Below are 72,089 nucleotides of genomic sequence, written 5' to 3'. Positions count from 1 at the left end.
CGTACCAATTTACATTCCCACCAGCAGTTTACAAAGGTTCCTTTTTCTTCACAACCGCTCCAACACTTGTTTTGAGAATTTTCTATTATAAACAATGTTGTAATAAATGGTCTTATAAGAGATGCTTATACCCTACTTGATGCTCAAAACCTTTCTCTACTTTGGCTCTGATCAGCAATGCCTCCACTTACAAACACATTCTGGTGCCCTCTTCCCTATGTAAGCTTTCTCTCAACCACTCTAATATCTGGCTACACTTTCTCCTCCTCAGTCTTAACATAATATCTAAAAAAAAAAAAAAAAAGAAAATTTGCCTATATATGCTTCTTATTCTTCTTCTTCACTCATCAACTTCACAGATTCTTACACAGACTCTTAAGACCTTACTGTGACCATTATTTTCTACTGAGACTGTGCTGTAAAACATCACTGATACCAAATTGATGGCATTATTAACTCTGTAGCACATAAAATTGCTAATTAAAACCACACCCCTCTATCTTGAAATTCTGTTCCCTTGGATTTTACGACTTCCTTAAAAATGATTTTTTTTCACTTGTCAGTGACCAAAATCTCCACTGAAGATGGTTTGACTAAAAAGGTGACATGTATCTGTTTACATAACCAAATTGTCTAAATTATATAGCTTCAGGTACTGCTGAACACAGGGCTCACATGCTAATAGTAACCTCACTTTTTATGTTGACTTCATCGAGGTGATAGTTTCCCTTGTAGTGAGAAATTATCCAACAGCAGCTCTACAATCAACACATTATCCTCACAGCAATTCCAACAAAATGAACCTCTCTTTCTATTATTCTATCAACTTTCCATGACAGTTTCATCGGCCTTCTTTCATTCACAAGCATATCTCTAAAACAACCATGATGCCTAGGAGCTACTGATTCACAAGTTTTGATGAAAATATTATATATATGGTATATAAATATTACATGAAATATATGTAATAACACATATTGCTTTTATCCCATTCATATTATCCTACTCCAGTTTCCATAACTCTCGTCAAGAATATTACACTATTCTCTTCATTGGTTTTCATGGCATCTTGTCCAACCGTGCACTTCTGCTATTACACTCTTCCTAAAGCACTGTTTTAAACATGTCACTCTCACATTAATAAATTTTCATGAATAAATTTTCAAATGTTTCTCATTAACTACTGAAGTCTACCCAATTTAGATTGCCATTTAGATCCTTTCATAATGTGGCCCTAAGTTATTGTCTGGTATTTGATCACAACCTCCAGCTTCCTACTTGTGCCTTTCCTGTGAAGTTGTATTTTTTTCTGATTCAAATTAAAACAATGATCCTCCAAGTGACTTTTAACAAGCCACTTGACCTTTTGGTGCTTTTGTAATGAGGACAAATAAAAACGTAGTTCTGCATACTGTTTGGTGGGTTGCATTGTTGAATTTCTCAGTGCAAAGAACTTTGGGCTCCTCGAATTAAACACATTTTATGAGTGTAGCTTATTGTGTCCACTGAGCCAAAAATAACTGTAGGTTAATAACTACCCTAGATTCCTAATTGAAAAACCTGGAGCCATCTAGCAGACAACATTTATTGTTGTGTTTTAATTTCCTACATGGAATTAAACTTTTATTCTTTACCTTTGAAGTACCTTAACAACTTTAATGCCACCATATTGTGCTGTCCATTTAGATAGGTAGTTTTTCATTAAAAACCATGTACAGTTTAATCAGCCCTCTTCAGCAAGCTCAGAATTGTCTTATGGTATGGATTACAATATGTTTAAATGAATCCTTTGGGAAGCGATAGAAACCCAACTGGAGCTTTTGTGTTATTTCAATTCTAAAGAAGCTCTATTCTCTCAGCTCTGCTTTTTGAGTCAGACTGGCAATGTGTTTCCAGCTCCCTTCCTGAAATAAATTACCACATGAACCCCAAAACAACATATTTGATTTATGTACAGAAAACCTTCTTTATGTCATTATGTATAGTTTTAAAGGATATCTCTCTTGCACCTGAGAAAGTGGGCTGTGCCTTCCCAGGGGACACTCATGCTCTATACCAATAATGAAGTCTAACTGTCTATAAAACCAACATTATTGTCAATCAACTTCGTTACCTCTTTAGTGCCAGAGAAACTCGCATTACTCTAGCCTCTCCTTCCACAGCTTAGTCTGATCTGATATTCTTGACTTCTACATATGAAACAACACTTCTGTGCTCCTTTGAGATTTTCTCAGATAACTATGACTCATATTGCAGGAACCTTTCTTTGTACCTGGATTTCTCATAATTCTGGAATACTGTATCTGGCCAAACCAGATACAGCATAAACCAGATACAGTCACACCTGTCTAAATAGCCCTCCTGTTTTACTTAATTTAAAATTAATATTTTTAAAATAATTACTCTACTGTATGGAGTGACATTTGTTCTTGTTATTTTTACAATCATTGCTGTCGCTAGGTCATATAGCATGGGAGAATGGTTACCATCACAGGCTAAGAAAACCAACTGCCGAGAACTGAAGGCCAGCTCTGCCAAGTACCATGTTTCCCCAAAAATAAGACTTAACCAGAAATAAGCCCTAGCATGATTTTTCAGGATGACATCCCCTGAACATAAGCCCTAATGTGTCTTTTGGAGCAAACCTTGATATAAGACCAGGTCCTATTTTCGGGGAAACACAGCACTTGTTATATAATATTGATAATGTAACATAATTTTTCTTGTCCTATGGTGTTCTGTTTTCATCTCTAAAAGGAGACAATTTACAAGAAAGAATTATAATAATCAACTGAAGACATATATGCTAAAGAGTCTGCAGAGTATCTTGTTTATTTAAAGAACACAGTGAGTCTTATTTATTTAGTTACCTGAATTCACTCATTGCCTTTAATATAAAGCCTTCTAGGACCTTCAAGTTACACAAAAGAAACCATAGCTTTCTAATCTTAGGTAGCTAGCTCAGGAGTAGCATGGCACAGTTCAGATTTAATCCTAGGCATTGTGATTTCAATCCCGTTCTTCCCATGTTGATTATATCCCCTCACAATTATGATTACTTGCCAAGGAAAGATACAGATAGAGATTATAAGCTTTAACACAACTTCTTCAGTTCTGCTTTCTGAATGAAAAGCTAAGAAAGCAAGAAAATATTTGGGCTCTTTAGAATGTAATAAAAGGTTCTAGAGATATCTCATAATTTATATATTCTGGTTTGCTTCAACCTTGTATACACATAAATCTAAGAGTGCTGACAAACCTTGTATATACATAAATTTGAGAATGCAAACTACAAATATACATATATATGTATGTATTATATATGTGCATAAATATATATTATATATATATATATATATATATATATATATATATATATACTTGTACTTTGTATATATGTTTGCAAGTTTCATAGTTAGTTTAAAATTGAGGCTTATCTCTGAAGTAGTGGTTCTTAAAATTTGAGTGATACAATCTGACAAGTAGCATTATAGTATCAACATAATATAGTACCTTGTATTATTCTGGTTGTGTAGCCACACCAGAATACCATAAACTGGGTCTTTTAGACAACAGACATTTATATTCTCATGGTTCTAGAGGCTGGAAGTCCAAGATCAAGGTACTAGCAGGGTTGATTTATCCTGAGGCCTCTCTCATTGGCTTGCTGATGGCCACCTTCTCTCTGTGTCCTCACATGGCCTCTTCTCTATGTGCGCACACTCTTGATGTCTCTTTTTCTTATAAAGACACCAGTTCTTTTGGATTAGGACCCTACCACTATGACTTAATTTAATATTAAATACTGCCTTAAAGAGTTAATTAATACAAATACACTCACATTGCACGTAAGGGCTTCAACATATAAATTTTGGGGGCACACAATATAGTCCATAACATTGTCATATCATATTAATCCAAACTAATGATCTCTTTTAAACAGCAGAAATTTCATTAAAAGAAAAGCATCTATTCTTAGATGTTCAGGAAAAAATACGGTGAATTCTAATATTTGCCAAACTTTGCCTAAAATGTGTATTTCCCATATATATTCATTCAGTAATAGACTGTGACAATTTAGATGAATGTTTCCTCACTATTATCCATATTAATATTCATACAAAATTGCCATTCATATACAATTGCATGGCTGTAAAATTATATATGCTATTTAAAAAATTTAAATTCTAAAGTCCCAAGTGAATCCAAAAATAGAAACAACTTATTTTTCATATTTCAGCAGAAATTTTTTCTTCACATGTGTAGCAGTATCTATAGATGACTGAAATGTGTTTTCTGCTAACTGTTGACACTACTTCCAACTGCCAGACTTCAGCTGTCACCCCTCTGCAAAATTGGCCATTGACTTGAGAAAGCTGTGCAGTCCTATAGCACAACCTATGCCTCAGGAAAGCTTGTATCCAATGAGTGATCTGCTCTAATGTTTAAACTCCCAATCCCCTCACCACACAGGACAACTTTGAAGCACCAGTCCAGTTTCGTAGCTCTTGCATCTCAGCCTAAATTCTCCCTCTGTCCAATCTGATTCCCTGTCTTTCCCTTCCCAAAAGCACACTAGGGAAACCCAGCCTGCAAGAGTAGCAAATACTCTTTTTAGCACTGTTCAAGGCATAATGTAATCAGACAAAATAAGTAAGAGCACATTTCTTCCCTTCAAACAGTACAGAGATGTGTTTTCAAAATGTGGCTAATAAAATCATTTTAGTCAGGCACAATTAAGTTTTTTTGTGTGTGTTTTTGGTTTGTTTTGGGTTTTTGTTTGTTTTTAAACCAACAAAATAAAGAATGTCAATGGTCCTCCCAAGTAGTAAGAACAAGAATTATTTTGTGAAATTTGGTTACAGTTTCATAGATGGACTTCTCTAGGAAATCTAACAAAAATATAAAATTGACTGTCTAAGCTTTGTTAAGGGGGAAACAACATGATTTTAGCAATAATAGGACAATAATTCTATCAATAAGCCTTATACTTCATGTCATTTTTATAAGTTGCAAAACTATTTGACTTGCACTGACACATGTGTACGCCAAAATATCTTTGAGTTTTTAAAGGAATGGATTGCATCATGTGTCCCTCCTGTTGCAGAGGTTTTATTGAGGGTCTTTCATGTGCTGGACAACGTGCGTGGCACTGCTTTTGTTTACTGTTGTAATCCCCAGGATTAGCCTATTGCCTGGATGATCACAGGCTATTAAAAACTACTTCTTTCTTTCATAAATGATCAATGGCCACAATGGGATCGTGACACCTGAACTTAATTGCCAGTTCCATCACATGTATGAGTTGTGGAAATTTTCCTTAACTTTCCTGCTCTTCAGGTTGCTTAACTATCAATTAAGGCTGAAGATAACAATAGATTTATCACGGCATGTGTAATGAGACTTCAGTAAGATAGCTTATAAAAATTAATATGAACAATAAATAATAAAATTTTGGCTTAATTTTTACCTCATTCATATGATGTAGAATACAGTGCAATTTGCCATGTTATTAAATGCTGACCAAGATGGCGTTAACATTCCCCCCAGCTAGATTAAAGTTAAGACAGGCTTCTTCCTGACTCTAGGCCTCTACCCTCCCTTTTCTTAGAACTTTTACTTCAGGAAAACTTGCAATTATAAATTCTCTCTCTGCTCCTTTGAGATGTAAATCTTTTAAACATCTTTTTTCCAGTTGTACAACCCAGGGCTGTCTTTCCCAAGAACTTGGGAGCCATTTCCTTGAAATGTAATCATTAAGGAAGATAGAGCCCCTGAATCCCAAACTCTGTGAGGAGGATAGGAGCCTAACGGAGATAGGTGTCTTGCTCCACGGTATAAAACTACCTCCTGTCATGAAGATATGAGAAAGTTTACTTTCCTTCTGTGAAACCAGTTAGCAAACCCAGGTAGCCCTTGATCTCTCTCGCGCGCGCCTCCCAGTGTCTAAAAAGCCTCCTACATTTGCTTCAGGAGAATTGAGTGCAGACTGAGTCCTGGCTCCTGTCTCCTATTGCAGCAGCCTGGAGTGAGTTTTCCTTCTCTGTTTAACTTTGGCTGATGCAATATTTGTTTTGACAGTGCAAACTAAAATGTATTATGAAAAGCTATCATTTCTGAAATGTGTTAATATGTGTAAGGGAAAGAAGCAGAAGGATGAAGTATGCAGGGAAGGAATCAAATGAGAGCCTTAAAAGCAGGTAGAAGCTAGTTGAAAAATATTTTCATTAAACACTGGCTGTTCCCCGTGAAGTTACAGAGATGGAGAGGTGGAAGCTCTCTCAGAAATTATTGTACCGCAGGATACCACAATTTTTAGCTAAAAGGCTCAGACTCAGAATACACATGCTCAATGTTCCAACGGTCGTATTTTTCCCCAGACATATTAGAAAAATAAATAATGAAAAGGAGATACTATTCCCCCCAAATTGTACAAATGTCAAAAAATATAGCCACCCTCCTGAGTGTTATTGTGCCTTGCTGTCTAAGCCAGGCAGAATCATCATTCCTTCTGTCAAAACACAGAAAATAATGTGTGAAGAATACGAGGGAATCTTTCATATTTACAATGATGAATTAACACCATGATGGTTCCTGTACTCAGCTACCTATTCTCAGCAAAGTCAAGCAAATTGAAAGATTATAGAGAGGATGCGAAGAATTAATAACTTCTGGAAATGGTAGTTACTTTTAAGCCATGCTACAAAGTTACTGCCTTTTATAAGAAGGCTGACTAAAAAGAATCTTCTCACTATAAATATTCATGTGTATAATTATTTCTTGCTTCCCAATTGGCACTCAGTGATTGAGAAAATGACATTAAGATGCTTATTAAAAACATTTTTTAATTAAAATTTATTGGGTTTACAATGGTTAGTAAAGTTACATAGGTTTTGGGTTTACAATTCTGTAATACCTCATCTATACATCACATTATGTTCACCACCCAGAGTCAGTTCGCCTTCTATCACCATATATTGATTCCTTTTACCCTCATCTACCACCCCTACTTCTGGTAACCACTAAACTATTGTCTGTGTCTATGAGTTTTTGTTTCTTCATTTGTTTGTCTTGTTCCTTTGTTGTTTTCAGTTTTATATACCACATATCTGTGAAATTGCATGGTTCTCATCTTTTTCTGTCTGACTTATTTGGATCTTGAGATTATTACACTAAGTGAAACAAATCAGACAGAAAAAACATTTTTTGTTATGTTTATTGCAAAAGTAATATTTAAAGGTAAAAAGAAAATTTTGAACATATAAATAAACAAAACTTTGAAATCTAAAAGCATCTATAGACCCACAGTTTACTGATTTAGTGATAGTCACTATTAACATTTTCATAAAATTTATTTCCATGGATGTATAGAATATTTAGCATAGCTTAAGGTTTTAGCTTGTACTATAAAGCAGGCATTGTTGTAACCACTATATCAGTATTAGTGCATTTAATTCTCACAACAGCCTTGTTAAATGGGCACTATTCTTATTCATTTTAATAGTCAAGGAAACATGCACACAAAGGTTAATGACTTGCCCAAGTTCACAGAGTTAGCAAGTGATACAGCCAGATTTTAGTTAGGCAGTCTGGCTTCCTGGCCCATGGCCTTTCACAAAATGATGTTCTTAACCAAACCCTTAATTTGAGAAATTTGGTTTGCCAAAGTTTTTCATTTTTTATACAATTTAATGGTGAATTTCTTATAGTTACATTTCTTTTGCATATTTTTTCACTTATCTCCTTAGAATAAATTTCTACAAGAGGACTGGTTATTCAAAGATCATGCCTATTTAAAAAATGTTGGTACATATTGTCAAATTGCCCTCAATACTGTTTTACCAATTTTATTTCATTTATACTATAAAAAAGAGCCCCTCTTCCCCCCTTTTCACAATAGTTGGTTTCTACTCTACTCCTACTCCCACTGTATCTGAAAATTTAAACCAAAACAACACATCTTGGAAATACAAATTATACTATACTTACTCTTTATTTATTAGTCAGGAGATGGTATAAACACTTGCACAAACTTCGTTTTCTAGTTATTTTCATAGATCTTTGAAAATAACTCTTAAATTAATTTTAGTTAACTTCATAAATTTTATTAATTCAAGACATGGTAGATGCTGGCTACACTGCTGGGTATAGCCAATAACACAAAGATAAATAATGCTTTTTCTTCCCTTAATTAACTTGCAATGTAAGGGAGAAGTTATCTATGTAAAGAGCTAATGTATAGGGCAGAATAAAGGCCACATTAATTATAATACAAGCAGAGTATTATTATATTACAGAGAGGTGAACAGAAACATACTACTGTTAATAATTCTGATTGAAGTGACGTTACTGGGTGTTACCTTTAGAGTTGAGAAATAAATGAGAAAGAGCATTTGATAGGTGTAAAGAAGGTTGAAGGACATACCTGAGCCAGGGAACATGATAAAACAAGCTACAAACACATAAAAGTATATAATGCTTCATTTTTTAAATTAAGAATTAGGGGCAATTAATGGGAGCTGGACTTGAGTTTTCAAACTATAAAAATAAGTTATATCATCTATTTATGTAAACAAACTTGTTCTATCAGAATTCCAATCAACACTGCCCCCAAAAGGACCAGGTGTTTCCATTGATAAAATTTGCTCCACACAAAACATCATAAACTAGTCGTTAAAACGAAAAGTGTATTAATCACTTCTTTTGTGCCCAACACTGTTCGAGACACTAGTAAGAGAGTGATCTGCTCAGATCCTTCCAGGGAAAAGACATAAAAAATAAGCAAAGAGGTAAAAAGAAAAGATTAATAGTAAGAGCCAAATGATGAAAATAAAACCAGACTTGATAGATAAGATATGTCCAGCCAGGCAAAGATCTGGGAAGTGTATTGCAAACAGAATGGAAAGAACCTATGGACTGGAGGCAATTGTCATAAAGGAAGGCTAAGTGATTTTGACAGTGATGATTGATACCTTCAGCCTGTATCAAAATTAGCATCACCATTAACCTTCTTTTCAAGATTATTTGATATCTCTTTATTAATTTTTATTTTTTGTCTGCTCAGGGAGTGTGTGCTACAAATTAAAACAAAAAGTATCATTTAATTTTTCATTCATGTGTGCTGGGGAGTTACTGGAATTATTTCCCAATCATTAAGTACCCTCTTTCTTATCCCTAATGTACAGTAACCAATACCTATTGTCCCTCTCCATCCTGCCATTCTCATCCAGCCTCACATTCCAGCCTCTGCTTTATTCAGTTACATCATATAAGGATCCAAGAACTCTTTAAATATTATACCTCAAGCAATTTGATACATCAATTGCCAGATGATGTTTCTTTCAAGTTTCTTTTTTTTTCTTGTCCAAAATTAGGCTTACTCTCATCCACATCCACATAACTTCATCTCAATTGGATTACTATTGACATCTATCAGTAGCTTGATGCATTCTTTTTTGTTTTCCTTTTATCCTGGGGTTTTATGCATTTTTTAGAATATATTTTTGAATAATACTATCAATGTAAAACTATATTATTATTTCCTTTAGTGCATTTTATTTATCTAAATATGATAATGATACTGCATAAAATTTACCTACATTGTTATAACTATGAACTATTTTGACAGAAAATGTTGCTTTTCTTTACCCTAATGGGCTCTAATATATACCATGCAATCACTACCATATATGATCATGGAATAATTCTAGCAATGAAATTTTTAGGAATTGTGGTGGGGACTTGTACCTAATTTATGTGACTGTCATCTGTAAGGAAAAGGAGGTAAATTAGCTAACAATTTCTCAAATATCTCATTGTACATTAACCTTTGCATTTGACACTATGATTTCTAAAATGTTTAAATACTCTTGCCAGTGCTATAAAATTAATATTAAACGTTTGTACTTGTCTAGCTTGGGAAAGAAAGTTTTACAGGGTTTTCAAGTTGTTTGGAGATTGTCACTTGATGTATTGCTTTAATCACTGTGTCGTTTTAATCAATGTGCACATTTGCTCAGAGAGCTCTGATGAGCATAATATAATGAACACCAAAAATAACAAGCAGGAAAACCTCTGGGTCCTCTTCAATTCCAAAATATAATGTAATCTCTGAATCAAATGACGGTGTCCCTGGTCCAATTTGTTCAAGGCAATATGATCAATTTATCTGGTCCCAAGAGATATAAGGGGAAGGAAAATATAAAGGCAGTTGGAGCCTCAAATATATTCAGAGATGCTCTGAACATGTCAAATAAATGTCACTTTCACCTGAGGAAAAGAACTTTGAAAGCAAATGTTTCAGAGGTGTACAATAGTGTCCTTTTAGTGTTCTAAAGGAAAATAAAAAAATGTTTAAGCATCTGGAAGTGAACTAACCACAGTGGAATCTAGTATTTTAAATTCTTATTCAAATAACATGCATAATTACTCTAACGGTTATGATACCAGTCACCATTTATTATATGTTTACTAAGTGGCAAGCAGAACATTTAAAATGTGACCCCATCGGGATGTAATGAACAGCATAGTGACTATAGTTAATAATACTGTATTGTATATTTGAAAGTTGCTAAGAGAGTAGATCTTAAAAGTTCTTACCACAAGAGAAAAAAAATAAGAAAAAGTATTTTGTAACAATGTATGGTGATGGATATTAACTAAACTTATGTGGTGATCATTTCACAAATATCCAATCATTATGTCGTACACCTGAAACAAATATAATGTGATATCTCAGCTGTACCTCAATTAAAAAAGAAAGATTACAACTTTTTAAAAAATGTTACCCTATTTTAATCCATACAAGAATCTGAGAGGAGAGGTAGTTCTTCTTATCACCATTTTTTAAAATAAGCAAACTGAGGCTAAGAGATTTTCAGTAATAGAAACAGAATTAAAACAAACAAAAACAATTCAACTAAGCTTTTAGATCCTTTGCCATTTTCAGAAAGGCTTTCATAATTCTAATGTTTTTACGTGTGTGTGTGTGTGTCTGTGTGTGTGTGTGGCATGCACGTATAATTATGTTTTAACAGGACATAAACAAAGACACTTCATCTTCAGGTCATCCGTAGTCCTCACCTTCTTCCTCCTCTGTACCTTCTATGCACAGCTCACTTCTACCATATCCCAGTTTGGCAGGTCCTTCAATTTCTCTGGATGTTTCTACTTTCATTGCATTTGCTTGTTTTAGCATAATAATATTCTTCTGTTCCTCTTCTCTATCTTTATGACTATTCCTGTCTTTAATAATTGGCTCAGGATCCTCTTTCCATTAAACCTTTCCTTGACCCTCCCAGTCTATCATCAGATTCACTGGGGATTTATGACATGTTGTAACTGGGATTCTCTTTTCTATACATCCCTGGGATCTTTAATGGTAGTGATTATTTTCTTTCATCTCCATAACCACATCATCTACTTAATACCAAATACATAAACAAAAATAAATGAATTATGTTCTTTCTTTTTGCTTTACTGCCTCTCTCAACAGAAAATCTATTAGAACAGAGCAAAAGATTGAAAAAGGAAATACATTTCTAACTACTGTATTTCCCCGAAAATAAGACCTAGGTGGACCACCAGCTCTAATGCATCTTTTGGAGCAAAAATTAATATAAGATCAGGTCTTATTTTAATATAATATAAGACCGAGTCTTAATATACTATTATATAATGTAATGTAATGTGATGTAATGTAATATAATACTGGTTATAATATAATATAATATAATATAATATAATACTGGGTCTTATATTAATTTTTGCTCCAAAACACATTAGAGCTGATGGTCTGGCTAGGTCTTATTTTCTGGGAAACACGGCATTGCTAATAAGAATGCATTATGCCTGCTTTTCTCTTTTAAAACAGTGACTATTCTAAGGTTTGCAGCATGTCTTAATCAATTGAAATGTTATTGTGCACTATTTCGAAATTGCATGAATAGAGTGTTGAATTATTTATAATGATTTGAGACCCTCTATTTTGCTTCTGGTTTTCAATACTCATGCTCCTAATTTGATAAGGTATTTTCTGCAATTATTATAAAATGGAAGATTATTTTCCATTTTTAAAAACAGTGAGAGTGGATTCAAAAAAAAAATTCTATAGAAAAGGTAGACTCAACAATAAGAAAATGACCAACTCAATTTAAAAATAAGCAAAAGTCCTAAACAGACACCTCACCAAAAAGATATACAAATGGCAAATAGGCATATGAAACAATGCTTAACATCACATGTCATTAAGGAATTTCAAACTAAAATAACAATGAGGTACCATTGCACAACTATTAGAATGACTAAAATCCAAAGCACTGACAACACCAAATGCTGGATAGGATGTAGAGCAACAGGAACCTCATTCATTGCTGGTGAGAATGCAAAATGATACAGTCATTTTGGAGGATACCGTGTTTCCCTGAAAATAAGACCTAGCTGGACAATCAGCTCTAATGCGTCTTTTGGAGCAAAAATTAATATAAGACCGGTATTGTATTATATTATATTATATTATATTATATTATATTATACTATACTATACTATATTATATTATACTATATTATTCTAGGTCTTATAGTAAAATAAGACCGAGTCTTATATTAATTTTTGCTCCAAAAGATGCATTAGAGTTGATTGTCCGGCTAGGTCTTATTTTCAGGGAAACACGGTAATGTAGCCTAGGCTGTCTGCTCAGCTATACCCAAGAGGTACAAGCAAAATGGACTAGTTTTTACACACTACATCAAACATAAATGGAGAATAAAGCAGATATACATATAGATATTTATTCGATGCAGTCTAAAATTTGGACCTCAGGGTTAGTTTCTAGGAGCCATGTCAGAGAGTGAGGACAAAATTCTCACTTATAGCCTCATCAGATTCTCATTTAATCCTTAGTCCCACTGTTGTCCTGAAAACAAAATTATAATCCTTTTATAATACCCTCCTTTTATTTTATTTTTTTATTAAATTTATTGAAGTGACATTGGTTAGCAAAATTATATAGTTTTCAAGTGTACAATTCTATAATACATCATCTATATATCGCATTGCGTGTTCACCACCCAGAGTCAGTTCTCCTTCCATCACCATATATTTGACCCCCTTTCCCTTTTCTATCACCCCGCCCCCCTTATCGTCTGGTAACCCCTAAACTGTCGTCTATGTCTGTGAGTTTTTGTTTGTTTGTTTGTCTTGTTCCTTTGTTGTTTTCAGTTTCATATGCCACATGAGTGAAATCATATGGTCCTCGACTTTTTCTATCTGACTTCTTTTGCTTAGCATGATAATCTCAAGATCCATCCATACTGTCAGGGAGCACAAAATATATAAAGTAATTACTAACAGAACTAAAGGGAGAAACTACAAAATCACAATTATAGTAGGGGTCCTAAATATGCCATTGACATCTATGGATACAACATCCAAACAGAAAATCAATAAGTAAATGTCAGCCTTAGATGGCCCATTAGACCAAATAGACATAGTTGACATTTACAGTATTTCATCCTAGAACACCAGACTGAACATTCTTTTTTTTTTTAATGTGCTTACATTGTTATTTCTTTTCTTTTTTTTTTTTTTTTAAGATTTTATTGGGGGAGGGGAACAGGACTTTATTGGGGAACAGTGTGTACTTCCAGGCCTGTTTTCCAAGTCAAGTTGTTGTCCTTTCAGTCTTAGTTGTGGAGGGTGCCGTTCAGCTTCAATTTATTGTCCTTTCAGTCTTAGTTGTGTTGGGCGCAGCTCAGCTCCAGGTCCAGTTGCCGTTGCTAGTTGCAGGGGGCACAGCCCACCATCCCTTGCGGGAGTTGAACTGGCAACCTTGTGGTTGAGAGGATGCACTCCAACCAACTGAGCCATCCGGGAACTCAGTGGCAGCTCAGCTCAAGGTGCCGTGTTCAATCTTAATTGCAGGGGGCGGAGCCCACCATCCCTTGCAGGAGTCGAGGAATCGAACTGGCAACCTTGTGGTTGAGAGCCCATTGGCCCATGTGGGAATCCAACCGGCAGCCTTCGGAGTTAGGAGCATGGAGCTCTAACCGCCTGAGCCACCGGGCCGGCCCTGAACATTCTTTTCTACTACACTTGGAACATTCTCCAAGGATAGACTATATGTTGGGACACAAAACTAGCCTCAGCAAATTTAAGAAGATTGAAATCATACCAAATATATTCTCTGACTACAATGCTTTGAAATTGGAAATCAACTACAAAAAGAAAGCGGGAAAAACAACAAATATGTAGAGATTAAACAGTATGCTACTAAAGAACGACTGGATCAAAGAAGAAATAAGAGGAGAGATCCAAATATACATAGATACAAATGAGAATGAAAATACATCATATCAAAATTATTGGGATACTGTGAAAGCAGTATTAAGAGTGAAATTTATATCATTACAGGCCTATCTCAAGAAACAAGAAAAATCCCAAATAAACAACCTAATATTACATCTTAAAAAACTAAAAAAAGAACAAAAGAAACCCAAAGTCAACAGAAGGAAGACAATAATACGCCCCATTTAAAAGCCAAAGGTTATGCTTCATTCAAAGTCTCATGTCATTTTCTATAAAAATGATAATAACTAGTATGCATTGAATGCTGAATACTAGATATTTAAATGAATTCTAGATTTTATTTATGTAAAAAGTCTTTGAACACTTGTGCAACGTTTGTGTTTCATAAATATTTTCTTGCCCATTAGTTCCTTTGTAAATGTATAATTTACTTTCAAACTTTCTTGGAAATCCTTTGCTACCCACATTTTTGTCCTGTTCTTTCATTAAAATACACCAACACAAATAAAATTATTTATTCAAAAGTTTATCTAAGTGGTCTTCACTTACTATTCATATATTTTATAATATAATATTAAAGCTAAATTTGTTGGATATTTTTAAAACAAAGTTGCACTGGCAATGTTAAAAAGGCAAGGTCAACTACGGGAGAGAGTCGAAGTTTGAACTCAGCTCCATAAAAACAGAAGATAAAAGAGTTTTTAAGAGCTGGGGTGAGGGGTATTATACTTTATATAGTGCTTCTGTATTTGCTAATTGGCCTTGCTGAAAAGAAAAGAAAACTCTTTCACATCTTCATGAGGAGAGGTAGTTTTACAACTTGGATCAAGATACCCATCTCAGGCTCCTACCCTTTTCACAGAGACTGGGTTACAGGGCCTCTATCTTCCTTGATGATTACATTTCAAAAAAAAAAATATATATATATGACTCCAAGGTCCTTGAGAAAGACAGCCGTGAGTTGTAAAACTGGCAAGAGGCTTTTGAAAAAGATTTATGGCCAAAGGGGCAGAAAAAAAAATTGCAATGACAAGTTTTCTAAAGTGAATGGTTCTAGGATAAAGGATGGAAAGAGACCTCTGTTGCTAGGCCATCTAGAGAAGTCAGGAGCTTTGAGGCAAGAAGAGCATAAGTTTGCATCAAACTGAGAAAAGGGTTAAGGCCTTCTTGTTTAGTATCAATTGTTAAAAATTTTCAAAGTCAATTATGAATACATTTAGCACTTCAGGACTGTTGGAGTAACTGCAGTGGATTAAACTAGAGAGAAATTAATGGGATTTTCACTGACAACCACATCTGATGAAAATTATTTTCTTTATGAATTGGAGGTGAAACAATTTAATGTAAATAATACTTTATATTACAAAATGCACAGAACATGTCTTCAGCATATACATTTTATAAAAAGGGATGCTAACTGCAGTAACCTAAGTTAACACAATGCCTATAAGAATTTCACAAAGAATTTGATTTAATTTGCTTAGCAATTAGAAAATATAAAAGAACTGTATTATAGATAATGTTACTGGAAGACTGACCCTTCTATATTTTGACACTCTCTTTTCCTAAAAGGAACTGAAATTTTGAGAACGTTCTTTTTTTCTTTTTTTTCCCAGTAGGCTATATGAACACATGGCAAGTACGTAGTTTATGGAATCATGTTCAAGCACCATCAATGCAGATAAATAGTAAAAGAGGAAAAAAGTCAGGCAGTGCATTTGCAGATCCAAATTCAAAATAACAGCTTCCATTTACCTGTTATGTTTAAAACACTCGATTGTGAAGATTAATGTGATCTCATTATTATTATCTTAATTTTTCAGATGAAAACCCTGTGAATCACAGAATTAAATAATTTGCCCAAAGTTATGTAACTAATGTTTGTGGGAACATATATCCAATCCAAGCTGGCTCATTGCAAATCTTAAGCTATATCCCATCTCAGCCCATCTGAGACAAACTGTTACAGTGAAAGAATTTTTATTTGTCTATGTTCTACAGACAGTGACCATTATACTTTACAAAATATAAGAACAAGCTTGCTAAGTTATTGACTAATTAGATATTTTTAGGTAAGAGGAATGGATATTGCAACAAATACCACAGGGATATTGCAATCATGATCTACAACAATCCTTTTTAACATAGCTTTTCAAAGCTAAAAAGAAATATTGTAATGCAATATTGTTTCAGAAAGACAATAACAACAACAACAACAACCAAAACAAAGCGAAAACAGCTTTTTTCTTTTTTTTGTTTTTGGTATACAAGTAGGAAGAGACGGAAATGACAGAACCGAATGGTTTATGGTCTGCTCCCTGCCACACCAGCCCCACCCCCATCAAGCAGAACCAAACTACAATACTTAACACCCACACCTCCCCCACCGCCCCACACACACATGCACCTACATTCCGACACAGATCAGCACTATTGTAGCCAAGATCAAACCTAGTTAGTCCCTGAAGGTCTCTAATCGAGAGTACTCAAGTCAGCAAAAAGTCTAAATAAGCTTCTTGGGCTTTGTATTAAAGAATTCCGAGAATAAAATTTGTGGAAAGTTTCCAAACATAAGTCTCCAGCTTCACTAAACCCAGAATGGGTCATTTCTGAGTAAAGTGGAAATCTTTAGGTTTGCATTAATAAAGGTTTCTTCACTCAATTTACTAAGTGGTCTTCTAGCCGGACTCGATTGAGAGGATGAAAATTAAGATTGTGTCTTTAAATATATTAATGAGTGATCAATACAGGGAACAAAAAGAGAATCAAATCATGATGTCAAGCTCTGAATGGTATCTGTGTATCGTCTGAATCTATGTGGGATTAGCTGCAGGGATGGAGGTGAGGGAAACTTCATGTGATCCTGTAAAACTTTCGATTCCTGCCCATTGGTCCTTTGCCTCTATATTTTTGTTTTAGTAACTCTTATGCATCTTTTTTTACAGACGTAATAGTTTAGGTGAAACGTTTGTCAACTACCACTTTTTAAAAAATATTTGATTATATATATATATAATACATACATGTGTGTATACACACACGTGTATATAATACACATTTTTTAAATATTCTCAGGGAATTAGGTTTAACATATTCTGAACTTATGTGGCCCATTCCATATCCGATGTTTATGCCTCAAGACAGAATTTAGTGGAAAGGATTAGAGTTTTAAGTGTGAACACTTGTGAATAAAATGATTTTTTTTTTTCCTCCTGCTGCCACAAGGAGAGGTGCACTGAAGCAAAGGTGTAATTTCCCCAAGAGGGCTGCTCCTTCAGAGCAGGTTGATCTTTGAACTATTTCTATATCGGCAAATTGTTTTTTCGCAGGGTTCTGACTATTTATGTTCAAATCTATTGTGCCTTATTACATGATTTTTGGCTCTGGAGTTCAGAGGCAAACAGAACTTTGGTAAAATTTAGCAACAGTAGCAGCAACAGCAGTAACAAAACCCATCTTTATCGGGCAGATTATTGATTAGCCAACATATGTTATTTGGTGAATTTGTTATTTTTGTGAAATAAAGTGATGACGTGAATCTTAGAAGAGAAAGCATGCTCTTCATTTTGACCATCAGGTTTATTTGGCACTTGTATACATAGATGACCTGGTCTGTGAGTTCAGATATTCTCAGAGAGAGAAATTGATCTGTCCAAATATTAGTCATTTGCAGTCAGGGGCAAGAGTCAGATTCTAATATAGCTTGTTAAATAAATATTAACCACATGGATATTATATAATCAAATGGATTAAGTTTCTAATATGTATAATGAACTACATACAATGAACATGTATCTTATCTTTACATTCTACATAGATTTCTAAGAAATGTATTGTTTATTATTGTGTTTTCATTACATATTTCAAATGTTAGTAGCATATACATACTCTCTCTTGATCTCTCACCTTCTCTGTAATGTAATAATAACAACAATAAATCAGGTGAATATTTTCATTTGCTTCAATATAAAGTAAGTGTTCTTTTCAAAATCTACCTGAAACATATTCGTTATTTCATGCAGCGTGAAAACGACAGAATGTAACAAAGGCTTATATGACAAGAGGTCCCTGAAGAAGGGTGAAAAATACCTGAAATATCCTGCAGTGGGTTTACCCACCTACAAGCACACAGGGACCAATTATACAGATTGAGGATGGCTTGACAGAATCAAAAATGAGTTCAAAGAGCCCCTGAGAGAGAATCGAAGATTAGATCCATACTCTTTCGGCAGGCATAAAAAAAAAAAAAAAAAAGGTAATTAAAACAGGAGGCCAACTAATAAATTAGACAATCGTGTTAAGGAAATGATAGGGGACTTTTACGGTCCTAAAATTTCCCGTGTAATCTCATGGAAAGGTTCAGGTTAGTCTGGATTCTTTTCCGTTAATAAAGTTTCCTCACTTAATTTACAAGGTCTACTAGCTAGATACATGGAAAAAAATGAAAATTAAAATTATGACTTTTAATATATTAACAACTGTTTAGCACAGAAACGAAAATTTAAAAAGCCACAGTGTTGAGCCATGGCAGATACCTGTATGTATGTCAGTGTCAAGTGGATGTTTATGAGCAAAGTTTTCATCTGATTATATTTTATCAGATTATATTCCCAATGTCTGAAAATTTATACCTATAATTCTATATACATAATTCTTCATAAAATCACACAATTAAAATATATAATAACTAAATCAAATTTTATAGTGAAAAATTAGCAAGGATTCAGAAAGATTTTCAAAATTGACATAAAGGCTTCGTAACACATGGGGATTGTTTTTAAACTGTACCATTAATTATAAACTTTATCGCATAGATATGCATCAATAAATAGAGATATAAAAATCACATTTGAAATTTTGACAGTATCTAAATAATATTCCATAAAGCTTTGGGAAGATTTTAGGATATCTTGTGTCTGTACTCTGAGGTAGTTTCTATCACCTAGTGATGCTATTTAAATTGTCAACTAAAAAGTGCGTGTCTCTCTAGGCACAGATGGCTGAAATGCCCAGAGTTGACTGTCAATGGAATATTTTGCTTTCCTTTTCCCAAACCATGAGTGCTCTTTAACATCAGCTTAAATATTAACAGAATTATGTAACCAATAAAAGTTAAAAAGAGTAAAATCCCAACGCAAAATAATAAATTTTCATGTACAAATTATTTAAAAATTTGGAACTGAATTTTTAATTTAGTTGACAGCGTTTCACATATGTACAGGTGATTTACATTAGTAAGAGGCCGCTTGTAGTTTTTATTTTCCATTGCTGTGTAACAGATGACCACAATCTTAGTTGCAGGAAACAACACTGATTTATCACCTTACAGGTTGTATAGGTCAGAGATCTAGGCCTGGCCTAGCTGGCTTCGCTGTTCAGGGTCCTACGAGGATGAAACCAAAGTGTGTTTGCCAGATTGCATTGCAATCTGGAAGCTTGACTGCCCAAGCACCCGCATCCAAGCTCTCTCAGGTTGTTGGCAGGTTGTGTCCTAGTGCTCGTAGACTCGTAACAACTTTCTTCTGGAAATACAACAACAAAGAGCATCTTTACTTCTTCATGTCTCTAACTCAGTGAAAGCCTGTCCCCTCTATTAAAGAGATCACATGCTTAGATCGGCCCACCAGGATCACGTCTCCCTTTTGATTAATTTAGATGCAATTGATAGAGACCTTCATTACATGTGCAAAATTCCTTCACTTTTGTCCTCTAATGGAACCATGTTCACAAGTCCTACCCACACTCAAGGGGAGGGAATTATACAAGGTATACACAACAGCAGAAAGAAATTTTGAGGGGGCATCTTAGAATTCTGCCTACAACACATGTCTAAAGTATCCTTGCCCAGTATATTTCCTATCTCTGAGCAGGCCACCTAGATGGAGGAGGTCTTGTAATTTTTAGTCATTGCTTTTGTTCTCACTGATTTCATATTTGAAACAACAGAATCAAGCACAAAGCAAGTTAAGACATTTAAGTAAATCACTGCTTTTTCTGTTCAAATTATTGTTTATCCTCTCTTTTGATTTAGGTATAACTTACACCGAGCAAAATGTACAGATCTTAATTGTATAGTTTGATGATTTTCACCCAATGCTAAGACTCAGGTAACCCCACACTCATATCAAGATATAGAATATGGTAATCAACCCAGAAAGATCCCTGTTGCTTCTTCCCAGTAAATGACTACTTGTACTCACAGAGGGAAATGACTGCTCTGATTTCTTGCTTCATAGATTAGATTTACTTATACTAAAATATGTTCGGAATCATTCAATACATATTCTGTCAAATGTATCTTGAAGGTTCTTATCTCTAAATTTCAATTATCATTATTCATTGGTAGACTATCACTTTGTTTACTGATAGTTTTAAAATAACACAACTGGTTAGACAGGAGATTTGACCGAAGTAACTGGAGAGACATAAAAAATACCACTGAGACCATCTACCTTGACCTCTCCTGAAGCCACGATTTATCAAACAGCTCTTGGCTGTTCAATCTGGAGACGAAGTTGTCTGTCTGTGAATGAGGACCTTGGGGGGCTTGCCCCTGAGTGTTTACACATACTTTCTCTCTGTGTCCTCAATCATCTGTATATTAGTCAAAGCCAAACATTAATGTACTCCGTGGAGTCTTGTGAGTCTTTGCAAATCTTAGAAGTTCCAGTAGTGTTGTTTTTTTCTTGTTTATTTTTGTTTTTGTAGCTTCCTTTAGATTTTCTAAATTGATGTAGGGCTAAATAAAGTGATTTTACTTTTTCCTATACTATTTGGGTACATTTAATTTCTTTTCCTTGGCTTGTTGTTTTTGATAGAACCTCCAGCACAATATTAAATATAAGTATTAAGAGAGCATGCATAGTCTTGTTTTCTTTCTTTTTTTGTTTTTTTTTTGTTTGTTTTTTTCCTGATCTCGGGAAGAAATCCGACTTTCACCACTAAGTAAGAATTTACTGTAAGATTTTTTTTCATGTATGTTAATTTTAGATATATAAAAGAGTTTCAAAGGTAATACAGAGCATTACTATATAACTTTCATCCAGTTTTCGCTATTGATCACATCTTATTGAAGCATGGCACATTCATAAAAACTAAGAAATGAACTATACGGTTTGTCTAGATTTTACCAATTTTCCGACAAATATTTGTTCTGTTCCAGAATGCAATGCAGAATATCACATTGTATTTAGTCGTCATGTTTTTTTAGTTTCCTTTAATCTGTGACAGGTTCCTAGACTTTGTTTTTCATATCCTTTATACTTTTGAAGAATATTGGTCAGGTATTTTATAGAATGTCTCAATTTGCATTTGTCTGGTGTTTCCTTATGATTAGGAATAAGAAAAGGAGGTCTAAATTAAATTCCCAGAAGCAGCATTCTCTAAGAAATATCAATCAGTGGTTTTGCTAGAATGTGTCTTGGTTTTAACACTTCTGGGTCCATTTCTCAGACACATGGCATTTATTTCAATAGATAGTCTTGTGTGTGCGTGTGTGTGTTTTAAATTTTAATTTTGAGAAAATTTTCTTTAACTGTAGATTTTCAAATATGTATTTTTTTTCCGTTTTCTTATTTGGGTTTTTGAGGACTGTTATAATCCATATGTTCACTCTTTTTTGCTTAGATTTAATAATTGTCACTTTTTCTCAAATATTTTAACTATTTTTATTAAGTTTTCTCTGCTCATTTTTAATCTATTTATCTTAAGGAATCATCTTTTATCTTTATTTATTCTTGTTTCCTTATAATTTAAATGTCCTGGGTCAATTTCCTCAGACATTTTCTGGCACATTTTCACTGTCTGTAAGAATGTTATTCTGCAACTTATTCTCTTTTTTCTTACAGTAATTTTATACAGGACCTAATCTTGATACATTTCTATTGCCAATTATATGAAGTTAGTTTTCCTGAACTTTTGAAATCACCTGTTTCAGGAAAAATGTTTAACATTACTGATCATTCTAAGTGAAGTGTTAAACAATCTAGTGGCTTGCTCTCTGAGTTTTCCTTGCTCTGTTTCTTTATCATTTTACCAGCTCTATCATAACAAAATACCACAGACCGGGTGACTTAAATAACAGAAATTAATTTTCTTACAGTTCTAGAGGTTAGAAGTACAAGATCAAGATTTCAGCAGGTTTGGTTACTTCTGAGGCCTCTCTCCTCACTACCTTCTAACTACTGCACATGACCACCACTTAGTTTTTGTGTTGTCTGTGTTCTAATCTCCTTTCTTACAAAAACACCAGTCAGATAGTACTAGGGTGCACCCATACAACTTCATTTTATCTGAATTACCTCTTGAAAGCCTCTATATCTAGAAAAAGTCACATTATGAGATATTAGGAGTTAGGACATCAACTTTTTTTTCTTTTTCTTTTCTTTTTTTTTTTTTTTTTTTTTGGTTAGGGGCATAATTCAGTTCCCTTCCTCATCTTTTATTTAGAATTCTCTTTCTTTTTCTCATTTGTCCCTATTTTGCTCAATTTGGATTCTAAGTCAGAAGTATATCACCGATATGAGTCACTTCCTAGAAGGAAACCCTAAGAGATCAGTTTCAAGACTTTCTATAAAGTACACTACCCCAGCTTAATCAATCCTTCTAACCCAGGGTCCTTGCAACCACTCAGTAGGAGAAGGCAACACCCTCCAGGTTTCACCTGTTTTCTTAAATTGGTGAAACCTATTTTCCAGGAAATAGTCACTATTTTGAGCTTCTTTTGTTCTCACATCCACAGATCCTCTCCCAGTTGATACTTCCTTCCCATATACAGTCAAAACCATGCAAGACTGGCTATTAGAGGTTTGCCTCCATCAACTTGTGTGTTAGAACTCGTAAACTTATAACAACCAGGAACTAGCTAGGCATTTAATGGCATGTCTTGGTGTTCCTAAGAACTGCCCTAGCCTCACGGGTATGCTGTGGCGTTCTCCTGCGGAATATTAAAAATTTCACAGATCAGCAGCAAGGTCTCTCTGGACCATGATGAAGCACAGAAGAGCAAGAGCTCTCATGAACAGTGTCTGAGCATAGACAAAAACAAGAACATTGCACCAACCAGAAACATTACCAAACACTCCCTCTCCTGGCTACTGAGAGTGAATGCTGCTTCCTTGACAATGAAAGCTTTGGCTTCACTCTGTTCTCTTCATTTCCTAAATAAGATTCACAATACATCCAGTCATAAAATTATTCCAATTTTCTTATATCACTAGATCCAAATCAAATTCCACTTCTTTGGAGCCTTCCCAAATTCATCCAACACAAGCCCAAAGTCTATAACAAACAATCCCTTACTGAGATGCCCCAAGATTCCTCATGGTGCACGATCTCATTTATTTCAGGAAGTCAATAAAACTGACTTTATTTGATCACAGATTTGTTTCTGATGGCATTTAATTGATGGGAGTCACCCTTATGTTTCCATCTTTTTATTTTTAATTTGTCCTAATATTTGATGTCTTTATGTTATAAATAACATATAATTGGGTCTTGTTCTTGATACATTGTGATAACTTTTACCTTTTAATTGGAAGGTTATTTAGTTTATATTTACCATAAACACCGATGTGGATGGGTTTAAGTATACCATAATGCCAATGTTCTCTGTCCCATTTCTTTGTTATCCCTCTTCCCTCTTTTCTACCGTCTTTTATATTAATTGAATATATTTTAATATAAGTTAGTACTCCACTTTATTGCCTGTTTGCTTATTATCTATACCTGCTTATTTTAAGTTCTTTTCTGCTGATTCCATTGTCTTTGTCATTTCACAACTTGTTCCTATTTACTAATTGTGTTCCTAGTTATTGGTGATATATTCTGGATTCTTCACACATTTAGCAATTTATCTATTTTTCTGTGCTTGCTTTAGAGTTTTCAGTGTGTATCTATAACTTATCATTATCACCTTCCAAATAACTTGAAACAATTTCACATGTAATTGTCCTACAGCAATGTGTTTACCCTCTTTCGACTCTTTGTGCTATTGTTATATATTTTTTAGATATGGTATAAACCTTCTGTTTCTGAATTATACAATCAATTTATTTTAGGTTAAGAAACAAACAAACAAATAAAACACTGTTTGCACAGATATTTACCATTTCTGGTGTTTTCTATTTCTTTGCGTAGCTACGAGTTTCCTTCTGTTATCATTTGTCTTTAGCCTGAAGAATTTCCTTTAATATTTCTTGTAGTCTAGATCGCTGACAATAAATTATTTCAGCTTTTGTTTGTGTGAAAACATCTTTATTTTGTTTTGATTTATGATTTTTAATGGATATAGAATTCTTATTGACACTCCCACCCCCAGCAATTTATTGATTCACTTCTTTGTCTCCTGGTTTCTGGGAAGTGACCATAATTTCTTTCTGATGTTCCCTACATACACAGTGCTTTTTTCCCCTCATTTTGGATACTTTTCAAATTTTCTCATTATTTTTCAATGTGATTATGATATACCTTGGTGTATTTTGTGTGTTTGTGTGTGCACGTGCGTGTGTGTGTGTATTCTCTGTTTGTCCCATTTCTTTGTTGTCACTTTTCCCTCTTTTCTACCAATATGTGTATCCTATTTGGTTAGTTTCAGTGAACTTACACAAGTAGATATGTTTTTCATGAAATCTGAAAATTTGTCACCATTACTGTTCAAAAATTTCCCCCAACTCTGTTCTGCACTTCCAATAGCAATTATATTAGATTGTTTGCGCTTCAGGTCACTGAGCTCTTTTCATTTTATTTTCAATTTATGTTTTCTCTGTGATACACTTTGAATAGTTTCCTTTGCCCTGTCATCGAGTTTAATGATCCTTTACAATGTTTGCTTCACTGTTAAGCCTTTCAATGAATTTTTATTTCTGATATTGATTTCTTATTACAATTTTACTTGGTTCTTGTACATAGTTTTCATATCCCTACTGATATTAGTTTTACGATTCTTTCATTATGTTCATAGTTTGTTTAATGTACTTGATTCTAATAGCTGTGTTAAAGTTCTTTTCTACTGATTCCATTGTCTTTGTCATTTCACAACTTGTTCCTATTTACTAATTGTGTTCCTAGTTATTGGTGATATATTCTGGATTCTTCACACATTTAGCAAATTTTTTATTGCATTCTTGTCATTATAGATGCTAAGTTCTTGAGTGATTTTTTTTCTAATTTTTTTTTTTTTTTAAATAGGTAACTTTTTTTCTGCAACAGTTAATTTACTTTCAGGAAAGATTGATATTTTGATGCTTGTTTGTAAGCTTTGTTAGGGTTGCTTAGAGTAGGTTTTACGCTAGAACTAAATTAGTCATCCTCCTATGGTATCACCTTTCTCTGTACATCTGGGAAGTCAGTGAGATCACTTTACTCTGGACTGTCAGAACTCAAACCTCTCTAATCCTTGTATGATCTTTTGTACTTTTCATGCTTACAAATTCTTGGTAATTATTCTTTCCCAGTAGATGTTCCATGTCTTACTTTGTAGTTTTTCTCTGTGCATGTTTACTTAGAACTTAGTTCACCTAGTTCAACCAAGAAGTTAAGGGTATTACCACGCAGATTTCTGGAGTCCCTTCTCGTCATACTTCTCTTCTTACTGGTACTTCACTGCCCCCCCACACACACACCCCTCAAAAAAAAAAAAAAATTCCAGCTACCACAATCCCCTCAGTCTTGGATCTGTGTCTCAGCTCTTCGAATAAATTTTTGGGCTCCCTCTTACAGAGGTCCAGAAAGACTCTAGAGTCAGAAAGCTAATATAATTGTGGAGCTCACCATAGTTGTTTTTCTTCTCTCTGCAGTCATGTTTATGTACTATCTTTTGTATCTGAAAACAGAAATTTCACATAAGTTTCCCAATTTTAAAGTTTTTTTTATATATTTTTTAATGTTGAAAAGCCTTAATTACCAATCCTGTATGTAGGCTAAATTCCAAATTTTGTGTTTTATAAGACTAGCTCTTAGCTGGAGCTTTCTCTGTATCTGGTCGCCATTGAATTCAACATGTGAAAGTACCCCAAATTGACTAAGTAATTTTTAACATAAATCATTAAATATTTATGTTAAAATATATAAACACACAAGATGAATAAATTAAACTCAACCTTGTGTAGCCTATTTAAACTTGGAAAGAAAGTATCGATGCAATCTTTTCACATGAATTAGTTTATATTAACATCTATCTTGAAGAATGACTAGGCTCTTACTATGTGAGGAAGGAAAGATCTGTAGGGCATTCATGCAAACCTTCTAGCATGAATAAAGGTTTAGAAGTCTGTCCATGCATGGAGTCCTGAATAAATATCTATAAACTTTATGTTATTAGACCTTGGGAACCGTGGGCTGTGCAATGTAAAGTGGTTGTTGTGGTGTGGTAAGAGGTCTTCATTGTAGGAGCGAAAGTAAGGAAACGATTGGGCTGCATATGAGCCTTTTAAAGGTATTTTTATTGCTGGCAGTAAAATTTGTGTGACTTCAATTTTTCTTTTGACTAGCATCATAGATTTGTGACAGAGTCTGGGGAAAAAAATCTGTAGTTCTAAAGGAAAAAGCCTCCATTCATGAGCCTGAATAGCTTCCTTGGTGTCACTATTTCAGTATTCTCTTGTAGCACTATTCAAAATGCAAGCATAGTCCCCAGAACGAGGGCAAGACCATTCCTGTGAATGCAAACAAAAAAATCCAAAGACTTATTTATATTTATTTTATTCCTTTCCTCCTTTGCCTCAAGACTATTTTCCATAGGGGGAAAAATGATTTAGAGTAAACTGATCATTTGGAAATACATAAAACACTGGTATCCATCTAACTTGGATCATTTTCATCACTTCAGACAAACCCCATTTTCGTCTTTCTCTAGGAAGACTCGTTCTGTCAAGATAGGCTGAACTGAAGCCAAGGTATGTGATTTATATGCTTCATGTTAGATTGGCAGTTCCTCCCTTCTCCTGGATGACTACCTTTACATCTAATTTTAATGTTCTAAAGTTTCAAATTCCTTTCTTTCCCTAGTAGCATGACTTGTATCTAACTTGTGCCATAATACTCTTATCAAAGCACTTTCAAATGTATGAAACTATAATGCAAATATAATGCAAATAAGGTATTAATTCAGAAAAGTTAAATTAAATGAATTCTAAATAGATAAAAATTAAATTAAATTTTTTCTTGAGAAGATAAACCTCACAAGAAAGAATGTGGTATTACATAAGGCTGAAAACAAAGAGACCTACAAATCATGGCAGTATCTATGTGAATGGGTTGTGACTACACTAATGAGATATCGCTGGTACCCAGGGCAGGCTTTCAGCTCCCCAATAGGGTTGAACACTTCCTTTGAATTTGCAAGAGTAAATCTTGCTCTTGTAAAACTAAAACATAGAAATAACACATTATTTTGTATCATCCATAAAATCTAAAGAAATGTCAGAGCAAGGACTTCCAATACAGCCTTTGGTAAAAGCTAAAACATTACTAAGTGCCCTCATTAAAGATACTACAGCCAAGCTTTCTTTTCAAACCAGATAAAATAATTTAAAAATTGCTAATATATTTTAGAGGGTTAGGCAATTATCAAAATGCATAAAGAAAACTTTTGAAAACACAGGTATTAAGAAGACTAAGATTTTCATAGAAATTTCAAGAGAAGGAAAAAGACTTGAAAAAGCAATTCATTAAGAAGCACAAAAGACATCATTGGCTATGATCTCCATGACATCAGCACCCCAAAACAATGTTCAAAAAGGATTCTTCAGTTGTACGTTAGCAAATACAGGGTAACCTTAAGTATGAGAACTGAAAAATATAAAACAAATGTCTACTTTTCAATAGTAACAGAAGTTGTCCAGTTTACTGCTGACTCTACAGGGAATTAATTAGTAAACTTCCTTTATCACCACCAATTTGAAGTCTTTGGAAAAGGAGACGGGAGTATAGACATGGAAAAAAAGTGTTGGAGGCAAGACATGAAAGAAATAAAGAATAATCTTCACTGAAACAAACCTATCTCGTATTTTAAAAGGGATACTAGCTAGTTAAAAACAGGGTCATTTATTGCACATGTTCTTTTGTGTGGAACAAAGTGTGCAAAAGAAATATTCACCTTGGAAGTTGGGTTTTCTGCTTGAATTCACATACCCATAGTACTGCTCACTTTTGATTTGCCTTAATGAATTTACCGTTCATATATTAAGCAATACTACAGGCAAGCGTCTGCTAAGTGTTACAAGCATACAAGTTCCCTATCTCTAGAACTCAGTCCAGCAAGAAGGGCAGGGATGAGACTCACAGGACCACTACAAATAGTATTTTTTAAAGTTGTACACTGTACATTGGTGCCAAATCTAAGTAGATGCTGTTCTCGTAGGCATCATAAATTTGTATATTTATTAAAACAATGTTTGGCCAGTGACAACAAATTATTTTATGCTCTTGAGTCTAGTGGTAATTTATTTTTCATTTTTGATGTAAGTGTTTGATAGGCTGCAATCAACAAGGCTTTAGGACCAGCTGCAGAAGAATTTAACACATTTAAAGAGGATTTTCTTTGATGAGTTAAGTGGAGCCCAAATACAGCCTCATGTTTTGATGCTCAAAAACTTGATTGGATAAACACAGTATCAATTACTCCTTTGAGGGTCAACTAAGAAGTTTCCAACACTGATAACTAAAATCAGTATGAAAACGCACAGATTTATATGGGCAACAGAACTATGTGAATCAGAATATTTGCATTTATGGAACCAGCACATTCTCTTCCTGCATGCACAACGACAAGGAAAGCCAAGCACATAATTAGCTTGGCTGATGAAAATTTGATGAAAATCAGAATAAGAGTAGTAACACAGATAAATACATATTTACTAGCAACAGGCCTAAGATACCAAATACATACACACACACACACACACACACACACACACACACACACACACACACACAGAGGGTACCAAAAAAAGTATATACATTTTAAGAAAGGGAAAAACTATAAAAATTGTAATACTCAATATATACTGATAACAAAAGATGAATGCAAGTCATGTTTGACTTCTGCAGTTATAAGAGGTGCTCAAACTGGTTACCATCAGTATAATTTTAATACAGCTTTTTCCTTTCTTAAAATGTGTATACATTTTTGTCTCTCTCTTTCTCTCTCTCTCTCTCTCTCTCTCTCTATATATATATATATATATATACATATATATATACATACATACATATATATACATACATATATACACACACACACACATGTCAAGTTGTGTGTATATATACACACACACGCACATACACACACACATATATATATACATATGTAATATTCATAACTGACTTTCTCTTTACATGAAGTTCATAATATTCAAACATTATTGGTAAATCCTAAACCCATCCTCTATAATTAGGATGTCATCATTAAAGGAGTAGTGATACCTGAAGTCTATTGGACACAGCCTTTTTGTTACATAGTATATATAGTATATATCCATGTCTAGCTCTACATCGATATATTTGGATGGCCATTAACACTGTTAGCATCTCTTCTCTTTTTCTTGGTTTTCATTCAACTTTTCTGACTGATGCATATTTCATTTTTATGTGTTAATGTCTTTCCATGGTCTCTGGTTCAACTGCTGGTTTTCAGATCCATAAGATTTATGACTACCATTTAAGTCATTACATGTTGACTTTTTAATTTGTGTCAGAGAACATAGTTGTTGAGTCGAGGATGATATGGAGCTTATTTAAAACTGCAGAATAATCAGAGTGCATATTCCTTGAGGGTCAGTCTTAATAATGATTAATAAAATACATTATTATGGCTACTAGAAACCTTCTCTTTTTTTGTAAATTAAAGTTTATTGGGGTGACAATTGTTAGTAAAGTTACATAGGTTTCAGGTTAATGTAGAAGTTATGAAACTTTGAATTTCTAGTTTATTTAAAATGGAGATTAAGAAAAATGGAGATTAGAAAAAATAATGAGATCTTATGGAACGCATGGTTTCACTACATATGGGAATGAAACAATATTTACTAACACAAGACATAAGAGAAATAAAGAACAACCAAAAAGTTGCCATAAAGATTTTGCAAGTCAAAAATATTACATTATCTTCCTAGTAGCCTACATGATCCACCAACTTATACAACAAAAATTGCACAAAAAAAGGTCACTAATGCTGTCGTGTCTGAAGATGTGCCTCTTCTAAGGTTCCACAACTTATTGAAAATACTGGTATTTTAAAGACCCCATAGTAATTAAATATTATGTCAAAATTGACTAATGCCTGTGACACGGATGGGGGGAAAAATAAGAGCAGTATCCCACGTAATCAGGCAAAGAAAGAATTAAAAAAAAAAATCTATTACCAAAATACTATTTAAAAATATTCAAAACCATACATTTTTCAGATGATAACTAGGTTAATGGGAAACTTGGCACATTTATATGTTTTCTTCCAATATAATGTTACTTCAATTTCTATTTGATTATTAAGCCCTTGTAAGATTACTCATATTAATTATCAAAGGACTACATATACCAAAAAGTGAAATGCAAAATGTGAATGCTACATTAAAATAAACCATTAATCTTCAACGAATTTTGTGCTTATGCTTGTTTGTTTTGACCAACACTTCCAAGACCCTAAAGGGTATGCATTTATCTAAAAGTCCAATGGGTTCTCTCTAATAGAAAAAAAGTAAGTAAGCTCAGATTACCTCTAAGGGCATGTCTAGTTTCACACTTTAGATTATTTTTTAAATCAAGATGTTTTCATTTCAGGTGAGAGAAATGCAACTAATACTTATTTAAGAAAAAAAAAAAAGCTTCTGAAACGTGCAGAGTAATATTGCTTTGGGGCACTGCTGGACACTGGGGCTAGACATAGGACTCACTGTCATTCTTTTCCTTTATTCTCAGACTACATCTCTCTGTGGTGGCCTCTGGCAACTCTGCATCATACTCACCCCTACCTTCTATTTAGAAGTAGTTCCTAGAATTAAATTTCATTCTCTTCATGCCCATCCCTGAATGAATCACTATGGCCAGTGAGAAGAACTACATCATTTGGCAAGGTCTGGGTTATTTAGCAGTATCTTGGATGTGGGTAGCAACAAGTATCTCCACAAAGGAAAATTGAGGTGCTATATCCATCTTTATGATACTGCTTCTCAGAACCTGGCTCGTAGTTGGCCCTACATAGATTGACAAATGAATGATCTATCTGTGTTCCTGTTCTGCAGTATTCTCATTCCCATCATATGTTGGATTATAGTATATTTTCTTTCAGACAATATACCTACACAAAGAAAAACATTGCTATTTTTTGCTTTTGCAAAGTACCATCATCTAGTGAGCAAGAATTATTCCTTTGAATCATACCAAACAAGTGAGGAAAGCACTATATGGATCTGATAAGATATTTCTGTCACTATAACTAGGCTCCCAGAATAATGTATCTTAATACAAATATTCCCTTTAATGCTTTATAATATGGTTTATATGCTTTTCATGCTTTATAATGCTTTATAATATAGTGCCTCCAACCTGGTTCCATGGTGAATCTTGGTCTTATAGTGCTGCATTCATAGAAACCAAGGGGATGAAACCTCCAGAGCATCCTTGTCCAGTAGGATTTTCTGTGATGATGGAAATATTTTCTTATCTATACTGCCCAACATAGTAGCCACTGGTCACATGTGGCTATTTGTTTTTCTCATTAAACTTTGTTTTAATGGGTCTCAAAATTCTGTGACAGATATTTGGTCAAGTTGTTTTCATTAAAAAGTACTGATCTTAAAACCTAATAACTTAAAAACTCTCTCTCTCTCTCTCTCTCTCTCTCTCTCTCTCTCTCTCTCTCTCACACACACGCGCACACACACACACACACACACACACAATGGTCCACAAAACATTCTCCTTTTCTTCTGAAGGTTTTACGATGCATTGTAATCATTAACCAGTCTTTTACTATTACACTTAGATGGCCAATTGAGACAAACAGTTCTGAGACTGTTCTTCCACCATTGATTAAGACTGGAGTGGCAGGTATAGGGGTAATACTCATTTAGCCTTCTGAGCTTTCTGGGCAGATTTGGTGATTTTGCCCGCTCCAGCTACTTCTTGTCCACTGCTTTGATGACACCCACAGCAACTGTTTAGCTCATGTCACAAATACCAAAATGGCCCAGAGGAGGAGAGTCAGAGAAGCTCTCAACACACATGAACTTGCCAGGAAACATATCAACGATGGCAGCATCACTACATTTCACAAACTTTGGGCCATTTTCCAGATTATTCCCAGAATGACAATCAATCTTCTTCAGCACAGCAAATCTGCAAGCAATGTGATCTGTGTGACAATCCAATCCAGGTGCATATCTGGCACTGATTTGGCCTGAATGGTTCAGGATAATCAACTGAGCCATGAAGCCAGCTGCTTCCATTGCTGGATCATTTCTGCTGTCACGAGTCACATTCCCATGGCAAACATCTTTGACAGACACATTCTTGACATTGAGGCCCACATTGTCCCCGGGAAGAGCTTCACTCAAAGCTTCATGGGGCATTTCAAAAAACCTTGCTTCATTTGTAACATTGACTGGAGCAAAGGTAACCATCATGTCAGGTTTGAGAACACCAGTCTCCACTCAGCCCAGAAGGACAGGACCAATACCACCAATTTTGTTTACATCCTGGAGGGGCAGACACAAAGTCTTGTCAGTTGGATGAGTTGGAGGCAGGATACAATCAGAGCTCCAAGCAGTGTCATTCCACTGGCATTGCCATTTTTACGGGTGAATTGCCATCCCTTGAACCAAGGTGTATTAGCACTTGGCTCTAGCATGTTGAGGGTTGTAGACAATTTTCTTAATGTAGGTGGTGATTTCCTTAACAATGTCCTCATATCTCTTCAAGCTATCGGGTGGCTCAGTGGAATCTATTTTAACACCAGCAATTAGTTATTTCACACCCAGTGTGTAAACCAGAAGGGCATGCTCACAGATCTGCCCATTCTTGGAGACACCTGCTTCAAATTCCCCAACACCAGCAGCAACAATCAGGATGGCACAGTCATGTTTTCGATAAATTATCTGTGTCCTGGGACATCCAAAATGGTCACATAATGTTTGCTGGTCTTGAATTCCCACAGGGAGATATCAGTGGTGATCCCAAGCTCACGTTCAGTTTTCAGTTGATCCAAGACCCAGGCAGACTCAAAGAAGCCCTTTCCCATCTCAGCAGCCTCTTCACATTTTTCAGTGGTTCTTTTGTCGATCCCACCGCATTTGCAGATTAGATGGCCTGCAGCGGTAGACGTTCACGAATCTATGTGTCCAGTGACAACACTGTTGATATGAGTCTTTTCCTTTCCCATTTTGGTTTGGACTTAATTGTGATTTACTACTGTGTGTTCAGAATACCTGTGGGGACAGAGCCCCAAAAAGCAGTTTCCAGGCTCTCGGCCTCACATAGAAAGATGCTGGCTCAGGTAGTAAATGGCCATCGACTGTGATCAAATGGCCAGCAGCTGTGGCTAGTTGGCCGTCAGCTGTAACCAGTGAGCCATTGGCCACTAATATAACTGCTGTGGCTAGCAAAAAAATGGGGGCTAGCATGAAGATGGTGGCTGAGCCTGCAAGTGGAGCAGTGAGGGTTGGGAATTGTGTGGCTCCTGTTTCCTGTTTCTGCAACACAGCCGCCAGCGAGAGTATAGTGGTGTGACTCCCCTTCCTATGGCTCCGTGGGTGTTCCTTTTGGCCTCACCATGTCCTGCATTCTTGTGTGGGGAGTGGGACCAGAGACCCCGCAAGCCACCCCACGTGACAACTGGTCCAGCGAGCAGAGTCCCCCGCACGACACATGGTGTAGTCGGCAGGATGACCCCACAGGCCGCCCCGCGTGACAAATGGCGCAGCGAGCAGGGTACGGTGTCAGCCAAAGCTCCCCGAAGGGCAGTGGAGCAGTTTGTGCATATGAACACTCAGTTGCAGGAAGACCAGGAGGAGCAGCTGCCTGAGAGCTGGAACCCCGTGGAGGGGTGGGAAGACGTGGACGTTTCCCCAACCAGCAGAGGCTGGAGAAAGCGAAGGTCCTTGCAGCCCTGTGAGCTGGGAAGTGCTTGCTGAGGCAGCCCGGATGCAGGACTTGTAGTCCCAGGAGGAAAGGCTTGCTGAGTCCTTCGTGGGAGCTGAGGGTGAGGTCAAGGTCATCCCTCACCCCCAGGACAGCCCTGGCGAATGACTATGGACTATGGGGAATTGCCTTCCACCCCTAATTTAATGGACCACTTGACTGTTTGTTTGGGAACATACCACCATGTAGTGGAACTGGCAGATATTTGCTTTTGTGTCTTGACCGGCCGCCATTGAGAATATGTAAGTACCTTGACTGTGAGTCGCTATTGTTCCAGCACGGTATCCTGAGAGCCCAGAGAGAGTGGCAGTGCCCTGAGAGCCCTGGCTGTGTCCAGGAAGTCTGGCTGTGCCCAGAGAGAGTGGCAGTGCCCTGAGAGCCCTGGCTGTGTCCGGGGAGACTAGTGGTACCCTAAGAAGCCCAGGAAGTCTGGCTGTGCCCAGAAGTACTGGTGGTGCCCTGAGAAACCCTGGCTGTGCCCAGGGAGACTAGTGGTACCCTAAGAAGCCCAGGAAGTCTGGCTGTGTCCAGAAGTACTGGTGGTGCCCTGAGAAACCCTGGCTGTGCCCAGGGAGACTAGTGGTACCCTAAGAAGTCCAGGAAGTCTGGCTGTGCCCAGAAGTACTGGTGGTGCCCTGAGAAACCCTGGCTGTGACCAGAGAGCTTGGCTGTGTCCAGGAAATAGCATTCACCTCCAGGCTCCTCACACAGGGCCCCTCGCGGAAGACGCTTGTCGCGTAGATTGTGAGGCGAGAGCCTGTAGGGGTGGAGTGTGGGGACAGAGCCCCAAAAAGCAGTTTCCAGGCTCTCAGCCTCACATAGAAAGGTGCTGGCTCAGGTAGTAAATAGCCGTCGACTGTGATCAAATGGCCATCAGCTGTGGCTAGTTGGCCGTCAGCTGTAACCAGTGAGCCATTGGCCACTAATATAACTGCTGTGGCTATGCTAGCAGAAAAGGGGGGCTAGCAAGAAGATGGTGGCTGAGACTGCAAGCGCAACAGTGAGGGTTGGGAATTGTGTGGCTCCTGTTTCCTGTTTCTGCAACACAGCCGCCAGCGAGAGTATAGTGGTGTGACTCCCCTACCTGTGGCTCCGTGGGTGTTCCTTTTTGGCCTAGCCATGTCCTGCATTCTTATGTGGGGAGCTGAGACCCTGCGGGCCGCCCCACATGACACATGGCGAAGTCGGCAGGATCCCCTGCACTACAATACCTAACATGAAATCTATCCTCTTAACATATTTTAAGGTGAGTATTATTGGATTGTTAAGTATAGGCACTATGCTGTACAGAATATCTCTAGAATGTGTTCATCTTACATAACTAAAACTCTACACCCTTTGATCAATAATTCCCTATTTCTCCCTCCCCCTGGCCTCTGGCAACAACCATTCTATTCTCTCCTTCTATGAGATTGATTATTTTAGATTCCTCCTATAAGTGGAATGATGTAGTATATGTTTTTCTGTGACTGGCTTATTTCACTTAGTATAATGTTCCTTAGACTCCATCATGTTGTACCAAAGGTAGGACTTCTTTTTTAAGGGTAAATGATATTCTGTTTTATGTACATATCACATTTTCTTTATCCATTTATCTGTCAATGGATATAGTGAATACTGTTGGATATAGTGAATACTGTTACAATGTATATGGGGGTACAGTTATTAATTAGGGATCCTAATTTCAATTATTTTTGGATATATACCCAGAAGTAGGATTGTTGGATCCTATGGTAGTTCTATTTTTAATTTGTTGAGGAAATTCCATGGTGTTTTCCATAATGGCTGCACCATTCTACTATTCCATCAACAGTGTAAGGGATTCGTTTTCTCCACATCTTCATCAACACTTATTTTGTGACTTTTTGATAGCAGCCATCCTACCAAGTGTGAGGTGATATTTCATTTTGGTTTTGATCTGCATTTCCCTGATGATTAGCAATTTTTAACATCTTTTCATGTACCTGTTGGCCATTTGAATGTCTTCTTTGGAGTAATGTCTATTCAATGCCTTGTCTATTTTTAAATCAAATTTTTTTGTGTGTGTTTTTTTGTTTGTTTGTGTCTTTGTTTTATTTATTTGTTTTTTGCTATTGTGTTGTAGGAATTCCTTATATATTTTGGATTTAACCCCTAATCAGATAGGTGCTTTGCAAATAATTTCTGTCATTCCGTAGGTTACCTTTTCACTCTGTTGACTGTTTCCTTTGCTGTGCAGAAGCTTTTTAGTTTGATACAGTCCCACTTGTCTATTTTTGGTTGCCTGTACTTTTGGTGTCACATCCAAGAAATCATTGCCAAGTGAAGTAGTTTTCCATTATATTTTTTTTGAAAAGTTTTATAGTTTTAGGTCTTCTGTTTAAGTCTTTAATCCATCATAAGTTGATTTTTGTGTGGTAGAAGATAGGGGTCCAATTTCATTCTTTTGCATGAATATCCAGTTTTCCCAACACAGCTATAACTTAATAAAATCAAATTCTGATTTTTCAAATTTGGCAATGAAGAAAGAAAATTCACACGGGGTAGATATTTAGACTTTCAGCTCCAGTTCTTTTTTTGTGATAAACTATCTCTGACTCACAATTACCACATATTTTATCTTCTGATTCATTAGCACTGTGTTAACCATGGCTATCTGAAAAATCCATGGTTTTTCACTTCAGTGACCTCTCATGATTTAAGGTTGTCTAACCTCAGAGCAGTCCTGGGGAGTGTTTTCTTCTTTGTTGCACTTTGCCAAAATTGAATATAGTATTGTCCTTTGAGAAAGTCTGAGGAAGACTGAGACATTTAAATAAGACTTTACAAGTCTTGAGTTATCAAAAACAAAGCAAAGCAAACAATCAAAAGAAATATGCTGCTACAAAAAGAAACATGATTAGATAATCTCTTTTTACAAAATAAGGCAATTAAGATAAGAATAAGAAAAAAAAAACACAAATTGGGAATGCCTGGGTTTGTATCTCAACCCTATAACTTATCAGACATGAGACCTTTAACAATTTCTTAACCTCTCTATGCCTCAGTTTCCCCATATGTAAACTAGGATAACAATAGTGTCTACCACATATTGTTGAGGATTAAATTGAACACATGCAATATACTTAGAACAGCACCCAGCAAGTGGTAAGTGTTTAATAAGAATTAAGTATTCTAATCATTATCAGTGTCATCAACATGATCAGAATATGGTCTCTATAGAGATGTTTCTCTGCCTACTGACAGAAATTGTCTGCTTTACCTCTGGATTTCACTCAAGCACAACAGAATCCTTCAAAGTACAGAGCATAGATAATAAGTTTTACCCTGTCATTATGTTATTTCCCAAACTCCAGAATTCTTCTCTGTTAATCCCTAAGATGGACATTGGTATAATAACAGCCTTTTAAGGGTGGTCTTTCCCCTACTTTTTAAGGTGTGACTTCAATCAGACAATCATATCAGAGTATTCAAATAACCTATGGAAATTGTAAACATAAAATCAGTCTCAAACTATTTCTTAAAAGGGCTGCAAATTTTATAAAGCACCTACATAGTATTCACTACTCATTTGACCTGATTTTCACAACAGTCTATAATATAAAGTTTCAGCATATACATTCCATAAACAAGAAAACTAAATATCAAAGAAGCCAAGAGTTAGGTATGGAGTCGTTGTCATGATTAGGAAACAGGGAGTTCCATTCTTAAACCCAGGTCTTAAAAGTCCAAATCCACAGATATTTCTCTTTTCTTTTCTTTCTAAACCTTAAGCTTTTTTATAATGAGATTTATGTGGTCAGGGTTACTTTGTGGATAAAACAGAAATGAGAGGTGAAGATGCTATAATTTACATTTTTTTCAAGGCTGCAAGTTCATTCAAAAAACATGAAATTGTACAATTTGCTATTTGAGCTATCTTGCTATACCTCAGAAATCCAAATAAACTCCATAAACTTTAAAGAAAGAAAAAAAAATCGAGCTCACTGTTCTATTAGGAATGTGCAGTTTTAACTTCAGCCTACTTTAAATTAAAAATGTTAAACTATTAAATTACATTTTATTTTGTACTCTAATGTCTTGTTTCTGTTACATATCTGCTACCTAAAAACATACCTTATTACTATTGAAATTTAGACGCGTATGTACTTACTTCCATATCAACTATTATTTTCTCTTTGGGAATAATTTTCATTGTTGTACTTTCATACACATATTTTCTCACAGTTTCTTCTTCAATCTCAAATTCTTTAATTGGGGATTTTACTTAAAAGAAAATGATAAAAGACACAAAGAGATTTGATGTCCAAGCAAAGCACCTAACTGAAAAGTATTCAAGTGAATTCTATTTTTGTTATCTTACAATAAAACTTCAAAGGAAATGATGGAAGATTTTCAGGCACATAACTGTATTAAAAAAATGTTTTTAAATGATGAAAAGCCATGTAGATGAATAGGTCTTTATAATTGCATGTGTGGTTGCCAACTAGACTCCTTCTAGCTTTTCATTTATTTTATCTCTGGCTTTTTTGGTGGGTGGAGTGGCATTCTCAATAACTTTAGTACAACACTTAAATATACTACATAAAAAGCTTTATTTAATCAAGGACTATGATTTTGTGATGCCATTCCTGACCCACAATACAAGACCTGGCTCTTAATGCATCAAGATATCTGGTTACCATGACTCTAATTACCATAATTTTTACACCTATTAATTTTGTCTGTAGAATTAATTTCCATAACTTATGACTTGAAACAAAAACATCAGCCTTGTTCCATATTTTCCAAGAGCAGAATTATTATAAACCTCATAAATGCCAAATGTTATTATCATTTTTTAATCTTTTTTGCTCTGAATCCTCCAAACTGGTTCCCTCTTATTAAAATTCAAACAGCTGTGAAATGGCCAGGCGATTTGAAGATGAAAGTAAATGTGAAGTGACTTTCATCCATGCTGAACAAATAGAATATTATAAACATACTTTCCAGTTGAAGTTACATAAAGCAAATTAAGAAATACCTAGGGCTATAATTTACTACAAAAATGTTTTTTAAATTTCTGACAGTTTCATTTAACTGACTAATTAAATTTGCTTGTAGGCATTTTAGAGATGGAGTCTAATAACTGTACTGTCATTTGGGAAGAAAATGAAAATTACATTTTTTGTGAGAAATATGTTTGTAATGGTCTGGGTCTCCAACTAAACATTTGACAAATATCTGTAAGTATTTATGCCTAGTTGTATTAGATAATAATGCCAATTCTATTAAAAGGTAATTAAAAGAAAATCCCACATGTAATAGCTTGGAAGTATAAATGTGTATTTTTTTAAAGGACCTGCAAAAAGGAGAAGTTCAAATAGAGTATTTTTATCATATGAACAATATGTATTTGTTGTATATTTTGTTTACTCATTTCATAGATATTAACATGTGAAGATGACCCATTTTATAATTCTTTATCTTTGACTGCGCGCTGCTTCTTCCCATGAATGACAGACAAATCCCATCCCCAGGAGTCTGTGTTTCCTAGATGCCAACCAGAATTGTTGTGGAGGTCTTAGAACTCAGTTTCCTAGTACACATACTTCTACGTTGAGAGGGCTAATAGCTTTTTTGATTTCACTCTAAAGAAACCCAAAATACAAACTCTTTTTTGAGGCATGTTTTAAGACTGCAAGGAAAAACATTCAAATAGAGTTTCGCAAATAGTGTCTTTAGGTAAATCTTAGAATGAAATACCCTACAATCTTCTATAATTATACCCCTGGATTGTGAATAATGGTCAAAACACTGATTTTCTCCTTTTATTCTCTTTAGAAACAATCTAAGATCTTGGCATGTAAAATATAAAGCACCTGACAACACTTCATAATTACCTCCTTTCATTATATGTAATTGTGTTATTCATTTCATGAAAATGACATTTAAGAGAAAAATGGGAAACCTACAATTATATAATTATTTTGCCAAACACCAAAGCGTATATGCTCTGTAAAACCCAGACTAGCTCCGGGTTTAAAATTTCACTGAATGTATGTGCAAAATTATCCACTTTTATTTTAGTTCTTCTCTTACCTTCCATTAACCTGTGAACTCTCTAAAGCCATAAAGTGGTACTTTCATTGGGCAATATCCTTCAGCCCCTAGTATAGTACCTGACACACAGCAATCACTTGATATGCATTTACTGGTGTGACTAGACCAAAATGATTAAAACGACACTAAATTAACAGCGTGTGGCATTCAGGAAGGGGAAAGTTTTAAAAATCAATCATTTGTGGGCTTTATGATTCTTGATGCTCTAATAATTTCACATTTTCTCCCTGATTTAAAAAAAAACAGGAAAAAAATCAATGTTCAAATTTGTAGGAAAATGAGAAAATATTTCCATTACAGTAAAGTTTACACTACTATTGTTGTTAATTAGAGAAAACTGGGACAATTCCTGTACTTCTGATTTCTCTTGCTTGCATAGAAAATTTAAATTGACAACACTACAGCCCCTCCTACCCTCCCACTTCATTTTTAACAAGCAACTTGGAATCAAATCATAACCTTGGCCTACAACTTCAATCTACACTCTAAGCCATACTTTATGTAGACATTTTACATGGTCCGTTTTTGCCATGTTTCCAGTGTTGAAGTCAACCAGCCAAAGACTACTAGAAACATAACTGTATCACACAGAGTTAGGTTTATTTAGCTTTCTATAGTAAATGAGAGCATATACCAGAGGAACCATGGGAGTCTCAGTGAAAGGGAATTTGAGGAGGTATCTTATAGGATTTGTGCTTGTTCTGGGTGATTTTAAGGCAAGTTTAAAGAAGTGGTGTCAATTTTGAATTGGGTGGCATTGTGAAGTGAAGATAGTTTGGTCATTGGATATTTTGGTAATTTTTTTTTTTTTTATCCAGGAGACCTGAAAAATTAAAGTAGGATTGTAGCTTTCAAGGGTAGGGAAACAATAAGCACTGACGTTAGCCAGAAGACGGGGATGACTAGTTGTTATTTTTGTTATATATTTTGGTTGCCTAGTGTACTTGTCTCTATCTTATTCCGATGGAGAAAATGACCTAAAATGGTTCCACGCCACGTGAAACTGAGCTAAAATGGTGGCCTGAGCAGAGAGAGAGGTCCCCAGCCTAAGCCCCAGCCCACTTCCGCATAACCCCCTCCAAGCCACACCCCGAGCCAATCACCAGACGACACCTACCCCTTCCCCGACTCAAGGAAGTCCCCAACCCGTAAAAACCTGCTCAAAACCTTGCTAGGGGCTCAGTCTTTGGGAAGGATCCCGCTGAGCCCACAGGTGTAATAAAGCTGAACTTCCTAACTCTCTGAGTGCCGCTTGGCTTCTTTCCAGTCCTGGTAGCCGTAACAATTCCACCATGGTGGCAGGGTGACCTTTTATGAATTTTGTTTATAGTCTGCAAATGTGTGTGTGTGTGTGTGTGTGTGTGTGTGTGTGTGTGTTTGAAAACACACACATAAGTGAGAGTTTCTAGTTGGCAGTATCTAATACCATTTTTCCTTTTCTTATCGAACTTTATCATAATAATTTGTAACTATTATTTTTTTAATGTGAATTAATACTAGATAGGTGATGAGGAGGTTGTCCTTTAGTGACTGCTTTATCTAACACATACCCAGTCGTTATTAAGGCAAGTCAAATCTGCCTTTAAAATGAGTTGGTCAAGAAAACCCATATAGATGAAAAAATTGATCTGGGTTCCACATTCCCATGCCATAAGCAAAAGCAGAATGTTTGATAACAGAAATATAAGGTGCAAATTGAAAATCTACTATTCTTCTTAGAAATCTCTGTTACAGGTAGGATTTCTTCAAGTCTCATCAGACTACAGTTCAATCTAGCCTTGAGAGGTACTTGCTTGATATGATACTATATAATTCTTGGTGCAAAAAAAAACACTTTATCTGATGTAAAAGCAGGCTGAGATACTTCTTTTTATTTCCAGTACTCAAAATAGAGAAAATTAACTGGTATAGATCAGGAGAAAAGAAAGTGAGCTCATATCAAATCGGACTCATTGGGAACAAGAGCTTAGGTTCAGCAGTCGATGTTAAATAAGGGTAAACCAATGCCTGATTTAAATACCCAGGTTGATAAAAGTGAACCATGTACTTTTGACCAAAAGATCGCCTCAATCACACCTGTTGGGTCTTAAGCAGCTTGCCTATGAAAGACGTAGAGACAAGCAATGTGATGGAGAATATGTGTGGGTCCAATATTATTGGAAGAGACTCACCAAAAATGACATTGTCCCATGATATCAATGTCCCAGATATTAATGACTCTAGCTCGAGACATACACACACTGGTTTAAATCACAGGAATAATAAAATTTTCCAAGAGAAATAGAGGGCTTCTAAAATATCTAGTAGCAAATTAACTATTTAGGACATTTTTTCTATTTTAGAGAGTGGCATTCACTTGGCATTTTGCTTTATATTTATCACTATACTGTAAACAACTAGAATGCTAACAGTCTTTGATCCCTCTGATCAAGGTTTCTATTTTATCAGAAGTTAAGTTCAAAAATGAGTTATGGAAATTAAGATTTAAGTTAATCCCAGATGACCAGTACTGTAGAATAATAAATGGAACACAAAGACCCAGATGAAGCAGACTTATTTAATTGTGAAGGCATCATGCAAGTAGTTTCCTTCCTCAGAGAAAAATCTTTATATGAGTCAGTTTTCCTTCTGAAGAGGATTATGGGTCTATTAATTAAAAGGATGTAGAATAAAGGAAATTCTAGCATAAATATTACTTCAACTACAAAAGGTTAATAATCGCAAAATATGTTTTTTTCTAAAAAAAGTTATTTTCATTCAGTATTTTCAAGGGCTTCTGGTTGTGCATTTCCAATCTTAAAGATTGACAATTGCAGCAATTTCCTCAGACTGGTTCTGCCTCTCTCAGATGCCCTCGCACAGTCTCCCTCAAACTCTCACTCACCAAAGCAGAAAATGTTGGCCACATTCATAGAGCTAAAAACTAGAGACAGAAATAAGATTCACATAATAAAATAAAAATAAAGAGGAAGGAGAGTTTGCTTAGCAGCAGGAGGCTCTTCCTGCAATATCTGGTCTATGAATATACATTTAAGATTTCAGGAGGTACTGGGCCTAACAATCCTAATGTGGGTACATAAATCTAGACTTCTTTTGGTCACGAGTTATAGAAACTCACACTAAGACTGGAAAAAAGAAAGTAGTATATTGCTCATGTGATTAGAATGTCCGGAGAAAGACCTTTAAGTACAGCTGGGTCTATGGACCCAAATCATATTCAACTTCAGTTTGTCTCTGTATCTTCTTTTCTGCTTTTCTCTGTTCTGGCTTTAACCCCAGCTGAGTTCACTACTTACGAAGATCCATGTAGCCACCTAGGAGTCTCTTCCTTCCAACTGAGCTATGTAGTAGATTAGTAGATGTTCTTGGTGTCCTGTCCCTATCTTCTTGGCACTCTTAGTTCCCACATGTGTCAGTGGCTGCTCATCCTGGGCAGCTGCAGTCTCTGCCTGGGAGCTGTCTGTGGCTGGTGGAGCAAGGGCAAGCTGGAGTGTGGGGAGTGAATGTCCCCTGGGGTAGCCCTCAGCTGTAAGGTATGTTCTACACCATCACCCAGAAGTTCCCAACAAGACTGAGCTCCAGTTCCCCAAAGCAGTAATCTGCTCAGAAGTACACCCTCAACTGATTCCTTTTCCTTCCCTCATATCTCTTCCCTCTTCTCCTATCAGTGTTTCTTTGGATCACCTTTCAAATAAACTACTTTCCCTCAAATCCTTGCCTCAGGGTGTGCTTTTATGGAAATCCAACCTAACACAAGCAGTCTCAAAAAAAAAAAAAAAAAAAAAAGACAGACTTTTGCTTTAGATACTAGAGAAAGATGTTAAGTCTAGGCTACTCTGAGGGCCTTAGTCACATACCTTCTGTGTTGCTAAGGAAAAAACCAGTATGTATCTATTTCTTACATATATGAATGTGTCTATTATCTAAGGAGTAATACTCGTACATGTGAGGCAGGCAAAATGTGATATCTCCACAAGGGTTTGGAACACCTCATAAGTGAAATATAACTGTATGAGGCAGAGGATAAGGGATGTCTACTTCTGGCTTTATAGGGACAGTGACCAAATTATTAAACTAGTCACATCCTCCACAATTGTTTAGAGTAACAAGCTGAGTCTGAACAATCCAGTCTTAACTGTAACCTATTTTTAGGCTATTAATTTGATTCATGTATCCTTATATTTAATTAGGTCCCTTTTCAAACATGAACTTTAAAAAAAACAACACATGGAATATAAATTTATAGACTATGGGACAAAACATTTTCTATTAATATTGGTTTTAAACAAGGTATCTGTGAGACTGATGAAATTCAGAATCAATGGAGAGGATACTAGTAGTTTGGAAGTACAGATTCTGGTAGATTTGTGGACAATATACATTGAACTAAAGAAATTTTAAGTCAATTTGGGTGGAAAGCACTAGAAGGACTCTATATGTATTGTGACATCCAATGGAAACATAGAAACGCACTAGGATTTTTTGATTTTTTTCTTTTGACGTCTGAGTCAAACCTATACTCTGGAGGCTTATCTCTATTGAAAAGCCACTAAGTCCTGGTTGAGACCCATCCACGGGGTTCTTTGTGGAGTCAGACACAAAAATAGAAGCATGTAACTACATTGAAGGTTTTAGTTGCTGACTGGAGGAGATAGAGAGTAAGATAACTTTTCTAAGACATGTATGTATCAGAAATAAGCTACGCAATGTAGAAATTAAACCTGGAGCAGAAAATGGTCATAGTGAATAATAAGTACTATGATTCAAAGCAGAAAATTCATCCTTAATAATATCAATACATTTGCTAGTTAATAAAGCAAGGAGATGCCACCACTCGTTGAATATAGCTGGGAGAACCTAAGTAAATTTAAGTTCACCTCTGAAAGCTTGGAAATAATTCCGTTAATGAATTCACGGGAAGATATAGGTAATGAAATTCATACGCAGCATTAAAATAAAGAATTGACTCTCCTGACACTAATTACACTAACTGGAAATAATTCCTTTAGCTCGCCAAGGGTAGACATATGAGGAAGAAGTTCTGTATCAAAAAATGAGTCACGTGCTTCACATGTACATTGTCATGGCTTCTTAGGTACAATCTACTGAACAGAGCGCAGATTCAGCAGAGCGGAAGAGATCATTATCCACCATCATAATACAGAACAAACAACATAAACAAAAACCCCTAGTTTTAAGAGGAAAAGTGTAATCTATTTGAATAGCTCAGAGTGCCTAGCAGTCCTCTGACTGAATATTATAAGACAAGTGCATGATGATCTTATAATAATAAAAGGAAATTATGCAAAAGTTAATACCTTAGATCTACTTTTCCTACTTTAATTTCTCTTGGTTCATAGGTAACATTTTCATAAATATACGCTTGCTGTTTCAATTTCCAAGATATTTCAGATTTTAATGTCATTAAGGGGTGAGAGACCGTTGAAAGACTGTTTATGTTCAGCTTAACAGCTTTTGACAGTGAAGACGCCAAAAGTTGGAAATATTTTATATTTTAAGAAGGATTAACAACACTTTATTCATGGAATTAAAGCAAAACAAAAAATTTAAAAACCTGAGAGATAAACAATTATTCTCCCATAGACCTGGAGGAAGAGGATCTGATATGATCCCAGGACAGATGTGATCAAAAAGTCGTTTTGAGGAATTTCAAGTTCTTTGATGACTTGCAAAGTGTTCTCTAGGTTGTTTGGGGGTGGGGAATGACAAAGAATGTTAGCTGTATAGAGAAGCACACTCAGCGTCAGCTCCCTGAAAAGGCAGAGTAAAACACCGCCATAATGCTCTGTGAGTATGAATCTAATAGCTTTGGGAAAAAAATGCCCAAGGTCACACCTAGTAATATCACCTAGCTGATCCTCAACTATAAAACCAGAGTTAAATAAGGAGGTTTTCAATGTTCCTTTTAACCCTAATGTTCTCTGAGTAACCTTCCATGAACAGAATTCTAATCTTTTATAGACTACAGGGAATTTAAAATAAAATGAACATACCATACCTCATGAAGCTATTCAGTTAAATGAATCATTTATTGTAAGCCATTTTGGGAAAATGTGTTTGATGTTCTATGCCTTCTGAAGAAACTAACAGTACCTTAGCTCTGCCTTGGGGTGGTTTTAAAGGGGAGTGGATGTGGGTGTGATCAAACATGACAACACTATGTTACCTCCTCTTCAATAGCTGAACTTCAGAAATAGCTAGAAAGAGGAAGGGTTTTCCTGATGCTTATGCATTAAAGAAAACTGAGACTCAGAATGCCAGGATTTTGTTTGACTTTTGGCATTGATTTGAAATGTAGCCTAAAATAATTTAATAATCTCTTTATGTGAGTGACTTTTTTTTTTTTACATGCAATATTTTATAGCAAGGCCGAGGCATGGAAGCAACAATGCTGTTTGTAATTATCATTATGGTGTTTGCTCAGGGACTCCATTTGACTCAAAAACTCAACATTCCAACAGTAAAAACAAATACACTTTCGCTTTGGAAATGCATTTCTTATACTCTTAGGTAAGGCAAGATTGTCTGTTGGACATTTCAGAAGGTGAAATTTCATGTGATTTCTCCAGATTTATTAAGCTGAAGAGGCTATTTAAAGTTCTGTTTTTCTAATTTTCTTTATTTCTGACATTCAAACTTCATTTCAATTAAATCTTACTAAACAGAACAAAGCATACCTTTATCTGCAGGTTTCAGAAAAGAGCTATAAAAGAGGGAAAGAAAAATGATCAGTAAAAGATTGTATATCATGTTTAAATATCAACTCCTAACACAGTGTCAGTTAATAAATATAAAATGGTGCTAAGGTTATTTCTCCTTCAGAATTAAATCATGCAACCACAGTTTTTTTTGCCTCACGGAACATTTTGAAAACAAATCTTATTTTAAATTTTATTTTTTTATCCAGAACATTTGATTGAACTTTAATTTTATGGCCGTGCATGTGAAATCAACTGGCAATAATAATAAGAGCAGCTTCTTATTTGTAGACACCGTTTTCATAGAGGGCTTCCTATTATTATTTTCCAGGCCCTTACATTAACTGATTCAATCTTCACAAAACACTTGAGTCAATACTATTGCTATTTCATTTTAAATTTTAGAAAACTATATCACAGAATGTTGAAGAGTAAGGCATTCTAATCTTACAGCTACTGATGGCACAATTGGGGTTTGAATTTGAGAGTCCAACTCCACTTTTCTCAATTCTATGAACAGTCTCTACCCTACAGGAGTGTACTGATGCTGTGGGACTGTATTACTGTATATAAATAGTGATTTTATCACCATCGTCATCTACTATGATACATTCACGTAAAGTGTCAACAGCTCTGAACTGAAACACAATACTTGGATGAGAGCTGGAAGATACAATTTTAGTTCTGGCACTTCTCTTAACTTACTGTTTGGTCTAGAACAAGTCACTTAACTTCCTTGGGCTACAAATTTCCATGGGATGGATGCATAAATAAATAAATACTGTAGAAATATGGCATTGATAAACCTTTTACTGTGTGATTAAATGCAGACTCTATTAAGTACTTAATTTGTCTAAAAATAATCAAGGTGACCTTATCCAATTTAGTAGGAAAGTAAATTCCGTTGCTATAAAAATATAGAATAAAATGTACAATGTTATTTCATTGACCTGATTTGGATTTTTGCTAAGGACCAGGCTGTTTCTTAAGAACAAACAAAACAAAATGAAACATCAAGATATACACCACAAGAGGACGTGTGAGCAGTAACAAAAAAAGCAATAGGTCACCTGTTTACACTTTTTGAGTCCAATATTTCTTAACTGAAAAAAAAATTATAGGAATAATGGAAAATGTTACAACAATGATATAATAACCTCATAATATTATAGCTTAATCAAGACAAGGAAAGAGGCTTTTTTTCCTCCGACTCACTAAAGCTAGAATCACTTGGAATAGAAGCCTTATTGTATTGATTGAATCGATAGGCTTGGATGTATAACATGCTTCAGTCTCGAAATGGTAGAAGTGGCCATAGAAGAGGGTAAAAATTGCCAGGGGCTCTGAGATTTTGGTCCATCATTGTTGGGAGAATAAGGACCAACCCACAAGTAGCAACACAACATAGGAACTATTGGATGTTAGATGCATTATAAATATCAGGTTTTATGGGTTTTTTTTGGTACTACTTTTAGTATTTGTAAATGGGAGAATGTAGGTAAACTGGACGACTACAGGAAACATGCTTTCTGTAGTAGAATTTTGGAAGAGACAGGGGCAGATGCTCTACGTTTGTGTAACGGCATCCCTGCAATAGTGATCAACAGGAATAAGGGAGCATCGTCCTCCTACCATCTTCATACTCTGCCATCTCTTCTGTGATCAATTAAAGCAACATTTACTCATATGTCAGGAAAGGAAAGAAGCCACTGGAGTCTTCGGGTGTGAAGGGGGCATTAGTCTTTAGTTTAGACACATTATATAAATAAAGTTTATCAAAGCATCCAAGTTTTCCAGAGACACCATAAAACCTATAGGACAAAGTTCTGGGATACACAGTATTCAAAAAAGGGGCCTGAGTATCACCTTCTTTGAAAAACAGTTGGCAAATGACACGTTTAGGAACAAGTCTTGCCTTCTTAGAAATACCACATATTCCAAAAAGCTTTTATAGGCTTTATGGACTAGGAAACAACCAAGTGAAACAGATAACAATATCCCAATTTTTCAGAAGGGGAAACTAAGGCTCAAATAAACTGCAGATTGTACAGCACTGTACAACCCTAAGGAGAGCTAAGATTTTACGAAAGTATTTTGTTTTGAAATGTAAATCCATTCTTATGCCACTATACTAGTAAAAATTAATGGGTCCTATAAAACTCCATGATGATATAAAAAATATCTTGAGGAGTAAGCTCAGTAAATTTTTTTCCCCAAGTAGAAGACTTTACTTCATGTAAAGGAACAGCAATACCAGCAGGTATTAAATTGGATCAGCTTAAGTTTGTGTTTGTATGTCAGCGGTTTGTTTTGTTTTGTTTTGTTTTCCAATTTGATTGGAAAATAATTGTCATACATCGCTGTGTAACTTTAAGTTATCTGGCATGATGGTTTGATTTACACATACTGTGAAATGATTACCACAACAAATTCAGCTAACATCCAGCAAATGATTTTAATCTGTAATTCATTAAGAAAAAAATAGCTGCAGATGTGGTAATGAAACAATTTTGTAGAATGTATACAGCTTTTTTCCTTTAAAATATATTGTAGGGTGTCAGATGGGCACTTGTCTTATTAGGGAGATCACTTCAGGGACGGTGTAGATACCTGAAGGGTCAGGTATCTACCACTGCACTATACACCTGAGGCCGAAGCTGAATAACAATGAATGTCAACTATAATTTAATATATATTATATATAATAATATAGTATATTACATATATAATAATATATTATAATATATATTATATTAATATATTAATATAATATAGTCATTATATATTACTATATCTAATATAGTAATTAATATATTATATCAATATATTATAATTAATATATAATATATTAATAATATATATTTTATATATATAATATAATATATAATATAGCATATTATATATATAACAAGTTAATATATTTATATATATGGTTACAGGATATGGAGTACAGCATAGGGAATAGAGTCAATGGAATTGTAATAGCTAAATACGATGTCAGAAGGCCAATAGATTGGGGGAGGGGGTTATCACTTTATGAGGGATGAAATGTCTACTACATTGTTTTGTACACCCGAAACTGATTAAATAAATAAATGCCAATAAAAATATCTGGTTCTCAAATTTAATCTGAGATAGACGTCTTAGAGACAGAATATCTGAATCTATCGCCAAAGTGTTAATTTCTCAGTCAGACACGTTGTGATCCACTACCACTGTGTTGTTGGCTTTATGACTGTACTTACAACTACAGTATTGCTTTGGTCAAAGTAGAAAGATTCTGTTGCAAGGAAAAATTTTCAGACTTGTTAAAAGAATAGTTCATTTTAATTGATGATATCTTTATTTCTTCTTTGCTGTAGGCCATATGTTACAGCAGAAAGAATTTTTATGTGAGTCAAGAAGACCTGGAATTGAACTTCTATTCATCCATCTACCATCTGTATGATAATAATAGAGCTGCTGTAATGGACCTCTCTGACGGTCAATCAACAATCTCAGTCTTCCTTCATCCCTGCCTATTGCCGGCTTCCTCTGAGTTCTGCCTGCCTGCCACGAGCTCTCATTTGCTTTGCTTGATCCATCTCCAGTTTTCTCCTCTGGACCTGTGGGTGTACATAATCTTGAGTTATGGCCATTCCCAGCCAGACTGATGCCAATTAAGCCTCAAGTGATAATGCTGTGGGATTAGAAATTCTGGACCCTGATCATCAGTCTGGATACCTTGGCCATTACGTATTCTCTCAAGACTTTCTGCCAAAACTTGGATACTGTAGCTCTTCTAGGCCCCTATTCTGACTCCTCTTCTCTTTTCTCTCTCAGTGAACATGCAGTATAGACAAACTCATGCTTCATCAGGGTTCTTAGCTGTCAGTCTTAGCATTATATATGCTGCTCTATTTCGTCATGAACAGGCAATGACTCAAAATACATACTTAAAAAACCCTTTTATATTTTTGATCTTTGATTTAAGATCTTATGCAGATTCAATCCTTTCCCTTTAAAACTTTCATATTTGTGTTTAAGGAAAACAAATATTCAACAAAATACAGATTTCATAAATATATAAATGCACTTGTTTATTATATACACTATTAATATCTCTCTCACAAATGTTCTTGCACCTGTTCCGAATATTCTGTTTGTCTTTCTAGGTATATTTACCATAATTCTCCACCTTGTGCCTTGACCCAGGAGGCTAAATTCTGCATATTTCATCATTAGGCTACGTGCCTCTCTGGCTTTTAGTGTCTTGGCCAATGGAAAGCTTCATTGACAGGACATCAGCGTGGGAGAGCAGAGAGAGATTGAGGGATTTGTTACCCATTTCTCAGCAGGCAGAAGGTAGTCAGAGGCTGTATTCCTTTAGGTGGGAAGTCCTTTTCTGACACAACAGTTGTCACTAGGTCATGAAAACCACTGTATCTGCTTTCCCTTCCTGGCCATGGCTAGTCCCTTCTTGGCTTCCTTAATCCTGCATACCCTTTTGTAAATAGAACCATCATTAAATTCTACTTATTCTTTTTATATGTGCCACCTGGATTTCATAGGAGCCTGACTCATACAGTCTCCACACACCAAGTTTAACTGAGCAATGTCTACTGCAAGTGATTGGCCCCTTTTTTAGAAATAATTGGTCCCTGAACAGAAAGGGAAGAAGAAACTGGTAGAAATAGTTTACAGCCATTCTGTCAAGATTTAAAAATGCAATTTAAGATAGCATATCCTATAGATACATACAGATATATAAAGTAGTCAAATTTAATAGGACACTTATGTTTTAATGATGTTTAAGACAATTCTATAAAAGAATATTTGAGGGGAAAAAAGGAATGAGTGATATTTTTCCTTTCTTATTCAGTGTCTTTCATACTCAGATTTTTAAATATCTTTTTCAAGTCTTAGAAATTCCCTGCTCATACTCAGGTCTGTAACTATGATCTTGGGAGTCTAATAATTTTAGGTTTTCCCTTTCCCTGTAGCCCCCTTGGAAGATGCATCAATAAATCATCACTTACACATCTTTTTTCTTATATAACTGATGAATAGCACTCATAACTTCTGAATAATCAGGTGAACAATCATGTTAGACTTTCAAAGAAGATATTGTGGCCTTTACTTGAATAATCTGTAAAAGAGGACTTTTTTCTGAATACTGCAATCATTAATTAGAGAACTTTGTCCTACCATCCAACTCAAAATTTCAGCTTTAGAGACATTTCTATTTTCGCTATATCAAACACCTTATGATCAATCAATAACATTTGCTTTAGTAATTATGTATTATCAAACGTTTCCAGTTTTCTTGAAAGGTATTTTGACAGACTTTCGAAATGATAGTATCGCAAGATACTGTTGGTTGACTGTGGCAGCTGAGGCTGTTGGCTTTTCTCCAAGACTAGTTTTCCCTTCTTTCTGAGCAAATCTCTAGCTCAGTTCCCAGGCTCTTGTGATCATTTATCGTCATATGACCGGATTCAAGCTTACTCTAAGGGTAAATGATGGTTTTTTCTAAACCTGGCCTAGGAAAACCTCAAACCATGCAATCCTCACGCTCTTTCTTTTTCTGGCTGAATTACACAGAGATAACCAACAACGTGACCATGGAAGTTATGTGTGAAAGACAGTACAGAGACCATCAGCGTGGGTTGATGAATAACTACATGGAGCAGAGTCCCTTTCTGTTTGGCTAGAATTGTCTTTTATTGTAACGAACAAGAAATATACTTCTGTTTTGTCTGAATCAACACATATTTGGGGTCTACTTGTTACAAAGGTTAACCTACACTAACACAAACACTAGGACTCAATTACTTCTTTCTCATTGACGGTTTCCAATGGTTTGCAATCATTTGTGTTAGTGAATATCCTTAACTCTGTATTTCACCCTAAATACTACATCTTTCTTTCCTTTTACATGAAGGTTATCAAAAAATAAGTCTGTTTTATACACATTTAGTAACTACTTAAAGAGAGTCTTATAAGATCCATGCATTCTGCTAGGCTTTTGGGATAAGCAAAAACAGATATATTCCTTGTCTCACAGATCTTGCTGACTTGTGAAGGAGACAGACATTAATCAAACAATGGAAGAAAATAAATAAATGTTTACAATTGGAGGTAACTATTAAAAAACAAAGAGTACTATGAAATACCTGCTTTGGTATGGATGCCGGACAATTCTTTGATAAAATGAATGAGTGAAATCAGTAAAAGGAATAGGATTAAACCAAGTTTTTAAAAAAGGGTGGAGGCCGCATGTCAAGCAGCAGAAATACCATGTGTAAAATTCCTATGGATGGAGCACACCAATGCAAGGACTTTATAGGATGCCACTGTGCCTGGAGCACAGCCAGCTGTGGGAAATGAGATAAGGCCAGATAAATTGATGGGAACCACGGGATGCAAAACTCCATTGGGCATATTCTCTTTTCCCATTCCCTTTGTAAGGCATTGTAACCTGACTTCCACATATTCAGAAAACTGGCTTTGCCAATGTCACCTATCATTTATCAACACTGTTTTCCACTATTATTGAACATTCCCTCCTTAGAGTTACTTTCTCTTCCACTGGAAACTTTAGTGTCTCACACTCTTCATTCATTTCTTACATTATGGCAGATTGCATTTTCCAAACATTGTCACAGCAGTAATTCCAATCATGTTCTTCCAGAGCCTTGCCACTACCCATCAACAACTGAAGTCTATTTCTTCTTTCCTTGAAATGACGTAAGCTGTTTGGCTGCCTCAACAAGCAGAATGTAGCAAAAGTGATGCTACTTCATGTTCAAGGCTAGTTCTTAAAATGCAATACAACTTCCAGCTGGCTCTCTCTTGAGACCATCACCCTGGCATCCAGACAGTATGTTTTGAGGAAGCCAAAGCCACATGGAGAGGTCACAGTTAGGTGTTCCAGCCAAAAGTACAAGCTAAAGTCTCAGCCAGCAGCCATCATCAACCTCCAGATATGAGAGGGAGCAAGATTACAAATGATTCCAGCCTCCAGATTTCAAGTTGCTCTGACTGACGAGTGAAGCCAAGATAAGCTATCTATCCCTACCAAGCCCTGTCCAAATTGAACATTTATGAGCAAAATAAATGCTATCATTGTTTTATTCCTCTAAATTTTGGAGTAGTTTTTTACATGGTAATAGGTAACAGAACAAATGTTCTAATTATTTCTCAATTTTTTTTTAAGGTAACAGTGTAGAAAACTGTTTTCTTTTTCTTTTTTCCAATTAGCCTGTCTTGAATCATCCCTATCACTTTCTAGCTATGTAAACGAGTACAAGGTACTGTACCTCATTTTATTCACTTCTCAAATTGGGAAAACAACGATAAATCTCATGAGATTATCATAAAGATTGCATGGCATAATTCATATAAAGCATTTATTGTAGTAGCTGGCACATAAGTGCTAAACAAATGTTTTATTTTTAACTCTGAAACTTTGGGGTTTCCTGGCATTATATCCATGATTCTATTAACTTCTTATTTGGTGTGTTCTACCCAGAATCATATTCCCATTGCATCAACTATTACTTTTTCCAAGTGACATATTATTTCCTTTGATTTAAGTAGGTTTTTAGACTATAGTTAAAACCAAATTCATATTATAGTTTTTCATAATTGTTTTATATGCTGCAATATCTATTTTCTTCCTTTTTCAACATATTTGATGATGTTGATTTAAAAAAAAAAAAGAATCAGGCTGTGCTGAGCACTTTAAATAAAAGTATGAGTCATCTTATAGTTAGATGATTTCCTGGTAAAATGAGAACCAAAGAAAACCTGAAACTGAGGAAGAATGAGATAGCAATTTGAGGAAAATTTAATTTTTGATAAAATTTGTTCAGAAAAAGAAAATATCCTTTTCCAAACGAGGTAAAAGTTGGACAGGTATAAAAGCAAAAGTATAATTACCACTATTAAGAATGGTTAAATGGTCACTTAAATTGTGTTTGTTTTTAAACTCTCAGTGATTGCGATATTTGCTTCTTGTTTTATTTTCTAACCTACTTGACATGTTTTTCTGAAAAGAAATGCATATTTCTTATTTTGAATTAAAGAGTATTACTTAGAAAATGCATAACTAAGTCTTTAAATCAGTGCTCTCATAAAGAGTAATCCATGAAAGTGACCTCGCAGAGTTGGCATGTTGAAAGTGATTTCTTTTTTATTTAATCTTATTTTATTTTATTTTATTTTATTTTATTTTATTTATTTTTTTTATTTTAAGAAGGGTGCAGCTCACAGTGGCTCATGTGGGGATCAAGCCTGCAACCTTGGTGTTATCAGCACCAAGCTCTAACCAACTGAGCTAATCGGCCACCTGAAAGTGATTCTTAATAGCACAATGAATCCTCCAAAAGACTAATCCAATAAGAACGATGTCTGTGAAATTTCCCATACCTCACCTTGTCAGATGTAGTCATGTGCATCCCTTTCTGGTTCAAGTCTAATAACGGCTAACGTTACGGGGCACTCCCTATGTGCTGGGCTCTATTTAGCTGATTTAATTGCATTCACTTTCAAAATAACATAATGGTACTATTATCATTTCAATATTTTAGATGGATAAATAGGCACAAAATGATTAAACATTATTTAAACCTAACTAAATACTTGGTACCTATCTAAGCAGGTACTTGGTGAGGGACAGGTTTGAATGACCTTCAAAGCCCTGCTTGTACGTCATTGTGACACTTAATGGGCCAGGGGCTCTGCAGTATGAAGTCCAAACTCTGGCCCCAGTCTTGTTGCCTACCTATCTCTTCCCTCTTTTTCTCTCTGTACCGTCTACACTCCAACTAATCCAAAAAAGTAAACATTTCCCAACTGCACTCTGCATTTTTTTACCCCATTGTCTTTTTTGAAAAACTTACAATGTAGTATCATTTTCTTCCTTTTACTTTGTCAAAATTCTAACAATTATTGTCAACTCAGTTAAGTGGTGTCTTCTCCATAGAAATGTATTTGAGCTAGCCCTTTTTATGAGGCGAAAAAGAGTCCTTTTTTTTTAATTGATGGAAAATATATTTTTAAATAGTTGTTTTATTTCTCAATTAAAGTTAACATACAATATTATATTATTTTCAGGTGTACAACAGAGTGATTACACATTTATATAATTTATGAAGTGATCATCCCAACAAATCTAGTCCCCATCTGACACCATACATAGTTATTACAATATCACTGACTACATTCCTTATGCGTACCCTACATCCCCATGATTGTTTAGTAACATCAATTTGTACTTCTTAATTCCTTCCCCTTTTTCATCCATCCCCTCCAAACCCTCTCCCATCTGGCAACCATCAAAATGTTCTCTGTATCTATGAGTCTGTTTCTGTTTTGTTTGTTTATTTTGTTCTTTAGATTCCACATATCAGTGAAATCATATGGCATTTGTCTTTCTCTGACATACTCCACTCAGCACAATACCCTCTAGGATCATCCACGTTGTTGCAGATGGCAACATTTCATTCTGTCATATGGCTGGTAATATTCCACTGTATATATGTACCACCTCTTCTTTATTCATTCATCCACTGAATAGCCTATTATGTTCCTTGATGATGTCACACTAATCATGTTTTAAAATATGAATGATTCAAACCTGTACAGCACCACTGAGTTGTAGACACTTCTTTCTCTTTCCTCAGGGAATATCCTTATTACCTCTCATGTATTAAATCAATAGGTTATATCCTAAGCTTCCTGAGTATAGGAACTGTTGTATCATCTTTTTTGTTGTTATTGTTTCCCCAAAATGACTTGCATAAAGCCTTGAATAAAATCAGTATTCAAAAGCTGCTGGTTTAACTTAAATTGGGTTGATCATCACATGGCTCTCTACAACACAGCAAACATGCTAAGCAATTACAAAGAATCACTGTTCATAGAAACCTGATGCAGAATCTTTTATATTAATATGTTTGGATATTCTAGTTATCTAGTATCCATGTAAGATACATAAAGTAGCTGATGTCAAAATTATTTTGTGATAAAATGTGAATGACAAAAATGTTTCCAATTATCCAAATATATTATCAAAGATGACTCAAAGACCAAGTTGAGGTAATCAAAAAGCTGAAGGTTACAGTGCTATTTAATTAATCTAAAGTAAGTTTGACATTCAGACACGATAATCCAATCAGAAAAAAACAAGATTATGTTTTGTGCCTTGAGATTATTCAGTTATTTTTCTCCATTCTTCATAATTAACTACATGCAACCAAATACATTTTTTTCAAAATAAATATGTCACAGCATATCTTCTAAAAATAACATAATAAATGTTCATCTCTCTGATAGCACATTTGCATTTGGTGTGCTCTACACAGCTGACTAATTCATCTCTGTGGCAGATGTGTCAAGACAATAATGACATTTTCCTCACTTGGTATTTGAATTCTCCTAACAACATTTAATTTTATAGAAGTACAGACTTGTCCTTAATTTTCTTAGTGGTCATCAGTCTTGTACTTCTTCTTTTCTTTTTTTTTCTTTTTTGGTGTGTGAGGAATTTAATCAGACTATCCTGTTCAATTTGTCTAATATGTTCAATTCTTTCTTTCTCACTTGCTCACTCAAGAATTGATGAACTTTTACAATTAAAATGTTCATCCATAACTCAATTAAATAAAAAATATTTAGTTGATCTGATTTATTATGCAGTGGCCTAGAACGTAACTGATTCAACAAGTACCACAGATATCTCCTGCTGTGCTGACACAGAGCCACTGGTATCACTTGCAGAAACCAACTGCTTTAGCATCAAGAGAAACATCCCCAAAGGCAAAAAATATATTGTGGCTCAACCCTCTATCCCAGCATGAGTGGGAGTGTTTGATTACATGTACTTTCAGGGAGTTGCATAAACCAGGTGGAATGATCAGGGAGTGCTTAAGTTTAAGCACCACTGCAAGAGGGATACTTACCACATGAATTTACCCTGCTGTGCAGAGCCACACATTTCAATCACTTTGAGTTATTAGCTAATCAGTTTGAATGCAGGTTTTTTAATGGTGCTTAATCAGACTCTTATGAAAAATATTTTTATGCAAAATAGTTCACCAAAGAATAGTTCTACAATTTATTTTTCTTTTCTGTAGCGTATGTTAGAGATCTGGCCTCTTTAGGTAGGCTTCTATACACAGAAAGGTGAAGATTTAATATGCTTGGCTTTAAGATGCATGAAGGAAAGCCCATGAGAACATAATTGCAGAGCTTCCAAAAGAGGGCCAGGGCATACATTCCATGGAGAAGAAGACGCCCAGCTCCCAAACCTTTTCCTAACCCCCTTTTTTTTCTTTTTAAGCTTCTTCCCACTTTGATCCTCATCTAAGCCATCCACTGTGGCTCTTAGTCTGTTGTTTGTCATCACTTTGTCCTGACCTGGATAACTATAAGTGATTATGATTATTCTCCCAAAGCATCCCTTGCCATTCTCAGGGGCTTTATAATCCTTTGGAGTGCTTTTGTATTTTGACTGCAGATACAGTTGCTGGTGTATAGGCATCAAAACGCCTTTTAAAATTTTTGTTTTAAAGAGTGATGAGGCTTATAATGTATATATTTAATGGTACAATGTTTTGATTTATTTTCGGGGACGATGTTTGAGCAATTTTAACAGTTGATGGAAATATGTCATTTCTGCCTGGGAGTTAAAACATTGACTAAAGCTTGCCTCACCAACCAAGGCAAAAGTTTGTTCTGCTGTGGTTTGGATGTGCAATAACTATATTGCGTATGTGTGTGTACACATATACACACACACATACACGCTCAAACACATAGAAGTTAACAATCCATAAATTAACTAGATTTTTTTTCTTTACATATTGCCAACAAAATGATTTTAATATATCCTTGGACTGTACTGGTGAATCGATTTAGTCCAAACATTAAAATAAATAGTACTTTATAAACGTACTATAAGTAAGGTTTAGAAGCATATGAGAGTTCTTGATTTACTTAGGCACTGCTCTCACTCAATATAAATATGGCCTGTGGCTGTGTACACTGCATACATCATTTATACTATTCAATAACATCTGATGCATATTAATCAGGCTAAAATAAGAGAGAGGAGGCTAAAGAAATTCAATATAAACATGTAGTAGAGTGAACTTTCTGACCTCCCTTTATTGAACAGAGTGAAATCTATTACTTAGAATTGGGCAACAACAACACAGGAAGGATTTGCTACAGGGTTATCAGATTTCATAACAATCAGTGACAATGATCAGACCATGCTGTGAATTTGAGAGCTGAGTTTAAATTAAAATGAAATGCCCTAGATTAGGCATTAGATAAAGTTGCCCATCATACTATTAATTTTAATTAGATTCTCTGCTGCCTTGTATTCTTTGATCTGAGCTAAGTAATTAAGCCCATTTTACTTTCTAATTGGATTATAGGGCATATCTAGCTAAATTCGAATATAAGAGAATGTATTGGTCCTAAACATATACTGCTTTGATGTGGGTATCCTGCCTATAGAATTGTGCTTTGCATATAAGAATGCATTTTAAAATTTATTTGACTATAGCAATAGTGTTGGTCGTTCCAGGGAGATTGTAAAACATGATTTCTTACACTGACGTCATGTCCTGCTGATTCCTTATTTTTTAAAGCAGAGGCTTTTGGAATCTGGAAGAAAGAAATTTTCTAGTGCAAAAAATTTGAATGATTCCATCACATCAAAAAAGTAGTTAGGGGTCCAGAAGACAAAATGTCGCCCATTTAAAGAGAGAGATGTCAAGATAACTCTAGACTCTGATGGATTATGATTATGAGCCAGATGTATGATTTGATGGTGCAGCTTTATCTTACACCAATTGTCAGACTGTCGAAACTTTGAATTTTATTTGGAAGATGACTTTTGAGGTAGAAAATAGGTATAATAGGTAAATTTGATTGAGCACTTACAATATTCCAGGCACAGTGATAAACATTGTACATAAATCATCTCGTTTAAATTTAACATTGCCTATTGGAGTCGATATTTTACTTCAATACACTTTACAGAAAACTGAAGAATAGAGGCTTCCTGTGACTTGACCCTGCTGCCACGTGTCAGATGTGAGGCTTGAACCTGTGTCTGGATGACTCCAAAGCTTGTGTATGTTTTAACCAATATCCCTCTCTGCAGCAATTCTAATTTAATCACAAACTTTAGGAATCTGCTTTGGACTCCATTTTCCCAGCTGTAAAACGGAACCTGAAGTGCCCTGAAACTCTTAGTAGTGCTGTATAGATTCGAACCATTCATATTTTAAAACATGATTAGTGTGACATCATCAGGGAACACAATAGGCTAGTCACTATTTTTTTTCTGTTTTTGAAAAGCCACAGCTACATATAAGAATTATCTGGTGCTTGAATAATAATAGCATTTATTTGACACATTGATAGCTTCTGCACTGGTCTCTTCTTGCTTCCCTGTTACTCTCTTATGGTTTATTTCCATCCCAAGAGCCAGAATGATCCAAATAAAATGTAAGTCAAGTCATGCTAGTATTTTGTCTAAAACCTAAATGGTTTCCCACTTCACACAAAATATCACTCAAAGTTTTCTTTGTAGTTACAAGGTTCTCCATTACTTGACTGCACAACCTGTGTGAGTCCACGTCATATCACTTACCTGCTTCCCACACTGATTCAGTCAGACACACCTCTGGCATTTCCTCAAATACCAGCAAACATTCTTGGTCCAAGGCTCATTCTTTCTTCCCCATACATACCCTGTTTCCCCAAAAATAAGACCTAGCTGAACAATCAGCTCTAATGAGTCTTTTGGAGCAAAAATTAATATAAGACTCGGTCTTATTTTACTATAAGAACGGGTATATAATATAATATAATATAATATAATATAATATAATATAATATAATGCCAAGTCTTATATTAATTTTTGCTCCAAAAGACGCATTAGAGCTGCTGGTCTGCCTAGGTCTTATTTTCGGGGAAACACAGTATACATGTCTTTCTACTCCTCTTAATTCAAATCTCAGCTCAAATATGGTCTTCTCTGAGATGCATTCCCTGACCATCCTATACCAAATAATACGAAATTGCACACTATTCATTATCACCCCTTAGTCTGCTTGATTTTTCATTAAAACATGTATTATATGACTATTTATGTATTTACTTACATATCTATAATTTTTATGATTCCCTTACTCTTCCTGAAACATAAATTCCACAAGAGAAAAATAAGAACTTTATTTGCTTTGTTCACTTTAAAATCCTCAGAGCAGAAGAGTGTCTGGCATACTATATAAATCTAATTTTAAAAATAATGAATGATGAATGAATAACTGAATGAATGGCTATCTATATTAATGCCCATTACATTAAAGGTATTTTAGGCACTATGAAATAAGTCTGGGTTTATACACATATTTTCCAAGGACCTTTTTAACCACCTTGCTCTATGACACAAAATCTTCTATAAACACTGAGACATCACACTGCTAATACACTTAAGAAAAGGAAGTATTTTTGTTGGGGAGGCCCCAGGAATAGGGATGAGCAACTATCTGATTATTTTTAATACATTCATGTCTCTCCTCTTCAGAGCCAGGCACAGTTAGCAATCAAATCTAGGTTAATCCCTGTTTATCTTTTGAAGGAAACCCTTCTAGTGTATAATGTGGCTTAAACTAGAAAATTAGCAGTATCAGCTTTAATGCTGGCTCCTGTTTGTCCTGATTTCCCAGAATCTGAATCACCTGTAGGAATGGAGTTCAACTTTTACCCTGCACTTTCTGTTGGCATTTTTTCTCCAATCACTCTGTCGCCTTCTCTTACTGTCTGTTTCATGCATGTGGCCCTCTGGCGATGTCCCTAATCTTTGCTGTTGAAACTTCTGCTTGCTTACCTAGCCCTGTGATTTTGTGTGGTATCTCATCTCCATCCTGACCTGTCATCCCACTGCTTTAGTTATGATGTTCATATAACTCCAAAATTTTCAAGGCTATTTTAATTTAACAAACATACATCATCATGAACAAAGCTATCAATTAAAGGGAAAAATCACTAAGTATATTTAATATCAATAGCCACATATGTTTAACATCTACTGGTATTCATTTTCATTGCTGGCTAGATATATATATCCTACCAAGATATACGTGGAATATTTCAACATCTCTCCAGTGTTACGGTATGCTGTGGTAAGTTACCTGGATACGAAAAATGAGGTTTCAGTGAAACTATAAATAGCAGAATAACAGACTTTCTGAATATCAAGAAATTCTGCCATGGCTCACTACAATAGCTTTCTATTAATCTTTAATGAAACAATGGTGTAAAGCACTTTGTAAATTTCCAAGTGATTTAATATGTAAACTACAACTTGATTAATAGAATATATTTCAAAGTATACATGATTTTTCAAGTGAAGCTGTGAATTGTTGAATTTTTTATTTAAAATGTTATTACTTTACCACATGCCTTTAAAAATGTGTTATGAATGAAAATAATATATTTTTATGTGAATCATAATAAAGATTTCCAACGATGATTATGAAAATAACACGTATGACATACTAGGAAAGCTGGACAAGATTGAACTATATTTTAAAATAATAGGTTCTACTTAAATTGGAAAACTTGAGGCTTGCTATATCATAATAGAAAGGAAAAATAATTTGTGCTTTACAGAACATGTCTGTGTTTTTACTTTATAACTGTGTTTTTCTTATGGCAAATAGAAATCATACTTCTTTTGAGCTAGGGAGAAGAATTCAAAATTAAAATAATACCTTCAGGAAAAGACATTTAACACAGTACTGTAGGTTTTAAAATATCATACATGAAATGGGGCACCGATGCATCCCTGTCACACATAAGTATCTGAGAGGGTCAAATCGGGATTTCTGTGCCTTCAGACCAATATTCAATAGAACATCCTGTGTTTGGTTAGCTATTCAAACTTCTCATCTGCCTATTCAGCATGCTCCCTTTCTATTGCTAATATTCATTGTCTTGGGTTGGCTGAAATATGTGCTTTTTGTGTTCTATGAAAATTTCATTTTTTGATGACAAATACCCTTATGCCATTAAAGTTCCTAAACTTTTATTACCACGTGTAAGAAATGCTTCTTTTCTCCAGAGAAATTTTAGGTGCTTGTTTGTGATTTAAATAAATTTAGGCAATTTATTAGGCAATTTGTCAGGGGTTTAGTACTATCCATTGCTTCATCATGTCCTAGGCTTCACAGAGAACACAAAGACATCTAACAAGTTTCAGATCAAGACTGAATAAGAACCTCAACAGAGATATTCAGTATTACTGAATGAAATTTCTCTCTTTAAAAATATAAAAATCCATACCTCAACATAATGAAGGCCATATATGAAAAACCCATGCCTAATATCATAAAATTCACAGTTAACATGCTGAAAGCTTTCCCTCAAAGATTGAGAACAAGACAAAGATGACCACTATCACCATCTTTTTCAACACAGTACTGGGAGTTCTAGGCAGGACAATTCGGGAAGAAAAAGAAATAAAAAGCAACCAAATCAGAAAAGAAGAAATACAATTTTTTTTTTGCTGATGATACAATCTTGTATATAGAAAATTCAAAGGTCCACTAAAAAAACTGGTCAAACTAATAAACAAATTCAAGAAATTTACAAAAATCAACATATCAAAACAGTTGTATTATGATACACTAATAATAAATATCTGGAAAAAATGCATTTAAAAAAAGTATGAATAATTTAGCTAAGAAAGTAAAAGATCAATACACTGAAAACTATATGACATTGATGAAAGAAACTGAAGGACACAAATAAATGGGGAGATATTTCATGTTCATAAACTGAAAGAGTTAATATTGTTAAATTGCCCATGCTACATAAAGCCAACTTTAGATTCAAGGCAATCCCAATCAAAATCCCAATGACATTTTTCACAGAATCAGAAGAAACAATCCAGAAGTTTGTATGGAACCACAGAAAACCCTGAATAGCCAAAGCAATCTTGAGAAGGAACAGAGCTGGAGGCATCACTCTTCCTGATTTCAAACTATATTACAAAGCTATAGAAATTAAAAAACAAACAAACTAACAAAAACAAAAATAATATTGTACTGCCATAAAAACAGATACATTAAAAACAGAATAGAGAGCACAGAAATAAATCCACACATACATGATCAACTAATATTTGACAAGGGAGCCAAGAATACTCAATGGAGAAAGGATAGTGTCTTCAATGAATTGCATTGGAAAAACTGGATATACACATGCAACAGTATGAAATTGGCTCCCTACCATATATCACAAAACTTAACTGGAAATGGATTAAGGACTTAAACATAAAATCTCAAACCATATATCTCCTAGAAGAAAACATTGGAAAGTAGTCCTTGATATTGGTCTTAACAATGGCTTTTTGAATATGAACCAAAAGTACATGCAACAAAAGCAAAAATAAAAATGTGAATGACATCAAACTAAAAACTTCTGCCCAGTAGAAGAAATGATCAACAAAATGAAAAGATAACATGTGGAATGGGAGAAAATATTTGCAAACCATCTACCTAATAAGAGATCAATATCCAAAATATCATTTTTTCCTGTTTCCTCTTATCTTATGTATCTCAGTTCTGTTTAAGCTTGTTTGTTTTTGAGCGGTTACAATTAAGTTTATATTAAAAAAAAACGTTTCACATATAGTTGTCCTTTTTCTTCAGCATGCATCTTATCTACATTCCCCTTTACAAATTCAGACCTATACCAACCCTTTCATGTTTGTGTTGTCACAAATTATCCCTATTTGTGCTATGAGTTCATTTCTGAGTTGTAACAGCAAATTGTCTTCACCTTCTCTTTTTTATTTATTTTTTATGTTTTTATCTCCTTTACCCTTTATGTTATGTTTAAGTGTATAGTGCCCCATTCTGTGTATGAGTAGTCTACCCTGATTCTGTCTGTCTGTTAGTAATCTTACTCATAGTTTTGTATCCTTTTGTCTTTACTTTCAGGTAGAATAACCTACTTCAGTATTTCCTGAAAACCAGACCTTGTAGTGGAAAATTCACTCAGCTTCTGTATAACTGGAAAGGTCTTTATTTCTCCTTCATATCTAAAGGATAACTTTGCTGGATATATTATCCTTGGCTGGTAATTTCTCTTTCAATAGTTTGAATATTTGATTCCACTCCCTCATAGCTTGCAGGGTTTCTGCTGAAAAATCTGATGATTATCTAATGGGCTTTAATTTGCGAGTTACTGTCTTCTTTTCCCTGGTTGCCTTGAGAATGCTTCCTTTGTCATTAATTTGTGACAGTTTCAATATAATGTATCTTGGAGAAGGCCTTTTAGAATTAAGGTATTTAGATGTTCTGCTTTCTTCTTAGATCCAGATTTGAGAAGCCAGTTCTTTCCATAGGTTTGGGAAGTTCTTGTCAACTATTTGTTTGAATAGTCTCTCTGTGCCCCTCTCTCTCTCTCTCTCTCTCTCTCTCTCTCTCTCTCTCTCTCTCTCTCTCTCTCTCTCTGCCTTCCTCCCTCTCTTCTACTTCTGGCATACCCATTATTCTTATCTTGCTTTTTCTGATGGAGTCAGATAGTTCTTTCATTTCTTTTAACTCTCAAGTCTCTCTCTTTTTCCATCTGCATCATTTCCAGATTTCTATCTTCAATATCACTAATTCCTTCCTCCATCTGGTCAGCTCTACTTCCTAAGCTCACTATTTCATTCTTCACGTGTTTTATTGAGTCCTTCAGCTCCAGAATTCCCATTTGGTTCTTTTTTAAATGTTCAACCTCTTTAGTAAGGTACTCATTTTATCCTGAGTTTATTTCTGAGTTCATTAAACTGCCTATATGAATGTATTTCCATCTCATTGAGCTTTTTCAGAAAAGCAGTCTTGAATTCTCTGTCATTTAAGTCACATATTTCCATTACTTTAAGTTTATTTTCTGGAGATTTTTCATTTATTTCTGAGCTGCCTTGTTACCTTGGTTATTCATACTAATTGATGGATTGTTTCTCTTCCTAGGCATCTACGGGAATGAATTCTGCAGCAGACTGATATGAAGAGATATTTCCTTTGTTTTCCAATAAGTGACGCTAGAGCATTTTATTTTCTCTTGCCCTGTTCCAGCTTTTCACGGGTGAAAGATTTCCTGGGCAAGTGGGCATAACTTCTGTGGCCAGTTTGCCTCTGTCTCAAGGCACCAACCCTTGGGAGTACGTGGTGGGTGTTGGCGTTCTGAGTCCCTGAAATCCCATTGCTTCCCCAGCAGTCAGGTGCAGAGCTGTACACCTCAGCAACCATGAGTGCCCCTCACTGGGATCAGCTGTGAAACTTGGGGGTGGGGTGGACTGGGATAGGCGGCTGGTGTGTTTGGGGCCTTATTCTCCTTTGAGTAATAGTGACTTCCATTACAGCTGCCTCACCTCTGTATCTCCTCCCTTGTCACTGGAATTAGCCACATAAGGAACTCATAAACTTTTTAGTTCGATATAGTCCCACTCATTTATTTTTGTTTTTACTTCCCTTGCTTTTGAGGTCAAATTCATAAAATCCTCTCTGAATGCAATGTCCATAAGTTTAGTCCTTATGCTTTCTTTTATGTAATTTATTGTTTCCAATCTTATGCTTAGGTCTTTGAGCCATTTTGAGTTAATTTTGCTATATGGTGACAGATTGAAGTCTAGTTTCATTCTTTTGCATATGGATTTCCAATTTTCCCAGCAGCATTTATTGAAGAGGCTTTTTGTTTTCTCCATTGTATGTTTTTGGCTCCTTTGTCAAAAATTATCTACCTATATATATATATATATGTTTCTTTTTGGGGGGCGGAGGGGCAGGGGTTTCTCATTCTATTCCATTGGTCTGTGCATCTGTTTTTCTGCCAATACCATGCTATTTTGATTACTGTCATTTTATAATATAAATCAGGGAGTGTGATACCTCCAACCTTATTATTTTCTTGCTTTGAGTATCCAGGTCTTTGTGATTCCTCACAAATTGTCTTATTTTTTCTTCTTTTTCCTTAAAGAAATGCCATTGGGATTTTGATGGGTATTGCATTAAATTTGTATGTTGCTTTAGGTAGTAACATGGTCATTTTAACTACATTGATTCTTCCAATCCATGAACGTGGAATAGCCTTCTATTTTTTTATGTCTTTAATATCAAACTGAAAAAAAGTTTCTGCACAGGGCAAGAAACCATCAAGAAAACAAAGAGGCAACCAACCGAATGGAAGAAGATATTTGCAAGCAACACCTCTGATAAGGGGCTCATATCCAAAATATATAAAGAACTCATGCAACTCAATAACAACAAAAGAAGAAACAATCCAATTAAAAAATCAGCAGAAAATCTGAACAAACACTTCTCCCAAGGAGACATACTAATGCCAACAAATATATGTAAAAATACTCAATTTTACTAGCTATTAGGGAAATGCAAATCCAGCCCACAATGTTAGAATGGATGTTATCAACAAGACAAGTAATAACAAGTGTTGGAGAGGTTGTGGAGAAAAAGAAAGCCTTATACACTGCTGGTGGAAATGAAGGTTCTTCAAAAAATTAAGAATAGAATTACCATAAGACCCAACAATCCCTCTTCTGGGTATCTACCCCAAAAATCTGAAAACAATTTTCCTGAAAGATATATGTACCCTTACGTTCATTGCAGCATTATTCACAGTGGTCAAGACACGGAAACAACCAAAGTATCCTTCAATAGATGATTGTATAAAGAAATTGTGGTACGTATATACAATGGAATATTACTCTGCCAAAAGAAGATATGAAATATTGCCATTTGTGACAACATGGATGGATCTTGAGATTATCATGCTAAGCAAAATAAGCCAGACAGAAAAAGTCGAGAACTATGTATGACTCCATTCATATGTGAGATATAAAACTGAAAGCAGCAAATGAACAAGACAAAGAAAGAAACAAAAACTCCTAGAAGGAGACAACAGTTTAGCAGTTCCTAGAGTGTACAGGGAGAGGAGAGAGGTAGAAGAGGTAAAGTGGGTCAAATATATGGTGATGGAAGGAGAACTGACTCTGGGTGGTGAACACACAATGCAATATATAAATGATGTATTATAGAAATGTACACTTGAAACCTACATTATTTTACTAATTAATGTCACCCCAATACATTCAATAAAAATTTTAAAAAAGGAACTCATACAACACAATAACAACAACAAAAATCAATCAGTTAAAAAGAGGCAGAGGACTTGAGTAGACATTTTCCAAAGAACACATACAAATGACCAACAAGTATGAGGTGTTATCAAACAATATGGTGAATGTTTAAATTTTAAAAAGTTTATTATAGTAAAAGACACATTGCCATTAATCTCCCTCTAAATACTCCCCCGTTGCTTTGAACACACTTATCCCATTGTTCTTGCCACCTTCTAAGCAGTTCTGAAAGTCCTCTTTCCTGAGTGTCTTTAGTTGCACTGTTGTGGCTGCCTCAATGTCCTGAATCGATTCAAAATGTTTATGTTTCATGGTCATTTTGACATTGGGGAAGAGCCAGAAGTTGCACAGTACCAGATCCAGTGAATAAAGTGGATGAGGACACATCGTAATGTTTTTATTTGACAGAAATTGCTGTATACCAGAAGTGAAGTATGGCATGGAGTGTTATCATGATGGAGGAAGATTTACTGCACACTTTGAAACACACCTTCTCTCAACTGTAGTTCACACCAACTGTTCCAAACACGTTGAAATTTGTCACACACTGTTACTAAGATTTGATGTGTCACTTCTCGTATTGAGGATCCCTGCCTTTCTTTTGGATGGCACTGGGCAGCAGCATTCACCATATTTTTTTATCACACCTTGTACATGAAAAGGTGCTCAACATCATTAATCATCAGAGAAATGCAATCAAAAGCCCAAGAAGACTTCGTTTCACATTTGTTAGAATGGCTATTATCAAAAAAAGAGAGAAATTCTGCCGAGGATGTGGAGAACAAGAATGTGGAGCACTGTTGGTGGGAACGTAAATTGATGCAGCCACTATGGAAAACAGTATAGAGGTTCCTCAAAAATTTAAAAATACAGTGGTACCTCAGTTTTCAAATGTAATCCATTCTGGAAGACCGTTTGAGTTCTGAAATGTTTGAAAACAGCCGACGGCCAGGCCTCAGGATCTTGCACTCAGCGGAAGCCCCGTGACGTGTTCGACTTCCGAGGCGTGTCCGAAAACAGAAGCGTTTACCTCCGGGTTTATAGCATTCGTAAACCAAAGTGTTCCTCAACGGAGACGTTTGAAAACTGAGGTACTATTGTAGAACTAATATAAGATTCGCCAATCCCATTCCGGATATATACTCGTATTGGAAAAAGATGACATTAGGATCTGAAGAGATATCTGCCCTCTCATTTTCATTGCTGCATTATTCACAATAACAAAGACATGGAAACAACCTATGTGTCCATCAGTGGACGAATGAATGTAGGAAATTTGATACATACACACACACACACACACATACACACATGAATATCATTCAGCCATTAAAAAATAAGGAAATCCCACCATTCACAACAATATAGATGGACCTTAAGAAAATTATACTAAGTGAAAAGTCGGAGAAAAGACAATTACTATATGATCTCATTTGTATGTGGAATCTAAAAACCATCAAACTCAGAAACAGAGAGTAAAACAGTGGTTGTTAGGGGTTGAGAGGTGGGGGAAACAAGGAGATATTGATGAAAAGGTACAAACTTTCAGTTATAAAAGGAATGAGTTTCAGGGATCTAAAGTACAGCCTGGTAACTATATTATATACTGGAAAGTTGCTATGGGAGTAGAGCTTTAATGTTTTCACCACCTCCACAACAAAATGGTAATTATATGAGGTAATGGCTGTGTTAACTAAACTTACTGTGGAAACATTTCACAATTACACCTTAAACTTATACAATGTTATATGTCAATTATATATCATTAACGCTAGGGGAAGAAAGATAGCAAACAATGCATTCTACTTTAAGTCAGCAACTAGCAGTGCAAGTATTTGCTTTATCTATGTTAACTAAATTGGTATGCCATTCAAAGTTAAACTAGGCACTCTGAACTTGTACTTTCATTTTTTGTGTTATCCTAAGCATATATGAATAATTATTTTGAGCAAAAATGAAAGTTTCAGTGAAGGAAATGTTTTCTTTAGATAAATGGTTTAATACATGTTGTGAGATACATAAATGTTTTAAAGCCATAGTTTATATTGTATTCAATTGATGACTGCTGTTCTTTGGACAGTGATCGCGATCTTTAAAGCAGGTGGGTTAGAACGTAACTAAGAGGCAGCTGTTGCTTGGGAAATGCTAGAAAGACTTGAGCAAACTGATGTCCTACTCAAAAGAAAACCATTTGAGGAAAAGGAATATACCCTTTTTCAAAAAAATAGTCAGAAATTGTCTCCTTATCAGGAAAAAAAATCCACTTTCACGATTAGATGATTTGATTGTTTTCACTCTTCCTTCTCAACCAGAGAAAGGGATGCAATGACCTAAAGAAGCTCAGGCCACTGGAAAGGGGCTTTGCCCGAGACTAAGAAAATTAGTGATAAGATAAAATATCCAGAGTTTGTAGGTCGGTGACAAAATAAGAATATTGGCAGCAAGATTTATTTAGCAAACTTTTTAGCTAAATATACAATGTGAGTATAAAGAAATGTGATTAAATAAAAAACAAACAAAACTAAACAAGAAAACAGGACAAAGAATCCAAGTGGTGACTGTCCCCTTTCATAGGGTCACTTTGAAAACTGCACACAACATGGAATCATATTTCCAATTCTCTAAAATATTTTAGCTCCACATCTCAAAAGAAGTTAAGGATGTCAGGGTATAAAAACATGGAAAGAGCTTCTCATCTGAAGTTAGTCACAGTTGGTTATGATATCAGTTCTGATTCTTGCAAAGTGTGCTACAATGACCAGCTAATATGAGCCTTACTTTCACTAACCCTCCTTCACAGTTGTTGTGAGGATGATATAATAACAAATACCAATAAATAAAGCACCTGGTACCTAGTCAATAGTCAATTTCTACTTCCATTTCTTTTATTTCCCTGTCGTAAATAAAATTTAACTTGGCTAAATCCTTAACGAGCACAGTCATGACCTTTCCAAATCTGTCTCTCACTTTCTCACATGCCCACTTTTACATGTAATCTATCCTTTAATCAAACTTAATTTCTTAAACATGCTTCTACTAACATATGATCTTTTGTCTTTTTTTCATGTAATTTCTGCTAATAAAATACTCTCCCCTAAACTTCCATTTAATTTATCGCAATTTTACCTGTCCTTTATTGTTCAAGCAACATGTACCATTGAAAGAATCCCCTACATCCAGATGGAAGGAAGTCCTTCCTCTGTGCCTTAATAGAAATAAATTTCTATCTCTTTGGTTTGGATACTTTTTTACTTCATAGATCACATTTAGACTTTTTTTTTTTTTTTTTTTTTTTTTTAAGGGCAGGAGCAGTTTATCTTGAAGACTTCCACAGTAGATAACCCCAGCTGTTATTCAAAAAACCTGTTTTGGGTAACTGTCTGTGAAATAAGCACTATGAGACTATTGTGCATTCCATTTAAAATGTATAATACAAACATATTCTCAAAAAGCTCCACAATATGAAGAAAGTGAAAGCCAATGCTCTTTTCTACTTAAATAAGAAGAAAATGTTTTGTGCTATTGTGCCATTTGTTAAAAAAAAAAAAAAGTCCGATATAAAAATACTAAGAACAACTTTTTGCTAAACTCATGTTTGCAATTTATTTATAATCTGGGTCTTTTCATGTGATA

At 35.2% G+C, this 72,089-nt stretch overlaps 1 pseudogene; it reads right to left on the bottom strand.

Moving 5' to 3' along the window:
- Positions 1 to 32,365: 32,365 nt before the first annotated feature.
- LOC117031508 (elongation factor 1-alpha 1-like) lies at positions 32,366 to 60,932 on the bottom strand (annotated as a pseudogene).
- Positions 60,933 to 72,089: the final 11,157 nt, after the last annotated feature.

The sequence above is a fragment of the Rhinolophus ferrumequinum genome, chromosome 12 (assembly GCF_004115265.2).
Source record: "Rhinolophus ferrumequinum isolate MPI-CBG mRhiFer1 chromosome 12, mRhiFer1_v1.p, whole genome shotgun sequence".
Classification (NCBI taxonomy): Eukaryota; Metazoa; Chordata; class Mammalia; order Chiroptera; family Rhinolophidae; genus Rhinolophus; species Rhinolophus ferrumequinum.
The sequence above is the reverse complement of the archived record's forward strand: the minus strand, read 5'-3'. Positions and strand labels throughout refer to the sequence as shown.